Consider the following 72089-nt stretch of genomic DNA (forward strand, 5'->3'; position numbering starts at 1 on the left):
AAAGGATGACTTGCCTTGAGATAGTGGAAGACGTCAAGGAAGAGTAGTTTTTATGGGCGAAACATAAATATAAGCTCCAACACATAGAATGACATAAATGGTGCATATTTGATTTGTATTCTTTGTAATTATGTAAAAATAAAAAATAAAAAAATTTCACAACTTCTGTTATCTTCTTGCTGGTGTTTTCGTTTTTGGTTTCAGTAAAAGTCATTTAAAAGAAAAAGTAAACATTAAACTAGTTACAAGTTTAAAAATTTTGCAATCCCCATCTTTTTCTGTGTTCGTCCAAAACATACATGGTACACTTGAATAAAAGGTAAGAAAAACATTTTAAATGCTAAAAACAAAATTTTTATATTAATTGGAAATTTCATTCTTAAAAATTTTAAGCATTGTATTGATTAATTTACAAGTAAATGATTGTTGAGTAATGAGATACCAACAACCAATAAAGGGTAGCAAGTCAATATAATGAGAGTAATAATAAACCAATTTATACAGACAGTAATACATGTTAAATTGGATGTCGGACAAGTGGTTGGTACGTTTTAACACGGTAAATTAGGCAAACGGTTTGTAAATTGAGCCACATGTATTACCAATAACACTAGTTTATACAACCATACCGGCTATGGTAAATTTTATTGTTTAGACTTTAGACCATAGAGTTTAGCGACTCATATTTACCTCCGATTAAAAGTTTTAACCTAGCATCATTTCCTTATACCATCGAATCAATGAGTTTGAACCCACCGACCTTTCATATACCATAGAACCATGTACTTTTAGATTATTTTTTAGTTGAAGCTCCATTTTTATGAAAATATAAGTTTAAATACTTAACCCGGTTAAACATTCCCTACAGCCGGCCATACCATTTCCGAGTCCAACCCAATATGGTTCAAAACTGGTTTTTAAAACATTTAATGGAAAAGATAGTCATTGAACAATCACTGAGAAGATGCCAATTCCGTCTACAACGTATTAATCGAATTAGATTATATAAATTTATTGGGTTAATAATACTATTTTCTTTTCAATTTAAATTACGAGCATAGCACGTTCCATTTAAACTTGTAAAAACCAATTCTAGGATGATAATGTTCAATCTAAAATATATTAATTAAAGAATTACTAATGTCTTTAAAGTACTATTTCAAATGCATAGATGACTTAACTTAAAAATAAACAGAGTCAACTATAAAATTTAGAAGTAAAACAGATTTTTAAGCCCACTTTCACTATAATTATAGAAGAAAAAAGTTAGAGAAAACCACTAAAACACCTCAAATGTAATCTTATAAGAAAGAAAAATTTGATAAAAATAATATTTATCAATCTATATAAATTGTTGAGTGTATAGTACCAAGACAAAACAATAAAAAATATTTGTGAGTAAAATGGAGATGAGAATTAGATGTGAGAGGTTTTAAAATATAAATTAAATTTAAAGAAAATTTTGTTTTTTTAATTAAATTATATAGATGGATAAAAGAGACTCTAAGAACGCTTTTAAGAATTACCTAAAAGCTTAGCAAATATAGCAAATGCAGATGTTGTTTTCTGTAATTTTATTTCCTTTTATTTGTTTTAAAAATGTCAAATAATATGTCAATTTATTTAGTTGTTGAATTATAAATTGGAATTTTGTTAAGGGGTTGGCTTGGAAGGGTGTTGCCTTCCGGCGCATCCTCGTTCAAAGTATGTCAACGCTTCCTAAATTTCAACACATGCTGCTCAAATAAAAGTAAAAAACTAAAACTAAAAGAAAATTTACAAAATTTAAAAAGTAAAGAAAAATAAAACAGAGAGATGTTCTATAAAATACTGACTATATAGAGATATTTAACTAAAGAAAATTAAAAAATATAAATGACATAACAAGCTTGCACTTCCCATGCAATTCAAATGCTACATGTTGGAACCTATTCCGAGTAAACGGGGAAAGTTCCTAACAATCACAATAATGGAGATCAAAGAGTAGTGAAGAGTGAAAGTGCTTTGTATTGATTATGTATGTCTTACAATGTTTATCCTCTCTCTATTTATAAAAGAGAGTGTTTATACATATGGTCTAATGGTTTATATCTTCCGGCCGAGTCCTTTGGTCGGATCCTCTTTCCCTTAGGCTTTGTCCGTCCGAAAATCTTTATCTCCTGGTTATGGCCTCCTATCCCGGGTCATGCGTGCCTCGGGCCACCCACTAGATCGAACGTGCTATATGGAGTTTCCCTCGCAAATGGTTTCCCTCCAAACCGTCTTCTAGAATATCTTGTGCTATTAGGCTTGCTTTCATTGGGCCTTGCTCGGATTATTGGGCTAGGGCCTGCCCATAAGGCCACCTTATAGGTAGGCTCTTCAAGTCCCCCAGTCTATTGCCCTTGTTATTTATGATAAGGGTAATAGACTTAATAACTATTGTCGCTCGTGTCTTTCTTCACTTTCTTCTTTTTGGGCTTTTGGTACCTGGCCCATCGTGTATTCCTTTTCTCCCTTCAGCCTTGGGCCTTCTTTCTTACTTAATGGATTTTACTACCTCCGGAGCCCAATTCCGAGGTAGGCTCTTCAAGTCCCCCAGTCCATTGTGCTCGTTATTTATGACGAGTACAATGGACTCACAACAAGTCCCTATTCTTCCTCTATCGTGACCTCTTATGTGATCTTCCTTATTCTTCGATTGACCTTTATATGGCCGGGGGGTATCTTTGATACCAAAAGAATATCCATAGAACTATTATATGTTGGTTCTTGTCCTACGAGCTTTCCCTTGGGCCATTGTTCTCTTTAACTTAGGCCCCATCCATTCTAGCAACATGTGTTATTCTAATTCTTTGTTTTGGGTTAATATCACCACTTGTTTAGATTGATCGGACATGCCCTTAATCCTTCTGGAACCTTTGATTTCATTTGGTTACTTTGGGAGGTCTTTTGGTTACTCTCTTTTGGGCTTCCTTTTGTAAGGTAGCTTCATCAGGTCTCCCCTATCGGTGGTAAAGGTGATGAACCAACTCGGACTTTTCATTGACTTAAATTATCCAATCCCCCTTTTATCTTTCCAGCCCATGGTCAGGTCCATACCTAAACTGGTGACAATTCTGAAAAAGCTTCTCACGCTCCCCCAAAGATGTGATGACACCTTTCGACTCGCCAGCCTTTCTCATAACTGCTTGTTCCCTTTTCTTACTTTCAAAGTTGCATTTTCTATCTCCTTCTTATCTGGTTGGTAGGATGTTTGGTTAGAGTAACTAGAACTCCCTAAGTATTTTGGTTTCTTCTGGGCTTTCCTGACTTGGACCTCATCATAGGACGGAGACCTATTTTCACAGCAGGATTTGCAAGTCCCCCTAGTCCTTATTTTGATATGAATAAGAGACTAATGTAGTCCTAGCTCATCTATCACATACGGGATATGTTCATCCCTTTTAAATCCACTCCTTGGACCAGTTTCGGGCAAGATCCTCTTTTGATATTTTGATTGAGGTAGATGATACTTTGTTCACATGATCTTGATCCAATTCTCTTGATAATTTAAATCTACCTCAATAGAAACACGCGGTCCTTCTTCTATTTTGACTTTTCAAATTTGGTCCCAGTATAGTCGAGATGGAGAAGTCATGGATGAGACAAAGATTACACATCTCTAAAATCATCCCCATATAACGGGCCTGATCTTGGAGTTACCTCTTCAAGTTCCCCAGTCCCTTATGCTAATTATTTATGATTGGGATAAGGGACTTTTAAACCCATGTTTCTTTATCATAACCAAGACAATGCTAAGCTTTCTTTCTTGGGTTACTATGTTGCTTGCACTTAATCTCTTTCTTCTTGTTGAATAACCCTACCAAAGTTGTTAGTAACCGATTAACAGGCTCTAATAATGATCATGCTATTCTTGCTTTATTAGTATTGGACATAGAAACTAAGGCATAGACAATTTCCGATGTGATAATAAATGATAAAAATGTATCAAACCACTAGCATTAATCATGGTGATTTTAATTCTTTCTATATGTTTCTTCTATAAGTTCTTGTTAAGATGAATGAATCACGTTAAAGATGTGAGTGGATATTGCATTTCGACTCAATGGTGCATTTGAGCACATTTTGGGTTATACCTCCTGCTTGGGGGGGGGGGGGGTTGTAAGTTCCAAACCTTTTAGAAGGAGCTATTTTTCTCTGAGGAAATTATAATTACCGGGCCTCGTGCATAAGGCTATTTTCATCTAGGGAAATTACTAGTATTGAGCCTCATAGATGGGGCTATTTTGTATATGGATCCAAGCCTCCCAGCCGGGCCTTCCTTTCACACTCTTGAAGGAGAATTTATGTCATTTTCCAATTATGAGAAATTATATGTATTATGCCTCTTAAAGAGGGCTTTACTCCATTTTTAGGGAATTATAAGTATTGTGCCTCTTAAAGAGGGCTTTATCCCACATGGAGGAATTATAAGTATTATGCCTCTTAAAGAGGGCTTTATCCCACATGGGGGAATTATAAGTATTATGCCTCTTAAAGAGGGCTTTATCCCACATGGAGGAATTATAAGCAATGATCGACCAATTATATTTGTTATAAAAGCATATTTTTAATACATGTTAGGAGTCTTACACATGAAGGATGATGAAAGGGGCTGATGGAAGAGGCTAATAAGAGGTGACCACTCCCTTATGATAAAAGTCGATAAGGATATGGAGGTTTCTTCCCCTTGAAAATTCTTGGAATGTAAGGTGCTACTACAGGAGGCTTTTTTCCTTTCATAGAGACTTTGTCACTCTTTGGAATGAGACTTTTTTTCTTTAAAAGGATAACTCTTGAAACATGAGGTGTTGCTGCAGGAGGCTTTCATTCTTCTTGGAAGAGACTTTCCAATACCTCCTTCATTGGAAATGGACTATTTTTCTTAGAAGTCTCTTTAAGATGGCGATTTCTTTATGAGATACGTCTTTATGCATAAAAGCTGATGAATGGGCCCCTCCTTGCCGTAGTAAAAAGACTTTAATGAAGAAAACCCATGACACAATGGTGCAATGTTAAATTAGTCCCTCGGCTCCATGTTGGTGTAGGGAGGGGGTTTTTTCTGCATGGGATTGGCCTTTCACGTGTGTCATCCCTTAGACAGGGATTTCTCTTCTTTCTAGAAAACTATTGAGTATGAGATGTTGTGATGCAGCAAGGACATTTAACAGAAAGAAGTACCTTTGAACATTTCATCCCTTGGAGGGGGATTCTTCTCCTTCAGATAAAATTTTTGTAATGCAAAAAGTTGTTATAGAAGTCTCTCCTTCCTTACGGAAGGAACTTTTCAAATACTTCCTTCATTAGAAAGGGATTATTCTTCTTGAAAAAGAAAATCTGGAAAAGGTTATTTTCCTTTGCAGTTAACTCTTGCCCTAATGATATTTTTTCTTCCTGGAAAGAGGTTTTAAACACCTCATCCCTTGGAAAGGGAATCTCCTTCTTTGAAAAAGATTCTTGCAATATGGAAAGGGGTTTTAGTACGGATTGTCTGGGAGGAGTGTTTGTAATGAAAGGATTGTTTTGGAAGGGGTATCATTATGAATGGATTGTCTTGAAAGGAGGCTTCCTTCTTGGAAGGGGTTCCATTATGACTTGCTTTCCTTTGAAGGGGCTTTGTTATGAAGGAATGTTTAGTAAGGGACCTTGTTTTGAAGGAATTATTTTGTAAGAGGCTTTGCTATAAAGGTATTTTTTTTAGTAAGGGGCTTTGTTCTGAAGGATTTGTTTAGCAGGGGGGGCTTCATTCTGAAGGAATTGTTAAGTAGGGAGCTTCATTCTAAAGGATTTGTTTAGCAGGGGGCTTCATTCTGAAGGAATTGTTAAGTAGGGAGCTTCATTCTGAAGGACTTGTTTAGCAGGGGGCTTCATTCTAAAGGAATTGTTAAGTAGGGAGCTTCATTCTGAAGGATTTGTTTAGCAGGGGGCTTCATTCTGAAGGAATTGTTAAGTAGGGAGCTTTGTTCTGAAGGATTTGTTTAGCAAGGGCTTCATTCTGAAGGAATTGTTAAGTAGGGAACTTTTTTCAGAAGGGCCTTCATATTAAAGTAATGGCCCATGACACCCCCTAAGAAGGGGCTCGCCTTCAAACTTTAACAATGTTTAGAATACAAATAAAGTTCAATAATGTATGGGGCAGGTAAGGCTTGTCTAAAAAGATGTATGCTTGTGGTTAAGTCACATCAACTTTTAAAAGGCAAATTTCCCATCATCCTTGTTAAACGTGAAGTTTGTGTTTGAAGAGTTAAACATACATGCCTCCCCATGTGATCATGTCTCCTCTTTTGCAACATATTAATATTAAAGTAATACTTTACAAAAGTGACTTGACAACCTTTTATAATAACAAAGACTTTACAAAGTAGGTAATTGTATGATTTGACATCACTTTTCTTTCCTTCTTTATTATTTTACTTTTTATATTTAGACACATTTTTTTTTCATATAGAAATTCATGCTTTGGATCTGGTAGAACGTCAAGATTTAATGATAGTATAAAAAAAATTCTTATAACCTATATGGTGTGATAAAGTAACTTAAACAAGATGAAGAGGGCAAACCGATTACTTTCATTAGGAGTGGAGATACCGGTTAGGTGTCTCTGGCGTCACCGTAATAAAAACCATTCCGCAATATCGCAAGGCTTTTCTGTCCCTTTGGACAGAGTCCAACTAGAAGACTTGCTGTCCTAACTAAATAGGCTTGAACGTGCTCGGATGGGGGCTCCAAACTGAGTTGAAATAGCGCGAACAAGGGCAGAATGGGCTCTAATCAAGCTTATTCACTCCCCCATTTATACTAAACATGTGTAGATCTAAATATCATGTAGACACTTGAAGTTTTCTTCATAATCTTGCTCTTCGACGCTTGCTAAGCGTCTCGGTGAGTTCGTATGAACTCCGAGGTTATCTTGGGCCTTTCGGCCGTATTGTCTTCAACCTCCATATCATCTTCATTTTCGAACAAAACTGGTTCATCGGTGTTCTTTATATCTTCCCGGTATGGATGTGCACTTGTGGGCACTATGGACTTAGCGACGGTGCTAGTTACGATGGAACCGGGGGTGGCGATTGTGGTGGCCTGTCGCCGGAGTGGCTGGAATTAGTAAAAGAAAATGAGCACATGTCTTGTTGGTTGAAAGCAATCGTCATGTCTGACTTCTCAAAACTCGCCGGAGGATATTCCAGATCCTTGACTTCACGGAATATTTCGAAGAGTCGGGAAAAAGATTCCGGCGATGGATATAACGCCGGAGATCCTGAACAAGGTTGGTGCTTGTTTACCGAAATAGTGGACAGACGAACCAAAACCTTTTTGAGGTGAGACAATGGTGGTGGCGGTGGATTTGATCGATGATGCTAGACTGTCGCTATCTAGTAAAAAACAAGTAAATCAGTGTCCTAATCACCTAAGCAAGCTAGGGTAAGTAGGGTGTCGAACCACGAAGAGTATGTGGTCAGTGTGCAGTGAAAATGATTCCTAACATTATGAAGTGATTCAATTAACGAAGTGCTGATCACACTAGCAAACAGTTTAGTTTTACTATTGATTAAACAAGTAAACAACTTTCAAACAATTAACAAAGACAAGTCACAACCGGGGATTCAAGCAAGTAAGCAAACAACTATCTCATGCAACTTAACAGATTAACAATCAATGATCAACACAGACTGACTAACTAGATAAACCTTAGGCATCCACGCTCGGTAACACACGGCACTGGTTATCAAACGGTCCCTGCCAGTGTGACTCAACTAAGGGTAAACGTATGCTTCATCATATTCAACTAGTCAAAGCAATCCAATAAGCAATTATCATAGCAACTAGCACAATAATCGTTCTGATCGAAATAAACCTAAACTGACCGAGTGCACAATAATACTTGACATCAATACTCATAGATTAATCAAAGATGGCTACAAATAATTCGTTCTTAATACATGAGAAAAACTGAAAGATACAATACTCTACATCCCGGGCATGACTCAAAGGATCTAGTCGCATCTCGGCATCTCTCGGGCTTCGGTTATGATGTGGTAGAACATGTATGATGCCTTGAGATGATTGGAAGTGATGGTGGCCCTCCTTGCTGCTCTAAAAATCGCCTGGAAAGGGAATTTCCCTCTCTAGGGTTGTCAAAACGAAATAAAACATCAAACCCTAACTTTCCCGACTATGGGGACCATCGCGTAGCCCGATGGCCATATGACCATTCCATCGCTCTACGCGATGGAAGATAACCTCATATTTGGATTCCTCTCATCAAGAAACCCGAAATTCATATATTATGGGTCCCGTAACTCATTTTCAAGCCCAGGATATGCTCGTTTTACTTCCTGGTCGCTTTTTGTGAACCCATCTTATTCAGTTTTACATCGGCTTTAGGTTTCTCATCCAAACTCTTCATGAATCTTTCTAACACTTCCTAAGACTTCAAGTTATGCTCCGGTCATCCCGTGATATCATTCCATGCTCGTACAAGTCTCCAATTTAGCACCTTTAACGATCAATGACCTGAAATACAAAAGCACGTATGAAGTACCAAAGTTCTAACAATATACTAAACAAAACTACATAATTAACACACTAATATATATACAAAATACCCGAACATCAATCGACCATTCTTTTAGAGGTTTAATGAGACCCGTGATCAAGAGGTCCCACGGATGGCGCCAATGTTAGAACCTATTCCGAGTAAACGGGGAAAGTTCCTAACAATCACAATAATGGAGATCAAAGAGTAGTGAAGAGTGAAAGTGCTTTGTATTGATTATGTATGTCTTACAATGTTTATCCTCTCTCTATTTATAGAAGAGAGTGTTTATACATATGGTCTAATGGTTTATATCTTCCGGCCGAGTCCTTTGGTCCAATCCTCTTTCCCTTAGGCTTTGTCCGTCCGAAGATCTTTATCTCCTGGTTATTGCCTCCTATCCCGGGTCATGCGTGCCTCGGGCCACCCACTAGATCGGACGTGCTATATGGGAGTTTCCCTCGCAAATGGTTTTCCTCCAAGCCGTCTTCTAGAATATCTTGTGCTATTAGGCTTGCTTTCATTGGGCCTTGCTCGGATTATTGAGCTAGGGCCTGCCTATAAGGCCACCTTATGAGTAGGCTCTTCACTACAATTGAGCTTCTTATCAGCTTAACTCGTTCACACGCTCAAATGTTTGAGATATATGAGGTTTTTGTTATTTAGCGACTTAATATTTAAATTAAACATTCACACATTGTAGGAATATCATTTGTAGAGTTAAAATAAAATGATTTGTAAAGCAGGTTACAATACAGGAATAGAAAGAAAGCCGTAAATTAGAGTGTGCGCTACAACTGAACAATAAAAATGCAAGAACACGAAAAAGAATGAGATGAACGTGGTTGAGGTTTCGTGTTCAGCACGGGCTCCATAAACAAACTGTGAGTTTTCTAAGAGAACTCGCTTATTTCTTGGAGTATAGCAACCAAAGTAGCTAATGCGTACTACCGAGGAAGACACGAACACCTGAATTAAACCTTTTTAACCAAGTAACAAGAAGCTAGATCAAAAAGGTTTGTTGGAAAGACGGCGTGTTTGTGAGAATCATAGTGTCTTTCTCAACTAAGGAGCACCTTATTTTATAGTGAAAGAAAGTTGAAACTATCGGAAATCATGAACTGAAGAAAAAATAAATTTCATTAAACATATTCAATGGAATTTATATTCTGTTTAATATATGTGTTGTGTGGTTGAAGCAAATGATTTGTTCTCTTTAACTACACATTAGTTAGAAGTCATCAGTTGCAACCAAGCACTGGGAACTACTCAACAGTACTTGCAATTATGCCCGTTAGTGATAATTACCAGGTCACTAAAAGGGAGATGCGCATAGTTGAGCTCTCGTCCCACTTCCGTTGCCTCATGAATGGATGATCATGCGATGATTTGGAACTGTTAAACCTTTACAATGATAAGTCTGCAATAGTGACAAAAATCATCAATCACAATTGACTTTTAATGGAGGCTCGTGAGCGAAAGAAAATGATGCTGCACTTGAGTAGTGGTAACAAGATCATTGGCTACTCGACCTAAGTCCTGGCTGGCAATGGTAACTTTTTACTGCTTAGCTTAGTCAAAGAATAACCCTATGGTTTAAAAGAAAGGCATTAGCCTAAAACCTCCGATTTTGGGGCTCCTGAAAGGTCAAGCAATTCCTTATTTACCCATTCTACAACATTTGGTAGGAGACATGACCAAACTCAACACAAAAGTGTAAAGACACAAGAGAATTATAAACTCAGTAATTCTAGCTTCATAAAAAGACTACAAAGACAATGTTTCTGCAGTTCTATTTTACTAGTGTAATAACACACACACACAAATATATGTATAACTTATAAAAAAACTTCTTCAATTATAAACTTTGTGGATATCATTGTCGATCCCAAATCCAAATAAAGAAAGTGGTTTAAACGATGCATTTTGGACAATGTCTCCGAATTTTTATTTCTTTTAGGTCCTCAAAATGGTAAAGCCGCCCCAAGCTTAATAGCAACTCAAGCTGGCCTTCAAAAATATAAAGGCGACTCTCAAGCCGATTTCAAAAATTCAAGAGCGTCCTATATACGTGCCAAGTAAAAACCGCACCATTAAAATGCCCCATTTCTACACTCCACACATGCATATGTGCGAGTTAGGGTGCGTCGCACCATTGAGGTTTCACATGTACTTATTACTACAAAATAAAATCAAATGAAGACCTTACAAAAATATCTATATCACACATCAATCAATTTAAGGTTACTTATAAAAATTTACTATTTGGTCCTTACAAGTGTCATTTTAATATAAAACATTTAGATTATTGACTTGGAAAGAGAGAAGACAAAAGAGAAAAGAGTTGTAAACAAGTACGGTATAATACTATAATGTTACATCAACCTTGTATCACTTTTTTAAAACGAGATTCTCAGGTCAACCTCGCCACCTTTCCATTTAAATATAGCTGCCGCCGACTAATCAGAAAAAAAGGCGGTTATCATTTTTTTTATGAAGCTTCAACCTTAACCCCACCGACCTTTTTAAGCCAATTTTATTATCATCTTTTAAGTACATTTATTGCATTATGTTGAATCAAACATTATAATACTGGTTTAATAGACCATTACACTACATTAGTGCACTATGATACAACTTTTGATAAATTTTAATATATATGATATGTGAGTTAATTTGGCATTTTATATTTATAATTAGTGGCGGACTCAGAAAATTCTTTTACGGGGATCAAAAGAGGGTTGATGTTAAAGTTTCATAGAGGTCGGACGGAATTTTAACATATATATACGTACCTCTGAAAAAAAGTGTCCGACCCATGCACTTATAGTGTAGGTTCGCCAATGTTTACAGTTAACTACCGTCGAAGATTCGAAGGGATATGATATTTTTTTAATAATATACGAGTAAAAGATGTTACGCAAGTTGTGATCACGCATCAATTGTAGTTGTGTATGCACTAATAACAATGAAGCTTATGCACGAGCACAAATATGATAAGAGGCGTGATTTTCTCAAGCTATATAGCAAGTTGAAACAATAGTGTTACTTGCATGATTACGCCTACTATTGCGTCTACTATTACTTTTGTTGCTATTGTCATTGTTTCTACGGCTAAACAAACTTCTTCAACGATTATTATCAATTGCTGACGGGTGCGCTTTACAAGTCAACCTCGTAGTGTTTCGTCCATCCCTCAACCGCCACCCTCGCTATCACCTCCATACCCGCTTGTTGTCAACAAGCCTTCAACTTGCTGTGGCATTATACCCTCTTGCACCACTTTAAAAAGCCTTATCAATTATTTAAACATATAGAAATGATAATAAAATCAAGTGTAAGTGTATGGCCGTATGGGTAGTCCACCTTTCACGATTTGATCCATGTACTAATGCTTGATAGTGAGTTTACACGGCACATATGCATTATATTTATAACAAGTGGTGGTAGTGAATTTGGTATTACTAAAAGTGTAAAGTAAGAAACGTATACTAAGACAATCAAAATCCAAATTTGGAACCCTAATCTAACACTAAGTAGTATTAATAAACTTTGTAAATGTGATTAGCCCTAACTACAAAAAGTAACCTTTTTTTTCTTATAATGTCGACTTTCTTTTTGTATTTAGGTCATCGCACTCTCCAATTTAGAGAGTCTCGCTACCCACTCTGTCTAGACTAAGTTGTTTTAACTGGCCCCACGTTGGTTTCAAAGTTTGGCTTTGACGTTCTTCTAGGAAACCATACCGTTGGCTATCACTTGACAGTCGTTGTGCCGCTACAAGAGTAGAACTCTTTGGCGTATCACACGGTGGGACGAAAACCCGAGTGGATCAAATTCGTCATTGTTAATATCTACCCAAAGTGACATAAGTGGGAATCAAACTTGGGTCTTCATTGGTGATTAAAAATAACCAGCTTCAATATAACAACTAGTATATTAAATAATAAAACATAAATAAATAAAAATGACATCACTACAGAAAAAAAAAAGAAAGAAAGAAAACACACGGAAATACAAAACTAAAGATTACAAAAACTTGAAACATCTTGAAACATGAAATATAAAAATGTGAACATTCATGACATGTAAAATGTAACTTTTAAGAAACTTAACGGATATGATATTCATAAAAAACTATCTAACAAGAACATAAAACATTATTTTATAGTAGGGATGCGATCGATATCGTACCGGTATCGAAAATCCCGATCCTGAAAATCATAAATTCTTGGTACCGGTATTGAAATTTTTGGTTCGGTACCAGTATTTAAGGTAAAATTTGGAAAATACGGGTACCGTACCGTCTCGTATCGGTACCGGTACCGGTACCGCACCGATACCGAAACTAAAAAGTTTGATACCGACGGTATCAAATCGATACCAATTTCGGTACCGGTACCGAATTTGCACATCCATATTTTATAGTCATTATTATTTTGTTTTATTTTAATAATAGACCATGTTGATGATTTAAATTTTATAAATTCACCCCCCATTTGAATGGAATGGTAATATACAGCTAGAAATCGTGTGGCTATCACATGCCAGCAACTCATATTCATTCTCCTTCAACGTATCTCACCATTCACCACAGTCAACTCTGTTTTAACCCCACAAATCAAATGCATGAACCCAACCGTCCACACCCCTATATAACCCACAACACTCACTCATCATTCACATATTCATTCTCACAACCAAAACCCATCACAATGCCTTCTCAGCCCCTTATTCAAATCATCTCCAAGACCACAATCAAACCCGCAACCAAATCCGAACTACCCGACCTCAAACTCTCGGTATCCGACCTCCCGATGCTCTCCTGCCACTACATTCAAAAGGGCAACTTATTCGCCCGCCCCCCAATCCCCACCCCCGACCTCTTACAACAGCTCAAAGGCGGACTCTCTAATGTGCTAACCCATTTCCCCCCTCTCGCGGGTCGGTTAATAACCGACCCCAACGGGTACGTCTACATTGCCTCCAACGACTCTGGCGTCGAATTTGTCCACGCCAATGCGGTTCATTTAACCATCAATGACTTAATATTCCCAATTCACGTACCCGAAACCGTCAACGCGCTTTTCACGTTCGACAGAACGGTTAGCTACGACGGTCACTTCAACCCCATTTTGGGGGTTCAAGTGACCGAGCTGAACGACGGCGTGTTTATTGGGTTTTCAGTAAACCACGCCGTCGTTGACGGGACGTCGTTGTGGAATTTTGTGAATTCGTTCGCGGAAATTTGTAACGGAGCGAAATTTATGTCGAAACAGCCGTGTTTTGTTCGGAATTCGGTTTTGATATCCCCGGCGCGGCTCAAAGTCCCTGCAGGTGGACCGAAGGTTACTTTTGACGAGCACGCACCGTTGACTGAGCGTATATTCAGCTTCAGCAGAGAAGCTATTTTAAAATTAAAAGAAAGGGTGAATAGTAAAAAAAGAATTAATTATCACCGTGACGGTGAAATCACTGTCACGGAAATAATTGATGATTTACTACGTAACAATGTTGTTTCGAAAACTGGACCAGAACCCGAAATTTCATCCTTTCAATCATTATGCGCGTTACTCTGGCGCGCCGTGACACGTGCACGAAAATTTCCAACTACCAAACTGACAACGTTTCGGATGGCGGTTAACTGCCGACACCGCTTAAACCCGGAGCTCGAGACATTTTATTTTGGGAACGCTATACAAAGCATTCCCACATACGCGTCCACGGGTGACGTGTTGTCACGTGACATTAAATGGTGCGCAGAGCAACTAAATAAAAACGTGTTGTCACATGACAACACGATGGTGTGTCGTTTCATTAAAAATTGGGAAGCGGACCCACGATGTTTTCCTTTAGGGAATTTTGACGGCGCGATGTTAACGATGGGGAGCTCACCTCGGTTCCATATGTACGATAACGATTTCGGGTGGGGGAAGCCGGTCGCGGTACGAAGTGGTCGGGCGAATAAATTCGACGGGAAGATATCGGCTTTTCCGGGGCGGGAAGGCGGTGGGAGTGTGGATTTGGAGGTGGTGTTGTCACCGGAGACAATGGCCGGAGTTGAATCGGATCCGGAGTTTATGGAATATGTTTTGGGAGGGAGTTAATGATTGGTTTGGTTGGGTTGTTAAGTACTGTTACCGTACTCTTTTGTAATTTAGTATGTTGTAGTTGTGGAAAATGGAAATCTAAATTTCTAAAAGTTATTTTAGTGTTTTTTTTTAAATATATATTCAATCCAATAATCCAAAAGTCAACGAGTCAAAAGTATTAAAATGTGTCCTATAGTCAAAATGCTTGAAAGCTAGTTGGTGCAAATTATGAGGATAAGTATCCAAGTGGCATATGTATAATTTTTTGGTAAAATAATTAGTTCAAGTTCGAGTTTTACCTGTACAACGAAATTGTTAAATTTTTAAATTGAAGATTATAGTAATTGGTGTAAAGGGTTATATGTAGTTATGTAACATGGTAGTGAACTTGTAGATGAGTTAAGCCTATGGTACAACCCAACGAAGTGTCATGAAAATAAATAATGATTTGTATGGGACAACCTAAATTTGTTAATTAATATATGGAATAATTAGAAAAAGTTGTTAAAAGGTAAGTTTGAAATTAGTCATAGTTGTAAACTTTGATAGAATATCTGGAAAATAAGACTTGTAGCTAGTGCTGTAAAAATCCCAATTAAGTTCTTACTTTACTGATTAATTTTGAGTTGATCGGTCAATTAATCGATCAATAGTTAAATTCGGCCAAACAAGATTAATCAGCTTTTTCTGATGAGGCTCTAGCCAAAATCGGCGGTTTTTGTGATATTCCGGCCAAAATCAGCGGTTTTCGGCGAGATTCCAACCAAAATCTGGGGTTAACGAGATTTCAGCTAATTTCAGGCCAAAATGGGTTTCTGTATATATAAACTGAAAATTATACAATAAAGTCCGATTTGATTAATCCCGATTAATCGCTAGTCTCCACCCTACCACCTCACTATCGACTAACGATTTTACAAAGCTGGGATTGCTATGTTATATTAAGGTGTTCATAACGTTTTTTTTTAAGACAAATTTCTTGTACTACCTGTAATTCAAATACAAGATAATTGGGTGTTTAAAAGATCATGTCTCTGTTACTGGTCACCAACCCTAAGACAAATAAAATATTGAAAATTTTCGGGTAAGAAAACTTGTAACTCGTAACCAAAAGTTGAACCAAAGTCGATTTAGTCTAATGGTTCTTCACCACAGCTTTATGATGGCCATGGGTGTCACACTTTTGTTTTGTTTTTTTTGTTTTTTTTGAAAATTTAGGTCTTATGTAGTTATGTTATCATAGATTTACAACAAGTAGTGGTGCTAACTGACCCATGTTCACGAATTAATAGTTCAAATCAAATGTAAAGTTCATTAATAGTGTCAAACCAACAATAAAAATAAATACTTTTTGGTTTTGTCGTACTTACGTGTCATTACTTGTAGTCCATGCTAATAGGATTACTAAAGGGGAAATCTAGGGATACCATCTCATTTTGTTAAAAAAATTCACCAATACGTTCTGTATAGGGCCCCTTATAGTCCTATATGAAAGGCTTATAGAGGATGTCTGGGTGTTCATAGTAGGACCCTTGCTAAAAGAAGGGCTAGGGTTCAATTTTGGCATGCTAGATGTCACACATCTCTGTCTTATTAAAGGAAAACTTTCATACTCTTGCATTTGCCTTTTATAGTATAAAAATTGTCAAAGAATTTATTACAAGGTGCCCTTCAAACAAATGAACAAGTAAAATGTTCTAAAAGTATCTTAATAAATCACATTTGCTACTAAAAGTAACTAAGTTTACAACACTTTCAAGTTTTCATGTTAATAAAATTGTGTATAAAATAAAAAGAAATTGTTTTTTAAATAGTAGGGGGAAGTTTTGGATTTGGTTATCAATTCAATCTTCAAATATATTATAGGAGTAATTGTGGCTTAAGGTTTTTGTACTGACGAACACTTAGTTGGCGCCTTAACTACTTGATTTTAGTAAATAAAAACAATAGGTGGCACGTATTACCTTTGTAAGTCAGGCTCGACTTTATCTTCTAATAAATATTGAATATCACATGTCAAGTTTTGATGAAGTTCAGATTTGAAAATAATATAACTACACCATAAGTCTTATTCTTTAGCTTATTAATAAAGGAAAAATGGTTTTTATTGGTCCCAACTTTTTCATTTTTGCCGTCGCTGATCCCAACTTTTATTTTGGCTGGCAACGGTCCCAACTTTAACATCCGTTTCTTCCACTAGTCCGCGACTGACGGAGCACTAACTCCGTTATGTTTTTGCTTACGTGTCAATCTGAGTTGTCAAAAACATATTACGTGGCAGCCACCGTGGATTATTGGTTTATACATATAACTTATAACGTTCTTATATCCAAATCCTTAACTCTTCAACGGCTCAATTACAATCCCCAAATCAAATCCCCAATTAATGTCCAGAACCCTAATTACATGCCACTCCAATCGATTAACGACGAACAAAGCAACAAGCCCTAATCTTTAACAATGGATAATCAAATACGGATTTCCTTCCACACCAATGGGGCATTTGACGTTGCACCACCGATATTAAGGTATGTTGGTGGAAAAAAAACATTCCATTCATGTTAGATGTTGACAAGCTTTCATACTTCGAGCTACTGGATTATGCAAAGGAGTTTGGTTCATACGAATCAAAAGTTGGTCTTTGGTTGTATTGCAAGATTTCAGATGATGGTCGTTGAAAACTATTAGTTAGTGATAAAGAAGTCTTTGAGGTGTTGTCTTTGATTGGTTCCAGTTCCGGGTTTGCACAAGGTATGGTTTTATACGTTCAAACTGATAAGTTAAGGAAACCCACAAACAATACCAGTAGCCCTCAAGCCCAACCCATTATCTCTCCAGCCCAGCCCATTATCCCTGAAGCCCAGCCCATTATATCTCTAGCCCAGCCCATTATCCATGTTGCCCAGCCCAGTAGCCAACCAGAAGCTTGCTTGAGCCCTAGTTCAGGAGTTAGGAGCCCTGGTTTTAGGAGTTAGGAGGTACTCTAAGCTCACAGCTAGAAAACAAGTTCCACCAATTGACATAAATATATCACCAACTAAGGATACATGTACACCACTTAAATTACCAGCTAAGGTTATTAGTTTTTCACTTGGATCACCAGTTAAGGTTACAGACACAACACTTAAATCACCACCAATTAACACAAATAAAGATGAAATAGATAGTGGTGGGTCAGATTCAGATAGTTCAGAAGATGATGATTCTAATGATGAGTCTTATAAATGTGATTTGGATGATGATGATGGATCTGACAAAGATGATGAAGAGTGGAGGTGTTCAGTTGCTAAGTTACAACAGGTGAATGAGCAAGATGTTGAAACACAAAAGAAGTTACTTGAAGACTGTCTAAAACAATCTGCTGATGCAATTAAAGAAGCATCCGGTAGTTATGAAGATTCTGATGCTGATATTGACACACCTGGAGAGAGTGAAGATGATGACATAAGAGGTAAGAAACACAAACAAGATGTTCCAGTTGTAAGTGAAGAAACTGACTGGTCAAAGTTTAAATGGGTTGTTGGGATAAAGTTTGCCACTAGGGATGCTTTCAAAGAAGTAGTTAGAAAGTATGTTGTCTCAAATGGTAAAAATGTTTACATTGCTACAAGTAACAAGAGTAGAGGAGGACGTGTAGGTGTTAAATGTGTGAAAGGGTGTCTATTTAGTCTGTATTGTTCATTTCACAAGGGCAAGAGTTGCTATATGGTTAAGACTATTAATAGTAAGCACAATTGTCAGAGAAACATGGCAAAGAATAGACAACTGACTGCTAAGTTTATAGCTAAAGACTTCTTGCCATTATTCAAAGCTAAACCTTGATGGAGTGGTAAAGATATCCAGGATGCAGTTAAAGAGAAACATAAGGTGCTTATACGCAAATGGTTGGCTTATAATGCCAGGAAATGTGCATTTAAGATGCTTCATGGGTCAATGAGGGAGCACTACAGTAAACTTGGGTCTTACTTGGCAGCTTTGAAAGAAATAAATCCAACTTCAACCTTTGAGTTGGTAACTGCCCCACCAGGGTTCAATAACTAGGAACCAGGTTCAAACTTGGAGACATTCTTTAGATTGTTTGTGTGTTTTGATGGGGTGAAGAGGGGATTTTTGGCTGGTTGTAGGAAATTTTTGTGTTTGGATGGTTGTTTTTTGAAAACATTTTTAGGGGGTATGTTGTTGGCTGCAATTGGGAGAGATGCTAATGACCAAATGTACCTTGTGGCATGGGTTGTTGTTGATGGTGAGTCTAATGATAGTTGGGAATGGTTCATGGGAGAACTAAGAAAATGCCTAGATGTCCAAGATGGTGGAAAGGACTGGACACTTGTCTCTGACCAACAAAAGGTATGACTTTACTTTGTTAATATCTAAGTTGTAAGTTGTAAGTTCTAGATGTCTAAAGTTTATTTGATTTGGAATAATAATGACAGGGACTAGGGAATGCTGTATCTTTGATTTGGAAAAATGCAGAGCATAGAAACTGTGTAAGGCACATCTATGCAAACTGGAAAAAGAAGTTCAAGGGTAAAGAGTTAAAGACATATTATTGGCAGGAATGTAGGGCTTATAATGAGCCTGACTTCAATGATGCTATCAAGGAGATGAGAGTAATATCAGCTGATGCAGTGGAGGCTTTCATGAAACAGAATCCTAATTGCTTTGTAAGGTGCTTTCTTAAGGGTCATACATCTGGTGATGTCATAGTTAGTAACATGGCTGAGACTTTTAATGGAACCATAGTTGAGGCAAGATCTATGCATATTATTGACATGTTAGAGTCAATCAGGGTCTCAATAATGACAAGGATAATTACTAAGCATTCTCAAATGTTAGCTAAAAATGTTGTTGTGTGCCCAAGGATACAAACTAAACTTGATAGAGGAAAAAAATATGCTCATAAATGTACAGTGTTCCCATCAGCATATAATGTGTTCCAAGTTAAAGACTTTGCTGATGATCTTGCTGTGGACTTGAATAACAGAACATGTTCATGTAGGAAGTGGGACTTAGCAGGTAGATTAACCATTAATCATTCAATAATTAAGTTCTGTTGACAGGTCTTCAAATGTGTATAAAAAAAACTGTATTTTGACAGGTATACCATGTAAGCATGTGTGTGCAGTTGTTGGGTTTCTTGGAAGAAATGCTGAAGAGTTTGTTCATGATTGTTATCTTAAGGAGGCATATTTAAGGTCATATTCATACACAATTCCACCATTGCCTAGTGAGAGGTACTGGCCAAGAGTTGATTATCCTTTGGACCCTCCTCCCATCAAAAGTCAACCAGGAAGACAAAGACAAAAAGAAAGAAAGATCCCCATGAAGATCCTAAAAAGCCAGGTAAATTGACAAAACATGGAGGATAAATGACTTGTAGCAATTGCAAAGAAACTGGTCATAACATTAGAAAGTGTACAAAACCTAAGACTTCTAAGAATAGAGCCACATCAAAATCTGGTGCAAGGGGAAGGTCAACTCAGGCCACACATGAAAGTCAACCAACACAACAGTCAGTAGGTTCTAAGAGGCCAAGGGGGATGACCAAAGATATGCCAAGTCAACCAACACAACAATCAATAAGTTCTAAGAGGCCAAGGGGAAACACAAAGGCCAAAGGCAAGGGGAAAGCTACTTGATGGTTTATAGTTAATGTTTAAGTATGTTAATAATGTTTTTTGGAATGTTTAAGATTGTTAATGGTTAATTATGTTTATGTAATGATGCTGACTTGTGTGATTTATGTTCCCTATGTACTGATTAACTAATGTATTTTGCAACATTTTTAATGTATGGAAATCATGTATGATGCATGAGTTTGTAATGGTCATTTAGAAATTTTGTATGAATTTGTTAGTTGCAGGTTATGGGCAATTGGTTATCTTGTGTAGTCAATCTGATATGGGCAGTTTGTAATGGTCATTTATGTAGTCATATGATATGGGCAGCTTATGGTAATTTTGACAAGCCAGTCTGTTCATTTGGTTAATCTGATAGGATCTGATATGGGCATTATGGTGATCTGTTTTGGTCAATATTGAGACATATGCAGGTCAATATGTCTGTCTGGGCATTATGGTTATTTTGACTAATCAATTTGACTAATCTGATTTGGTCAATATGCATGATCTTTTGGACAATATGCTAGTCAATATGTCTATGTCTGGTCTTTTGTTTTGGTCATCAATCTGATAAATTATTTTCTGACAGATACAGCTGCCATGTATATGACTATAGAATTTGAGTTTAAATTCCATATATTCCATCTAAAAAACTAGGAAAAACCACTATTCTTTCACTGTAATCTGCTATAGTTAGGCAACCATCTAACCTCACTTTTTGCTTCTGAATTTGTGCTACTGATGGCTGTCCTGGTGGTGTTGCTAGTGTTATTGTTGACTGAACCAACAATTTCACAGTCAAATTATAACAATACTAATATTTCCATGTCCGAACATTTTAAAATTCAGAAGAATTAATCAATTTGACTAATCAATCTGATATGGGCATTATGGTCATTTTGACTAATCTGATTTGGTCCAAATATGCTGGTCAACATGACTAATTTGATTTGGTCAATATGTCTGATTTTTTGTCATATTCTTTGATTAATCTGATATGGGCAATATGGTCATTTTTGACTAATTTGTTCATTTGTGATGTTGTCATTTTGACTAATCTGTTCACTATGTCTGATCCTTTATGTTGTCAATATGTATGTGCAGATAGACTCGTTGATAAACATCCATTTTTGGCACACAAATAAAGTCCACCATATATTGAGAACAACATCCATTAACATTAACATATTACATGAAATTGATAACAACATTAACATTAACATATTACATGAAATTGAAAGCCAAGGTCCCAAGGAAGCAGATTACATTCCATACACCATGTTCTTTAACAAACACAACATTTTCACACAAATAAAGTCCACCATAGTGCTATGACAATAATTGCTAAACCTAAAACACTATTACTCTTTCAATTGGACTTTTTCAATGAGAGTTGAAGCTTCAAATTGTTGTTCTCTTCTTCCAACACCATGTTCTTTAATTTTAAATTTTCTATTTGCATCTCTTTTTTTGCTTGATCTTTTCTTGAACCACATTTCTTTAAGAAGTAATCAAAATCTTCTTTCCACATGAAGAATTTACAGTCTTGATTCTAGCCACAACAAGAAAGAATTTATTGATTTAGATACAAAAGTAAACTTGAAAACCAAAAAATGTACTTACAGGCCATAAAGAGCAGCCATAGAATTCGACCCCATTTCGAGAACTTCTGTGACCAGCAACCCTACGAATTGCAATCAAATCGTGGTTGCAATAGACATTGCCCTGTAAATCAAGCTTGAAATTTTTAGGGTTTTTCTTACGAGCAGATGTACAAGACGATGATGAACTCATTGCTAGCAGAGTGTGATTAGGGCTTGATATTGTAATTGATTCAATGATTCAATTAGGGTTCTGGACTTTAATTGGGGATTTGATTTGGGGATTGTAATTGAGCCGTTGAAGAGTTAAGGATCTGGATATAAGAACGTTATAAGTTATATGTATAAACCAATAATCCACAGTGGCTGCCACGTAATATGTATTTGACAACTCAGATTGACACGTAAGCAAAAACATAACGGAGTTAGTGCTCCGTCAGTCACGGACTAGTGGAAGAAACGACTGTTAAAGTTGGGACCGTTGCCAGCCAAAATGAAAGTTGGGACCAGCGCCGGCAAAAATGAAAAAGTTGTGACCAATAAAAACCATTTTTCCATTAATAAAACATCTTTGAGGAACATCAGTGGCGAAGCTAGGAGTTATGGTTCGGGCGAACCCGAACCCAATCTATGTTTGATTTTATATTAAGTATAGTATCATATTAATGAATGAACCCATGTTTTTTTGCAAGCGCATGCAAATGTTTGAACCCACTGATTATGAGAATTTTAATTATAATTTTTTTTTAATTAACTTTTTTTTATCAAAACTAAAAAAATGCTTTTAAGGCATACAATAACTCAAGTAAAGAGTAAGAGACACCCAAAATTCAATTATGTGGCCTGACCCGAGCCAAAAACTTCGACTAATAAATCTAAGCATCGAAAAATCACAATCTCATTGGAAAACATTTTTGACTCTGTTAGAGTAACATGATACTTTATTTAAAATAAATATATTATTAAATGCATTTATATAACATGTATCATACACATTTCTAACCTAGTTAACAAATATATATATATATATATATAGATTGTTGGTGCCTATTAAAAAAATCTTTACTGTATACTAAATAAAAGATTTTTCTTGTCACATGTCACTCTATGGTGCATTCTTATGCTTTCTTTCAGTCTCTCTCTCCTATTAATTGTACATTAAATATTCATATTTTTTAAATTCATGTTGATTTCTATATATGCTTTTACAAAACGTATTTTATTTTTTTAAAAAAAAGTTAGATTTGTTTATTAAACTTTTTATAAATTCGGCTTTTTTTTATGATTTAACTTCTCTAATATGAATTATATCGTTTATATATATAAACATTTACAGATATATGAATCATTTTTGTCCTTAAAACTTACTTGGGTTTATTGTCAAAAACAAATGGATTTTTAACTGAACCTGACCCGCCTTCTTTTTCTCTATCCATATATTGTTAATCAAAATCATATCGATTCTTTTTAACTGCACATTCTTCGACTAATCGAAAGATATCTTCCACTGATGATAGGTTCGTTTTATTCCGATTGTACCGATTATGTTCTCATAATACTATTCTACTTTAGTTGTTACCATATTTTTAGTTTATTATCTAATGCTGTATCGAAAAAAATATTTAGATATTTATGATTTATTTTTTAGTTTGTGAATTAGCAATTTAACTTTTTTACTTATTTAATGCAATATTCAACTTTGTTTATCATTCTTTTAAGTTGTTCAACCCGTATAGGACACTGGTACCTAACCTAGTTACATAATAGATGAAAGCAGAAATAGTGTGTCTACCTTCTAAAAAAGCAGATATTTTCAACCTTTTTCATTCATCAAGTCGCATTATCTCATATTAAAACTGATATAAAAGTAGAATTTAATGCACGTATTATTAGCCCGAGCCTAAGCCCCTTTATTGTTTATTTTTTAGTTAAAATATTAGAACTCACGAAATTCCCTTTGGCCACCACCAATGTCCACTTGGCTAATTTCATGAGAATGGTGGTGATGGGTGAGGCAATGCCCACTCCTGGTAGGTTAGCTCATGGTCATGGTGCAATGAACCTACTTAGAGCCACTTGTATACGTGATGTTCATTTCTAGCCCAATCAATCATCAACTCTATCCAATCTCCTCATCTTACATATTTTTTATCAACATGGGTTTCGATTTCGCAATCATTTGATTGGTTAATCAGTAGGTTCATTGAGTCTCGACACGAAACCAAAATGGTTGATAGCAAGATCGGATATGAAAAGACACGTGTATGGATTCACTTGTGTTATGATATGGTTGCGCTTGATGACAATCATTCACTTCGTAAAGGCTTCTTTCTATGATTCGATAAAAGATAACATAAAAAAACAAGGTTGAGAAAAGATTGATAACCTTTGTAAGGGTAAAACTTTGGTAATTGCCTTATAGGCTAAAATTAAATACATAACATATGTTTTGATTTTAGATTTTCATGGTTGAACGCTTTCAATCACAAACAATATAGGCATTGTAAAAGGCATTTTAGATTTTCGTTTGTAGATCCAATCATGTTTTGTCATAATAAAAATCTACATGTTAATCTTAGGAGGGTGCAAGTAACATATTATTTGTAAAAACTTAATAATAAAATATTTTCAACCTATAATAAATTACTTGAAAAAGATAAAGGTAATTTTAATGACGGTTAGGTTTTTACATTGTTTGAAAAATATAATAGAATCAAATAATATGTTTTTTACATTAGTTGAGTTTTAAATTCAACTTTTTTAGCGATCGCTTTCTTTCACCTTGATGATTTTAGTTAATAGTATAAGGATTAAATCCCGTCGATTTGTTCGTCTAAAAAGCTGCCTCACGATCACAGCATATGGTCTATTATTGTCCATATCGATGGACCACAACGTCCCTCTCTTATCACCGTGTTTGCAGCGTCCCTCTCACTTCCACATCTTCGGCCATGACCTTGAAACACCATTAATGTTAAATGTTATCTGTCACATCTTTAACTTGATTTCATTTTTCTATTTATTCATTTGTCTTTCCAATCCTATGAATTTGGAACAATACAAACTGTTTTTGCTGTTGAGAATTAACGCCGATGGTTGACATATGAATTAAAAAGGAGGTTTTTGAAACCACTTGGGTTTTGTGATAAATTGGTGGTGTTGAGAAGTGAAAGCTCCCCTTTCATCCTAGAAAGCATTGAATTGAGACTTGAGGATAACTGTTAACTTTTCAAATTAAATATGCATTTTTCTAAAGCCCAGCATGCATTGGCGAGCACTCTTTTTAGTAAAATTGTTCACGACATGGAGTCACACTTTAACATGACAAGCAGACAAAAAGCCATTTTTGAGTGTCTATAAGCACCACATGCTCAAGATTTTCTTCTTGCTATCCCTATAGATGGGTTAGGCCAGCATATGTCTCCAGTGGAGTATCGTAGTATCCTTAAGTATCGCCTTATGATTCCTCATTTCCGGTTGATGAGATATGTCCTGTTTGTCGTAAAGCGTGTTTAGACTCATATGGGGAGCACGCGGTGCACTGTAAAGAGCTCCCGGGGTTCAAGTAACGATACGATCTGGTTAGGGATGTGCTCTTTGATATATTCAGGCGAGCTGGAATTTCTGTTAAGAAAGAAGTACCTGTGAATTTCCTGACTGACCCGTCGGAGGGAAGATCATCTCTTCGACCGGCTGACATTTTGGTGTTTGGATAGATAGGAGAGAAACACGTGTGTGTGGATTTAACAGGGGTTTCTCCTTTGGTGGGCTTAGGGAGTAGTGGTTTCGCGGTCGGTCAAGCCGCATTAAAAGCTGCTTCAGGTAAGGTGACAAAACATGAAAATGCGTGTCTTGACAACCAACATGTATTTATTCCTTTTGCTTTTGACACTTTTGGTTTCCTCGCGCCTGAAGCTGTGGAGCTACTTACCCGTGTTCAGCGGGTCATGCATAGTAATGTTATGACTCCAAGATCAGCAAATATAGTTTTTAAAAGATTGAGTTTTGCGATTCAAAAAGGGGTAGCGACGCAACTTGTTGCCCGCTTGCCTTCTGTTTCGATGTAATCCAATAAACAATTAATACGGCAATTATTGTTTTTAGATCTTTATGAGAAGATTTTTTTTAATTTTTCTTTGTTTTAGTCTTAATGTAATTTCTTGTTAGTTTTATAGGCATTTTCTTAAAGTTAATAATAAATACTTGTTTTTTCTTTATTTGTCTATCTATAAACTATGGAATGCTTCAAATAAATTACAAACATATTCCATGAATAAAATGTCACTGGAACTAAATAGGTTTAAACCGCAATTACAAGCACATGATAAGGCAAAAATAAACATTGTTTTAGTAATATATATGCCTACAACATGTTCAAATATAGTGAATACAATTGTAGCCTTGTAGGACATATCGGGACGGCTTGATTGTATATAATAATAATAATAATAATAATAATAATAATAATAATAATAATAAAAATAACAACAACAATAATAATAATAAGTTGAATAATAAGTTGAAGGTTGGCGGTCCATGTTTAAAGGGTCATCAGATCGCGGAGCGATCCGCCCTTTTCCCGGACTCTGTGTAAATGCGGAAGCTAACTTTAAGTCAAGCACCCGGATACTAATGTACTACCTTATATGTGTTTTAATGTTTTATGCATATATAATTTTTTTTAAACGGCCAACGAATCCTCTAATGACTAAATTCATCAAATTGGAATACGCTCGTCTTTCGATCTGGGAAAACCCTCACCTAATGTCTAAACCTGTGAACACTCGTCCGAATGCATGATAGTATTAGTCGATAGATATATATGGCACATATTATAGCATATAAGTTGATTTATTCACAAGATCATATTGTATCATACTTATGTTTGTATTTCCTATTTAAAGGGTCAAGAGGTTAACGAGAAAGGGGGAATCAAATTTAACATTCCATCAGATAGTGCGCTGAGGTAAAACTCGCTCAGTTCAAGGATCCAACTAGTGAACGTCATCTACTCTTCTAGTCTTCCATTATCACCTGGTGTCGACAAAACTAGTTGATGGAGACAGGGTTGGAATCTGGATCATATGGAACACCAAAGCTCTCTCTTAGTCTACCCATTTTTAGAAAGTATAGCACGATGTTCTTTCACTTTTTTGGAGTACAAACTTTTATGTTTAGAAATTTTTCTAGATTTGGCCCTGCATCCATCTCGTACGACTTTTGTTAGACTTCTCATGGTCTATTCATGGTTGGATAACAGCATTGATCGTGTGTCGCGTGTGCCTATGTGATTTATACTTAAAATTTGATTTGAGTGGAACAAGAACGTATACCTTATGTATAACTACCACTTACAACACATTTTTCTCTTTTTTTAACTTTTATTATTTATACTTAAAAGGTCACCCGTATGCACTAGTATGTAGCTAGCACTCCTAGACAGATAGACTCAAACAGTGGCGAATCTAAATTTATCTTTACGGTGGGAGGATTCTAGAAATAGTAGCAAGGGTGAGTATGAGGAAGGGAGAGGGACAGCCACTATGTAGGTATGTGTTTTATAAAACCCTCAATTGATATAAGGCTTACTTAAAGAAAATTTAAAAATTGCTGTGTGGAATTGAACCCGTGACCTTCCGTTTACAAAACAAACAACTTACCAGCTAGTCCAGTGCTCGTAATACAAATAGAGTGGTCCATTTCTAATTTATAAGGTGGTTCCTCTAATACTTTTTATATATCCATACATTATTATTTCGAAACTTGGGTGGTTCCAGGGAACCACCTATTTGCACTCTAAATCCACCCCTGGACTCAAAACATGTTTTGTGCTAAATTATTTCAAAATGCAGACCATTCGTTCGAAATCTCTGGAAAATTAAGTTATATTATTTTCATTTCTTATATGTTTAGGAGGATCCATTATTCCATTTTGATCCTATTTTTAAGTATTTTTGAGTCAGTGTGATGGTAAATCATACACTGTTTCCTAAGATTCCACACAATGCCTTTAAAATAACAAATATGTTTTGTTAATATTTCTAGCGTATGAATGTTTCATGTTATATAACTCTATGTCTACGTTCATGTTGTGGGTTGTTGTCTACCTAGCCAATCATTTCAATGATATGTTTTGAGTGTTTGACCTTGTGTGTCTGACACCTACCAAACAATAACCTGAGAGTTTTAATAGTCAATAAATCATTAAGTTTAATTATTAAGTTATATGAAATGCGTCAAAGTGATTATTTATAAATTTATTTACATGCCCAGCCTATAAGAGCAAACCTGTATGAACCGTTACCCAACTTGCCTAACCCAGCTCTTTTGACGCGTCAAATTAGAGTAATAATAATCTCACCACAAACATCATCAACAAATTTGTAGACATCAAGTGCTAGAAAATGATCCGTGGCAGCTTCCATTCCTTCTATATTTACTTTAGGTCTTGATGGCTGCGCATGATGTACGATTGATATTTCATAAATCAATAACAAATACCGTTTTTTTAATTCAAATTTATCACCAAAGACTGATCTTGCTTAAGCATATATCTAACACTCTCATTTTTAACCATAGTAGTCAAAGCAAGTGTAAAATATAAAAAAAAAATATGTATAATAGAAATTAAAATTAATACCACTTTATGAATATAATAGAAACCCTTCTATAAGCCCGCATAAACCTTTAGAAGGGATCCGTGGCAAGTTTAAGTTACCGACCCAAATGGGTCAAGCACGAGTAAGACCATTAACCACAAAATCAGGCCCAATATAAGTTACCGTATTATACATCCTATGATCCTACTAAAGCATTTGCATTACTTTACTTTGGGCACATTTTGATACAATCATTTGTTGTGTTTGTGTAAATCATCAAAACTCCACATCAATACTGGAGTCAAAGACCAAAAACCATCAGTACAGTTACTAAGAGTCAAAGCATCAGTACAGTTACTAAGAGTCAAAGACCAAAAACCTATTATTTTGATGTCCCAAAAAAAATGGGCCAAACAACTAGTTAACATTTCAAACAATGTTTACCTCCAAATTCTTGTAACTTTTTATTTTTCATCTATACATGGTATATAAGTAATTAATCTACTGTCATGTGTCACAATTCTGTAAACTTAACCTACTTCTTTCCGCTTCGTTTATTTTACATTTCACTCATTCCTAATACGTAAACTTACAAGTTACAAAATTAAAAGAACATTTCTTTATTTAGTGTTTCCTATATTCAACTTATGTAACACATAGGTGTCTGACTTACTTTTATAATAGAAAATAACTCTCTAACATTTTCACTAAAACATATAATCTCATAATTACCACTTTATGCTTTTATTCTAACACAATAAATGAGCAATTTGGGCAACTTACATCTTCAAACAATAAAAAGAAATCCAAACACAACTTGTTTGATATGGCTTGATCCCGTTTACAACCTAAACCTGTTTAGACCTAATCCTAACAATTTTATTTACATACGAGGTTCATGTTGTATCAGGAACCGTCACCCTAGACAAAACAACTACCTTTGACGTTTTGAGTATCAATTAAAGCATATCAAGCATTTAACGTTTAGTTTCTAAAACGAGTCAGGTAATCTGTTTATGTTCAGGTCTTTTTCCTTGAAATTTATAAACAAATAAGCATATTATATCAAGAACTAAAATTACATCATTAAGCATTAATCTATTTTTTTTTCTATAAAATATGTAGATTTTAAGCATAAAAAAAGCATTACAGCAAAATGGCAAACACTTTTATTAAGGTAACATACTCATAACTCACTTTCTCTAAATAGACTCCTAAATTTTATTAATAAAGTTACAAGGGGCATTATTGACAAAACTGAAAGTTTAGGGGTCAACTTTCTTTGAACGGCATTGCTCTGATTATTATTTGGTGGTACACAGCCGCTAATGCTGCTCCGGCGAGTGGTCCGGCCCAAAATATCCACTGCTTAAACACAAATATTCATGTTAAAATCGAAGTGAATTCGAACATAAGCATTTTATTCAATCAGCTGACTTACATGTTCATTCCATGGTTGGTCCTTGTTGTAGATGACGGCGGCTCCTAGACTCCTTGCCGGATTAATCCCGGTTCCGGTTATCGGAATAGTTGCTAAATGCACCAGAAACACTGCAAATCCAATCGGCAACGGCGCCAATATCTGCCAAACCAAATTATTATTATTACTGTATAACAAATAAGAAGTTTGGTGAAGCAAGTGCCCTGTTGGACCCCTTGGCGGCATCAAACTGATCCGTAAATTTTGTTTTTGTTTTTTAGTTCAGTTATCGTAACGAATGTAACGAAAACTGACCGAACGCTAATTTTTTTTAGTTCCGGTATCATAACAAACATAGCGGAAACCGACCGAATTCCAGTAGGCTCACGGCCTCGACGCTCGGAATCGGCAACGGTCGGGTTTTACCAGCGCTCAAGTTTTACCGACCAACGCCACCACATTGGTCCACCTCAATTTTTATAATTTTTTTTTGTTTTAATTCTGCTACGCACGCCACCGAATTCGCGTCCGTTTACCTGCTCAACGCATGGGTTTTACCACCGTCTGAGTTTTACCGACATGTCCGCCGCAACGCGCTAGGTAAAAAGCTAGTTAATAGCATAAAACATATTATTATGACGTGGGTGGGTCGGGACGGGCGGCATGCAGGTCAGAACGGGTGTGGGTCAGCACTGGCCAGCGTAAGAAAATGTTATTTCGTTTCGGGTCAAATGGGTCGATCATAATCCATGTTGTAGCCCGTTTTGCGGCTAAATTTGAAAGTTTTTTTATTATAAAAATCTAAAAATTTTGTATTCAAAGTAGAAAAGGTTAATTGTTTTGTGATAAAAGTTTCCTTTAGCAAACTTGAGGCAACTAATGTTTCACTCATGCTAGAAAATTAAAAACATAAATCTAGTAGGTGTGAAACTTTGTTGTAAAATACTTAAACTTTAAAGAAGACCAAAATTGAGGAGCCAACACGTAAACGACAAAATTTCAAACAAGGCAAAAGTTTGTTTATCAAAACTATAAAACTTTGGTAGCCAAAATCAAAATATTATAACTTTACATGTTTCCTTTTAATGTTATACGTACGGGAACATGGGAATTGCGGGCGCTGAACTTGGCGTCGGTGGCGGAGAAGACGGTGTAAACAAGGACGAATGTGCCGATGATTTCCGCCCACAGTCCGTCGAGCTTGATGTAGCCATCGGAAACCACATTGGCAGCACCTCCGTGTACATTAAAGTCAGTGTTTCCTTGGAAACCCTTAACCACACCAGCACCACAAATGGCACCACCGCATTGCATCACCATGTAGAACAACAACCTGGTACATGATAATTTTCGACCCAAAGATAACCCGAAAGTCACCGCAGGATTAATATGACCACCTGCCACAGTTTCGTTAGTTAATCAATAGAGGTAACAATGAAGATAATATTGATAAAACATTAAATAATAAATAGACAAATTGTAAATAAATAATCTAAACTTTTGTGTATTGACCAATAATAATCTCAACTTTAAAAATCACTATCAACGGTCCCAACTTTTAACTATTTTTGTCTCAATGCACATCTGTTAAAAAACACTTAACGTCGTTACGTTTTTCCTGAGTTTCAAATCGACGTTTTAAGACTTTTGATCGAAAGAACGATACGAGTCAACCCATGTAAAACTTATCTCGAAACGGTGATCCAAGCGACAACAAAATGTTTAATTCGGGTGTTTGAATTTCCAATTAACAAAAAATCAAGTCATTTGACTCAATGTTTTGAGATAAGTTTTACATCGGTCGAACCGTACGTTCTTCCGATCAAAAGCCCTAAAACATCGGTTTGAAACTCGGGAAAAAACTTAACGACGTTAAGTGTTTTTTAACTGAGGTCCATCGAGACAAAAATATTTGAAAGGTGAGACTGCTGGTAGTGATTTTTAAAATTGAGATTATTTATTTCTGAATAGTCTAATAAATATGGTAGATTTTCTTTTTAACGAATAGCCCCTAAAATCCAACTAAAGCCTATGAATGCACGCAAATAATTAAACAAATGAAATATGTATTCATGTTCGTTCATTTAGTTAAATAACCATTTTTTTTTGTTGCTGTCATTTGTTTATTAAATAAGCGAACTTCTTATTGAACGGTTCACAAACAATTCACTAAATAAGTACGAGACCTGAAATCCCCGCGGTGCAATAGACAAGGGTAAAAATCATGCCACCAAAGGCCCACGCGATTCCTAGGACACCAACCGATGAGCATTTGGTCGGAGACTTTTTTACTTCGGTAACGGTCAACAAGGAGATATATTCAAACAAAAAAGTGGCGGTAAATTCGGCTATACAAGCTCGATAAAAGGACCAGCATTTGAGCTCTTTCGCCTCAAACAACGGTGCTGGCGGAGGTTCCTTGTAATCTTTGTCGTGGATTTGAGCCGCGGTGCCGAGTGAGAGTCTGTCCCTGAACCGGTGAGTTCCTATATGAACACCGTCCTCTCTTCGGTCCATTTTTGTTTCTCTCTAAAAAGTTTTGGTATTTGTAATGAAAGTGGGTGGTGGTGAAGATTATGGAGAATTTGTGGGTCGTTTATTTCGGGATGAATAAGAATGGTTTTGACTTCACCAATGTTTTGTGGATATAAACGTTTTTTTAGCTTCAAAATTATTATTATAATTAGGGTTGTGCACGGTTCGGTTCGGTTTTTAGATGAAACCGAAACCGAAACCGAAAATTCGGTTTTTCAAATACACAAACTGTTCGGTTTTCGGTTTTTTTTTATTTCGGTTCGGTTATAATCGGTTTTTTTTTGTGTGTGTAGACATTGCAAAAAAGTTCCAAATACAAACTTACAAGAGTACTAGAGTTTAAAATTCAATAAAATGCATAATCAAAAAACACTAAAAGTTTAATTCCAATATTCATTCTTCATCTTCAAAGTTTACTCCCAATCTTCACCATCTTCATAATCCTCATCACCATCAACGATAGATCCTTTTGGTGTTTTGTTTCCGGTCATAACATCTAAAAAAACACATATAATTGTATTAATATTTAAGTAAAAACACATATTGGTTCAGTTCGGTTTTTTAAAAATGGAAAACTGAACCGAAACCGAAAATTCGGGTTTTCAAAAAAACAAAAAATAAACCGTCGGTTAATGCTTCGGTTCATTTTTTTCGGTTTGGCTTTTTTGATTTTTTCGGTTTCGGTTCGGTTTTTTTGATTTCTTGCTCACCCCTAATTATAATGGCAAGCCAACACTCCTATACATCACATAAGTTATATTTTGAAACCTTATTTACCAACATGCTTTCAAAATCTCGTGCTAAAGGGCGAGGATGTTTGAGTCCATTTCAAGGCATAATATTGAGAATGCTTGTTCAATGAGCAATTCAATAAGAGAGCTCGGATAGCAATACCAATTCAATCTGGGCTCTCTTGGAATAAGTTTGACAGCGGATCACCAAATCTTGGTCATCTTCACTATCTAGTAAATAGGGAGTCTGCTTTAAAATTTCAAATTGTTTGCCCTGCACCTACCCCTCAACTCTCAAGTATATGCTTCAACAGGAATCCCACAAGGATAGACTAAATAGAAACTGATTACATTTCTATTTCTAACCAGAACCAACCCTACCCTAACAACACAGACCCGGGTTCCATCTCTACCTGTCCAAACCTAGCCAAAAACCAATAAAAAACAAACGAAACAAATGCTCAAACTTAACACGGAATCACTTCCATCTCTACCCAATTTTTTACTTTATATGCCAAAACTTGCACGAATTCCCTACCCATTTAGGGTTACTAAAAAAATTTAAAATTTTTAAAATTTGGAAAATTTAGATTTAAAGTACAAAATATTCAGGCTTGTAAGTGATAAAAGTGCATATAATCAAATCAGATTCTAGTCTTAAAAGATTCATATAATCAAAACATAGAAACATCCGAATCCAAACAAGTAAATAACGTTCCAAAACCACCAAAACTCCTAAACAGAAAACTAAACACATTGTCTGACAGGTAATTAAGAAAGATCTTAACGATGATCTAATCATCAAACAAACTGAAACCCAAGTCATCGTCTTCCTCCTCTTCTGGCTCTTCCTTTTTCGCCTCAGCCGGTGCAGCAGCAGCTGGAGCAGAACCAGCTTCAGCAGCAACCGGTGCAGCCACAGCAAACTTACTTGGATCCTGCAACCATTTATTTGTTAATATATATTTAATTATTTATACAAAATAGAAAATGAAAATAAAGTAACCATCATTAAACTTACAGCGAGGTACTCCTTCACTTTATCAGCCAATGGGAAAGAGTACTCGGTCTCAACAGCAACGGCCAAAAGATTCTTGTAACCATTGATCAACATGTGGGGTGCGGCTGCAACAGTCGGGTAGTGGATGGCCAAGGCCAAAGATGTAACCATGGACACACCCAAAAGCAAACTTCTCAACGAGGTCATCTTCGGTCAAGTCTAGCACCTCAGGGCTGAAGACAGAACCATTATCATACACGGTTTGAACCACTAAACCGTACGAAAACGGCCTGATGCCAAGCTTGGCAAGCAGTGCAGCCTCAGATGAACCCACTTTGTCACCCTTCTTGATGAGCTCAACAGGGGTGATGATTTCAACGGTACCCTTGTTAATCTTGGTGGGGATGTTAAGAACCTATATAATAATAATAAAAAGAATTAATAATAAATTTCAAGTTTAAAACTTATAGAAAATATGTGGAATGTGATTGTAGAATGTATGGACCTGGAAGAAAGAGGTCTGAGATGGGTCAAGACCAGTGTTGCCAGGAGGCACAACCACATCAACAGGAGCCACAAGACCGACACGAGCCGGGGCTCCAACCTTGTACTTCGCAACTTCTTCACGGACCTCCTTCAAGTCACCCTTGGTGAAGATCAAACCAACATTTCCCTGCATTTTAAAAGTTCAACACATAAATCCATAAACAATTAAAAGAAGTGTTAATTAAATTATTTCATTACGCAAACGCAGACGACTTAAAAAAACATATTGGCACAGAAACACATTTAACAATGTCAAGTATACAACTAGATTACCTCTATTTCCAAATGTAAAAATTTAAATCATCACAAATATAACAGTTTCATCATGTTTATACATCAGAAAATAACAAAACAAAAACATCTTAAGTATCACCTAGTAACACAAAACTTGGAACAGAATTTCATTAACCAACAATTCTAAATGGCATAATCATCAAATTTATCAAGTTCAACATTATTAGCAATATGTTGGTAATAAATTCAATAAAAAAACAACAATAAACTTAGAAACAAATAAGTTGCAAAACAACATATTTAACTTAGAAACGAATAAGTTGCAAAATAACATACTTAGCTTTTGCAGTGAACTATTCATCAATAATCAACAAATATATCAAATTCATGTTCATATATCAAAACAATAACAAATTAAAATCACAGAAAACTAACAGAATCATTATTTCCATACACAAGAACAGTAAGAACAAAGCAAAATAAAAAATAAATTAAATTCAAAACAACAACAATAATAATAACAACAACAAATAAAATTAAACTTAAATCAAATCACAAACTCATGCTTATTCATCTCAAATAAATAAAAACAACAACAACAATAATTAATTAATTAATTAATTAATTATAATAACTTAAAACTTACAACAAGTAGAGGAATCAGATTCAAGTAAGCCTTGTTGCCAGTCTTCTCAGAGTGCATCCTAATAGACCTCTTCATCATAGTATTCTTCCCCATCAGAATGACCGAATCGCCCCTGGCGAATGTTCTGGAGCTGGTTCGAGCCGACATTATCAGCAGCAGCAACCAGCACCTGAGTGTAGTCGTCGAGAAGCTGACAAAGCTTGGAGTCGTAGGCGATCTTCTTATCGGCTTTCGACACTTTGCCCATTGCTGCGTGTGTGTTTGAAACCCTAACAGGAGAGACGATGGTTGTTTGCGAAACCTTAAGGCAAAGAAAGTGTGAAATATATAATAAATAATATTATGCAAACCCTAATTGATCAACTGTAAGCCCATACAAACCGCTTAGAAGGGGGTCAACCTCGAGTAAGCCTTTAACCGCCAAATCAGGCCCAATAAAACATTTACCCTTCTTTATTTCGGGTAAAGCCGAAAATCGGGTATTTTGAGAAATTGAAATCGGGTAAGAACGGTTTTCGGGTATGCTCGGTATTTTACCGATTGTACCGGGTTTTTATCAGGTTTTGGTCGGGTTGGGTCCAGGTTCTCGGATACAATTTTTCAAAGGAATCGAAACCTGGTTCGTACTCGCAGATTGGGTACAACGGGATCAGGTTCTTGGCCGGGTACACTGGGTCGGTTTGAGTCGAGTCCGGAAACGGGTTTTTTGCCCACCTCTAACTTCAGGCAGATTTTGATACAAACCATGTGTTAGAGTAAATCACCAAAAGTCCACATCAATTTAAAAGTGACCCAAAAACCAAAAACCGTTACTAATGGTTAGGTTCACGGTTTGATATAAAAACCGCCAAAAACCGACCTTGAACACCCATAATATATGCAAACATCCCAGCTGACGGCTGAAACGTCGGGCTGGACGAGGTTGTTCAAAGGCTCTCGATTACTATTAAAGTTTCAATATATATTTAATGATTACGTGGTTCAAATCATAGTTCCAAATAGCAAAACAACAAAAAATAAGTGTTAACTAAAAATAGTATGTGAGCATACATAGGTTTAAATAATTAACGTGACTCATAATGTGTGATGCAATTCATATGTTAATGTATATCTAGAGCAAATATGTGAAAACCAAGCCTATGTGACTGTATAAGGCCGGATCACACGGGTTATTCTTTTGTATATCAATGTGTATTCGTGTTTGCGGGTCCAATCACCCGCGCTCCCTGAAAAGAAGGTCGACGAATCTAGGTGGGTTTGTCAGACCAATAGTGTTATCATTTTTACCATCGGCTTGTAGTGAGTTAATAATTGTGCTAACGTATGTATTGCACCAAGCAATTTTAAGACAAAGCATAAAATAAAGACTACACATTAGCATATAGTTGAATTGCATAATGTAAAATGTGTAATGTGTATATGTGTAACATGTTTAAAAGGGCTTTGTAAACTCAATGCTGATTATCACATCCCGACTAAAAGTGGCGGAACACGCCGGCGCGCGACGGGTTGCTTATGAACACAATGACGCTATTAAAGTGAAAATATTTAAACATATAGTTCATTTCATTCAGCATTAAATACAACGCATCTTGTTCATACTAATAAAACAAATTACAAGGAAATAAATAGTTCATTTAACTAATTAATAACCTAAACTGTCTAAAATAGCATGACACATTTAATTGTCACACCCCGACCAAAGGCGGAACATGCCGAGGTGTAACGATTGTCCATAAGCACATGACACTAATTAAAGTGACAGTATTTAATAAACTCATTTCATTTCACAACATTGAAAATGTCACATAACAATTATCCATAAAATAACCAGAAACAAGATATCACAAAATATGGCAAATTTGATATTGTTCATTTTTACTAATATCCTAAGGTCTTTGATGTCGTTTTCTTCATAATCATAAATCAACCAAGATGCAAACCTGCAACATTTCATAAAATAAAGTTTGTCAACACAAAAGTTGGTGAGCAATTCATAAGTTTAATCATATTAGTATATTATAAAGATAGCCACAAAACTTGCATACGAAACGATAAATAAAAGTGGTAATTTGGATAAATAGATATCGCTAAACACATTAGCGACACCTAGCTATAAGGGGATGCCAAATAGTCTAGGATTTTATAGTTATCGTTAATTGCATTACGTTAACGACACCTTGCTATAAGGGGATGCCAAATAGTCTAGGATTTTATAGTTCTACCAACCAAAAGCGATAAACACATAGGCATATATAAGCATAGAACACCAAATCGAGCAATTATTTAGGTAAAGTATACAACTACGTTTGTGGTTTAAGATTCAAATATAAAGCATTTTGTTGAATAAGTATGAAATGTCACCCCCAAAATAAAAGATGGAAAATGGGGTATGAAGTACTCACCTTCAAGTGGTAAACTTGAAAGATGATAATTTGGAGATTTGTCGGAACGACGAGTTTAACGCACAATGCCTAAAAAGAAAAGAAGTCTTGAATTTAGAAAGGTTGTCTTGAAGGTCTTTAAACAAAATAAATGTTAAGAAATGTAAACAATTAAAGTTCAAGGTTTAAAATGTAACTATTTAAGAATTTATAATAATAACCCTTTAAAAATGTTAGTTTGCTCGAAACCGGGTTAAAGTATCTAACATTAATATTTACTCAACCTATGTTAAGTAATAAGGTGGGTAAAATGCAAGAATGCAAATCCCTTTGGAATAAAGATACTAAAACGGTTTTTTTATCGAGTGTTCGGGTTGTCGGTTCAGGCTTGATAATTGGTCAAACCCAAAGTCAACTTTCCAAAATATTGAATGTTATGAGATAACTCAATAAAATTTAATAAGACTTAACCAAGTATGTAGTTCCATTGTTTTAGAACTAATAACGCACGTTAAGCGAGTGTTCGGTTTTGTCGGTCCAAACTTTGTTATGAGATCAAGTTGGATCCAACATTTCCAAGTACATAAGAAAATATTTAAAAATCAATTTGTAACTATTTTTAAAGAAATATACAAGTCTTGATGGCTAAAATAAAAAAACACACTTGTGTGTCTTAAATGAGTAAGAATCGATTTGGTTTCCGCATGTCCAAACACTAAAGAACTTGTATAATAATGTACAAATAAAAAAAATAAAGTTAACAATAAAGTCTTTAAACAAAAGTTCGGTTTTCGGTTCAGATCGTGTTTCGGGTTAAGACCGAGGTAAGATTCTACAGACCCATAACCATAGAATTTGTAAAAATGATTTTAGAAACTTAGATCTAACAATAAGTATGTTTAAACAATTATTTAACAAAACTAGTAACAAAGTTCGATTTACGGTTTAGGGCTATTTACGGTTAAACCGAAGCATAGACTCTTAAAAACCCATAACCATGGAACTTGTAAACATGACCAACAAACTAAAATAAGCAAGATTAATATGTATGAGCAAGTTATATAGATGTATATATATCAAGGACACGAAGTCCTCCATGAAGCCTTGTCTTATGAGGTCCGAAACCTCACCGATCGGAATCGGAGAAGTAACTACCAAAGGTAAACAAGGGGTGTATATTATATATATGTTGCACAACCATAAACAAGTATTAATAAGGCTACATAAACTAATTAAGATGAAAGACTAAAAACCTTCAAGAACACTTAAGAAGATAACCTTGAACCTTTGATGTTTGAGAGAGTTTTTTTTTTTTGAGTTGTAGCAAGGGAAATGAAGAGGAAAGGTGGTGTATATATAGGGTAATGTTGGTGGTCAAATATGGGTGTGAGACACAAGAGTTTTCATGCAAAATGGATCAAGACAAAAACACAAAACAAAAAAAAAATAATAATAAATAAATAATAAATAAATAAAAATAAAAATAAAGGTAGGATGTTTTCAATACCCAACAAGTGTGAAACAATATTGTAACATAAATCCATCATTTTGATTATAACATAAGCTTCGGTTTACAAATCGGGTCGGTTTACATAATAAATAAATACAAAAACGAATACAAACAAGACCCGAAATTGACGAATGTCACATTAATGCTTCAATCAACCAATTATCAAACCTGTAACATTGCATAAAATATATTTTGTTAACACGAATGTTGGTGAGCAATTTCATAATTTTTATATATATAATATGAGGTAAAATCTACAACTCATATGTGAAATCGTAAATAATAGCGACAATTGAGAGATATAAATCATAAATAAATGAGGATGAGGATGAGACCAACCAATAAAAGCAATTAACATTTAACAGTTAATCATATGAGGTATATAACACACAATCGGACAATTGTTCTAAGTGACACATAACCTAAAGTTTATGGTTTGAGTAAGTATGCAAACTACCCCCAAAATATAAAAGAGAAGGCGGGGATGAAATTACTCAAATGGAATAAGTGACTTTGATGAAGAAAAACTTAGAATAAATCCCCAAGGAAGCAAGCCCAACGGTTTAACGTGTGCGTTCTAGATTGAAAGACCTTAAGTTAATATTGAGTCTTAAAGATGGAATATAAATGGTAAAATAGTCCATAAAAACAAGGCTTATGTTTCGGAATTTTAAGTTATATTTTACAAAAGAAATGAGATTTACATGAAACAGGGTCTTTGATGTTCAGTTTTACTCAACCTTTGTTAAGTTTTACATAGTGGAATTGGTTTAGTATAAGTGTGCACGATCCCGCTAATGTAAGCATCAAGATCCGACTTTTCAAGGTTTGTTCGGTTTAGTCGGTTCGAGAATTGACAAGGTACCAAATCCAAATCCAACTTACCGTAACATTTAAATATATGAATTATTTTAATAAAATCAGTGGCTTAAACAAGCTTGAAAATTTTATTAATTAAAGTCGTAAGCTCGGGTTTAAGCGAGTGTACATCGACCCGATCTTGGTATAAAACCAAGCCTGTTTCCAACAAACCATAAACTTAGAAGTATGAATAATAATATAAAATGAAACATAAGTTAAAAAGCTTAGGAAAGATTTTTGGTGGTTTGAACGACGACTAGCTCGTTAAGACGGGGAGTTCGACTTTACTTGGTTTTTACCCGAAACTTGGTTTAAGCCAAGATTTGTTCCAACACTTTCAAAATCCTAATTAATATGGGTAATAAAAATTAAAACACAACTAAAAAGACTTGTTGAACTTTTGGTGGTTATTAACTCGTTAAGACAAGAGTTTGGGTCTACTCGATTTTTACCCCAAACTAGGGTTCAAGGTAAGATTTGCTCTAACACTTCTATCACAACCATATAAGAACTAAAAGATAAAGAAAAATATCATATTTAAGTGTTATATACACATGTTTGTTCAAAAGTAAAATAAAGTGCTTAAACGAGTGTTTGGTTTTGATTCGGTCCTGGACTCAATATATGACCAAGGACGGTTGCCACATGTCCAAAACCATATAACTAAAATAAAGAAAATTTTTTAGATCCAAACTCAAATAAAAAGATTAAACGAGTAAACTTCCCGAAACAACCAAATGGGCCTAAAATATGTAAATATGTGTTTGAATATCCAAAACCCTTAAATAAAGATGAAAGTTGTTTTCTTAAGATAAAAGAACTTGGAACAACTAAAAATATCAAAAACATATACCCGAAATGGATTGAAATGCAAGATTCGGTTCCGTTGAATTTTAAAGTCAAACTTAAGCAAAACTAGCTAGAACTACTTGCAAGTTCAAACAATTTGGGAGAATAAGAGAAAAATGAGCAGTAGAAATGGCTTTAATTGAGGAGGTATTTATGGGGGAGGATTAGGGTTTGAGGCAAGGATGCATGAACTTGTCCCGTAGATAAACCGATGCACCTTGATTCTTTTGTTTAAATGATTTTTGAATTAAACAAATTACAACCATAGATAAAAACATTTTTGGAGGGTTTTAGAATAAATGTGACTTGAGTCTTGGTCGGTTTGGATGATTAAAACACGAGTTAAGACCTTAAACAAGCTTAAACGATCACGGAAAACAAATATGCTGTTGCAGCTACCTGGTGGTGTCACTCGGCCAATAAAAGGGCACCTGATGGTGTGACGCGACGCGAGGTATTTTCCCGAAAGTTTATTTTTACGTTTTTGGCCTCTGGATTTGTTTAAAACTGATTTTTAGCGAAAATTAGCGAGTTAAGGACCGTGTGAAGCAAGATCATAACATAAAATCCATTATTTTATTGATATCAAAAGAACCGAAAATCAAAACGGATCGGGTTTACAATACAAAAGAAATACAAAGCGAGCCGAAAATGACAAATGTCACACTGATTAGCTAAGCGATCACAAGTTGTACTTGCACAAACCAATTTTCTTAATCTATCCCCTAAAATTATGTGAGGAGAGTTTGTAAATAAATACGATGGAGTTTGAAAATATAAGAGCATTCTTATCCCACCCTTTATTTTCAAACAAAAAATTACACTAAAACTCACTTAAGTTATCTCTCCATTTCAATTAAATAATACTTTTTATACCTTTTATCATTACCTTTTTTCTTTCTTTCATTCACAACCACTTTCAAAATATATTAAAAAATTATAGGGGATGAACATTAACTTTTCAAATATACAGAAAAATCACTACTTTTTCTAAAATATAAAAACTCTTCACTCACAACACCCTGAATCACTCTCTAAATTATAAAAACACCCCTCACATAATTTAAAAGGTTGGATAGAATGCTCTAACCTCATTTTTAAACTTTAGAATAATGATTAAAACATAAAATACATATCAACATTCGATCTCCCATCCTCCTCCTCATCCCCCACATTTTTATGGATAACCATTCAAATTTGAGCCCTCAAATTTGCTTCTATTCTTACACAACTCTTTTTAAATATTTTTTGTTAAACTATAAGGTTGAGCATGAGAGATGGAGCTAGAAACTTGGGTCTAAAATGAGACTATTACCAATACTTTAACATAACATAATCGAATCGAATAAATGAACACACAACCATCTAACTAGAGATGCAAAAAAAACCGGTTCCGAACCCGACCAGGGGTTCCTACCCGGAACCAGACCAGATCCTACCCTACCCGCGGTTATGGACCGGGCTTTGGGTTCCCCCCTGAAATTGTACCCGGAACCGGAACCGACCCGGTGGAACCGGTTCCGCCAATACCCTGTCAAAACCCGACCCTGCCCTACCCAAAACCCAAAAAAAACCCAATGGAAACAGTCAATACCCGATCAAATACCTGAGTAAATCCGGAACCGGCTCCTACCTGGACCCGGTTTTGACTTTTATTGACTATACCCGATTCCTGTTCTTAAGAATACCCGGTTTGTGAACCTCTACATCTAGCGGCCAATGGCAGAAACGCTAAAGCACACGTAGATTGAAATCATGCCACAAGGTAGCTAACGGTAATCTTTCACTCTTGCCGTTCAAATATTCGCTGTCCAGAGATTTAGAAAACTATAGGATGCCAGAAACAGGGAGAGATAATTAAACCTATACCCCGAAATTCGAATTGCTCCCAGCATAGGCAGAAAGGGACAAAAGGATTGCCCGTGATGAGACTTGGGAAATCTCTGAAGGAAGATCCAAAGGAACATCAGGATCCTAGGTTTAGTAATACATTAAACCAAAACAGTTCTACTTTCTACTAGTAAAAGATGCAAACAACAAAAGTTCCTAATAGTAAAAGATCCATATAACCAAAATAAATTGTATTCTTAAAAGATGCATGGTCTCAAAAGCAAAAAAAACATCCAATCCAAGCAAGCAAATAAAGTTCATAAGCAACCAAAGCTTAACAGAAAACTAAATTGTCTGATAGGTAAAGATCTCACTGATGATCTAATCATCAAACAAGCTGAAGCCCAAGTCATCATCTTCCTCCTCTTCCGGCTCTTCCTTCTTCGCCTCAGCCGGTGCGGCAGCAGCAGCAGCTGGAGCAGAACCAGCAGCAGCAGCAACCGGTGCAGCCACAGCAAACTTGCTCGGATCCTGCAATAATGCATTTATTAATACATTATTTTCTATTTCTACAAAATAATATATCAACATCAAGATAAAGTAACGGTAATTAAACTTACAGCAAGGTACTCCTTCACTTTGTCGGCCAATGGGAAAGAGTACTCGATCTCAACAGCAACAGCCAACAGATTCTTGTACCCGTTGATCAACATATGTGGTGCAGCTGCAACAGTTGGGTAGTGGATGGCCAGAGCCAAAGATGTGACCATGGACACACCAAGGGCAAACTTCTCAACAAGGTCATCTTCAGTCAAGTCGAGCACCTCAGGGCTAAACACAGAACCGTTATCATAAACGGTTTGAACAACCAAACCGTATGAAAATGGCCTAATGCCAAGCTTGGCCAAGAGAGCAGCTTCAGAGGATCCAACCTTGTCACCCTTCTTGATGAGCTCAACTGGGGTGATGATTTCAACAGTACCCTTATTAATCTTGGTTGGAATGTTGAGAACCTAAACAATAAAAAAAACATAAGTTAAAAACAGATCATGTGAATCGTTATTGAAATGATGTGAAATTGGAGTTAATATGGACCTGGAAGAAAGAGGTCTGAGATGGGTCGAGACCAGTGTTGCCAGGTGGCACAACCACATCAACTGGAGCCACCAGACCGACACGAGCCGGTGCTCCAACCTTGTACTTAGCAACTTCCTCACGAACCTCCTTCAAGTCACCCTTAGTGAAGATCAGACCAACATTTCCCTGCATTATAAAAGCTCAATACATCAATTCAATAAACCATAAAAGAGTTAATAACTCAAACACAGACAACTTTAACAATACTTAAAAAGACCTAAATAACAAATAAAAGGTTTTATCAATCACAAAAAAAAGGATTTATCATGTTCATACATTAGAAAATAACAAAACAAAAACTTAAGTATCAAACAATAACACACAAACAGAGTTAATTATATCTATTATACAAATCAACATAAAAAACTACCATAACAAATTAAAAACTGTCATCAACTTCATCATTACTAGCATTGTGTACATAACATAAAAACAATAACAAAAAACAATAAGCTTTCAAATACTCAATAAAAGTGAACCTAATAACAATATTAACTATCATAAACATCATATATATCAATTTCATCAGGCTAAAACATCAAAACAATAAAAAACCAAAAACAACTTAAACTTAACATACACACAAAAACAAATTTAATTATTTCAATTCTACAAAATGCGTGTAACTAATAACAAACCATAAAACCATCAAATCTATCAATTTCATAGTACTCAACAGTAACAAACCACATATTAAACTTATACTTAAGTTAAAGTTTGCCTGCACACATAAAATAAATAAAATAATTGTATATGCTAACAATTTTATTCATCATAACCAACAAATCTATTAGTAACAAAAACAACTCAATATCAACTTAAATCAAATGACAAATGCACAAAAACAGACTTAATTATGTCAATTAAATAAATGAATTGCATATATTAGAAATCAGATCTCATTTAACACAGTAACAATAATAATAATAATAACAATAAACAGCTTAAAACTTACAACAAGGAGTGGAATCAAGTTCAGATAAGCCTTATTCCCAGTCTTCTCCGAATGCATCCTAATGGATCTCTTCATCATCGTATTCTTCCCCATCAAAATTACCGAATCACCCCTAAGCCCCTGCCGAATATTCTGCAGCTGGTTCGATCCGACATTATCAGCAGCGGCAACCAGCACCTGAGTGTAGTCGTCAAGAAGCTGACAGAGCTTGGAGTCGTAGGCGATCTTCTTATCGGCTTTGGATACCTTGCCCATTACTAACTGTTTGAAAAGAATTAATAAAAACCCTAAGTATGAACGGAAGAGATGGTGGTGGTTTGCAAAACCGAGGACCAAGATAAGCGTGCTTATACAAGGCGGACAGCGGCGGCCGTCGCTTTAACCTCTTCTGTTCGATTGGGAGGCGGTTGGAGGTGTGAAACCCTAGCTACGGATGAGAGTGCGTGAAGAGATTGGGGGTTGGTGTAGGTTGTATTAATATGAGTGGAACCCTAAGAGGCTAATTGGTGGTGGGCTTGGGCTGTTTGATTTGTTGCGTGGTGGGTACGTATGGCGTGTTGGGTTCCGGAACAGGGTAGAAACTGATTTGAGGTTTCGTCAACAAAAGTCAAAAACTGGGGTGGGTAGAAATTGGTTCTGGGTTTGATTGAGTATTTGACAGGGTTTTTCGGGTTTTTATCGAGTTCTGGTCGGGTTGGGTACGTGTTTTGACTGGGTAGAGGTGGAACCGGTTTCAGCGGGTCCGGTTATGAACCTATACCTGGTTGGTACCTGCGGGTTGGATAGGACCAGGTATGGTTCCGGGTTTGGTACATTAAGTTGGCCCGGAACGGGGTTTTTGGGCATCTCTAATCTTTATGTGAAAATCAACTAGAAACGTTTAGCTTATTATGTTGCAAAAAATATTAATCAAAGAAATAGGTTTATAATTTTCATAAACTATAAAAGTTGATGAATTAAAACCATGTAATTGAAGGTAATAAGGCTTGAATGCTTAAAACCACAAGGAATTTAACATGACATTAGTAGTTTTTTTTTTTTTTCCTTTTAATTAAGAGAAATTGTTGTTGAAAAACTCATTAGACCCGTTAGGCTGTTAATGCTCTGCTAAACAACAAGGTTATGTGAATCGCCAGTTGCTTATAAATTCTACTTATAATAGATGCCCATGCATATCATTACAATTCACAACTAACTAACAAAGTAACTCACTACCACTTGCTAAAATGCACCACAATACTTTTGCAAACCCCTCTTATAAGTTATACCATTAAACCCACACACCCCCATTCACCAAAACACCATGTCACTCACACGCTCTCTAACTCTGCTCGTAATAATATCCGTCGTCACCACCGCCACCACACTCGGCGTCACCTACATCCCGTCCCCAACCCAACCACCACCCGAACAAGTCGTCACCACCCTCACCTCCCTAAAAATCACCGCCGTCCGCCTCCCATCACCCTCACCAACCGTCCTCCGCGCCTTCTTCTACACCAACATCTCACTCCACCTCACCATCCCTAACCACCTCCTTCTCGCCATCTCCACCAACCGCTCCGCCGCCACGTCATGGCTCTACACCTACGTCGTCCCGTACTATCCACGCGCCTTAATCACCGCCATCTCCGTCGGAAACAACGCCCTTGCCGGATTCACCGGAGGCAATAACACTTCATCCGGCGACCATGACGTCATCCTTAACGCGGTACGTAACGTGCATCTATCGCTTGTAGATTTAGGTATACGTAAAATAACCGTCTCAACTACTTTCTCGTTTGTTAACGTCATGATGACGTCATTCCCGCCTTCTTCAGCTGAATTTGAAGAACCGGTTAATAGTATGATACTTAAACCGTTGCTTCAGTACTTAACGGAGATTAACTCTTCGTTTTTCGTTAATTTGTATCCTTACTTTGTGTACAAATTACGCCCAGAGATTCCGATCGGATTCGCGCTGTTTCAGCAGCATTCGTACAATTTCCGAGACGACGTGATCACCGGCCTTCGGTATCGTAACCTCTTCGATTTAATGGTGGACGCGGTGATCGCGGCATTGACGATATCCGGACATGGAAATATTCCAGTGGTGGTGACTGAGACGGGGTGGCCGAGCGGTGGTGGATTGTCGAATGAGGTTGAGGCGCATCCGGTTTATGCGGAAATGTACTTAAATGGTTTGGTTTCGCATCTTCAGTCTGGTGTTGGTACGCCTTTGAGGAAGGAAGGTGTGGCCGAGGCGTTTATTTACGAGGTGTTTGATACGAATGCGACGTCGGTTATGAACCAGGCGGTGGCGAGGTTGGGGGCAAGGCAGCGTTGGGGGTTTTTAAACGCGAACATGTCGATGAAATTCAAAATTGACTTCTCGGGCGGGTTGTGTGTTGTCACCGGCTTAGCGGTGAAGGTGGCTCTGGTGGTTCTGTTACTGGTGATTGGTATGCTGATATGATTTAATTTCATAATATTACTATTAGAAGAGTGTAGACATGGTTAGGGTTACACAGTTAAGAATCTCAGCTGGTAAATGAGAGTGATAATTAGTGATGTGTTTGGGTAATTAGGTGCAGCAAAATGATAATCAAGTTCAATTACTATTAACAATTAAGTTTTTGATCTCTACTTGATGACAAGGTTGTAATTGGGATAAAACCTGCAATTAGTCGCCAACTAATCGCTACCATGCCGATCAAATTTTGGTTAATTGGCGACAATAATCGCTAATCGGCCCTTATCCCTAATTCTGGAGATTCAACTTCAAAATTTTATATATAAAACTCCAATCAGTTTAATTCCAATTAGTCGCTAGTCGGTGACTAGCAACTAGCGAGTTCTATAACACTGATCATAGAGCAATTATATAAAGTTTTCATTATCATTGACTACCACTTACATAGATTAAAGACTGCAAACAACTAGGGCCAACATGAATCCATTTCATCATAATTGAACATTCAATAATAAGAATGATCTCAAAATTCTCAATTAGGTATTTGTGAGTTTCCAGCTGTGATTTGAGTTGAAATCGAGCAAGAATCAGCTGCCGCTAAGTTGGTCAATGAGGGAGTGAGTCTTGATAAATTTGGATCATGTTTGTGCTTTAACCAGACTGCTTCAAATTGTTGACCTTTGCATCTGAAAATTGATTGACAACATGCAAGTTAGGTAATGTAAGGAGTGTTAGTTACAGTATTGAGAAAACACAATTAGAGTTTGAATGTTACTGTTGAAGCAAGATGAGTATTTGAAGTATGCGTGCTCGGATATTTTCTCTTTCAACTTTGAGTGATGCTTCCTTGTATAGAATCACCAACTCATCTACCAATCTGAGAGGATATTAAAACGCGTTATTCAAGGGATAAATTTAGTCTGTTTTTTCTTGTAATTTAAATAAGGTTAAGCAGAGAAACAAAACATTACTTGTCGTAATACGGTGAATATCTTATCCACGTGAACTTTATAACTGTTTTGATACTGTCGAGGACCTGCAAATCAGACATTTTAACTTGAGATCAATAAACTTAAATCAGAACATAGCAATGAAGGTTTAACAAATTTAACAACATAAACTGAAATCGTCAAAGATATTAAATGCCTGTAAATTTAAATATATCTTCCTTTCTAATCTGTAATCTTTAGATCACTCCTAAACACTACTCAGTTTCAAAGCAAATCTGAAATTAGAGAGTTTTTATAAAAATTTGGTGTCATCCTACATGTGTTAAATGCTTTGTAAACGGGTCATAAACAGTTGGAGCTTGTAACTTGTAACATACAGCTTAATGGATTGTAAACGAGTTGGTGGCTTTTAAAGTTTAATTAGACGGGTTAACACATGTTAGAAATGACAACTCAAAACCTGATTATTTTCAGGTTGTGTTAGGAATTGACACCCTTATATCTGGCACATAACATTCACAATTTAACATTTTAACACACTTCATCTTAGCAGTAAAAAAAAAGATAAAAGAAAAGATCATTAAAACAGACAAGAAAAAACACATGAGGTGATTAATGTTCTCTTGGAGATAATTCTGAAATTAACTCTTACCAGTAGAACAGTTGCATCATCATCCGCATGAATCCACTTGAAAAACAGGGGTAAAAGCCGCCTGAAATGACCTAACAACACAATACCCATGCCACTGAAAAGTGGTTCAATATGTTTAAGCCAAGCAATGCGCCGCTCCTTAGATCTCGGTTGTCGCCATAAGTGGCTTAACATCTCGTTTAGGACCTTCTCAAACCTACACAAACGCCATCCAAATACACATTGTTTTCCTCTTTGTGTTCAATTCAAAACTCAATAAAATTATTTAAGTTGTAGATGAAGAAGGCATACCACACACTACGTGGATTGTTCTTTTGTGTACGACTCACAAGGAGCACCGACATCTCGACCACATGCTCCCATATTTCATCACTTAAAGCAATATTTTGACAGCAAGCATCCAAGATCACATCTTCATACACGCTAAACTCACTACAACTCACATGTTTTGCAAGATGTATAAACACAATCATTCCCTGCCCCTGACATAATAAACAGACTCACCCATCAATTACAACCTTGGTTGAAAAAGGCGTGAACCTTGTGTACGCATAAGTCAAAGTTGGTCAAAATTAGGCTTGTAGCAGACTAATAAACAGATTAGACAGACACAACTTATTGTCGTAAATAAGGCTTATTTAGTTGTGAAATCGTGATTACAACATAGTGTCAATGAAATCGAAGAACCAAAATTTGGGTACATACTTTGACTTCAGGAGACCAATGATCAAGGGCTGTAAGTGCACAAGGAATAATCAACGAGCACATATTTCCCACCAGTTGAACATCGATCTGTCATATACATAGATAAAGATTTTATTACAGCAAACATAAATCCCAAACCCTAGCCTTTTATCCCAATTTTACAAATTAAGGCAAGAAACAAAACCTGCGTAACAAACCATCTAAACTGATAAGCAGCAACAATAGCATACGCAACCGGAACCCGAGCCGAGGCAGCAGAAACCTCATCACCATCAGCATCCTCTTTATCAATCGAACTCTCCTTAATACTCAATTTTAGCAAAGGCAAAACACGGGGCATCAAGTCCACCACCAAATCCTTATTGTAGTAATCATAATAAGCTTTTTGTAAGTCTCGGAAAGCAGAATCTGCTAATGTCGAAAGAGAGACTGGAATCCATAAGAGTTGATCAGATGTTGAAGTTTGTGAGGCGGTCAAAGCGGCGCATAGTAAGATGAAGTTTGTTAATGCGAGTTGAAAGTCGGTTTCATTGGTTGGGGGTAGAAGAGATTGAAGGTAGGTTTTGATTGACTCGTTCAATGGTTCAGTGGAGGCTCGTGATAGCGATTGCTGGATTGGTTCTGCTAATCTGCATTGCGACACAGCATAAGAGTTGATAGATATATAGATAGATGGATACAAAATCGGGTCGTGAGAGAAGAGAGGGCTTACAGAATGAGTGTTTTATGAAGACCTGAAGTTGAATTCGCCATTTTGGATGTCTGGTCTAAGAAGCCGAGTTTTATACAACCATGAAATGCATATGAAGAGAATTCAACAAAACCTTAGCAGTCAGCCAGTTGAACCAGCCGAACAGAAACCTATTAAAATGAACAGAATTACAAATTCACATTTCATTCCGGTTTTCAGTTTTACAAACTCCATATACGGTTTAAATTAAAAATCAACCAAATAAATCCGAATGACAAATAATGGTTATTTAGGTTTTGTCATTTGCTTCATTCAAATTACAGTTTTAGCCCAATATTATTAATTCCAAAACAACTATAACACATTTACATAAAATGAACATTAATCGGGCAAATTCTTTTGCCGGGAAAGAATTTAACAGAACTTAACAGAAAATTGAATTAACCAAAAAATGGTTAATTGTTATTTTTTGTACCCTCGGTTAACCGAAATTAACCGAAAACCGACAAACTAAGCGAATAAACCTAACCGATGAACCAAAAATCGATTGGTTAATAAAATAGGTTAGCTGATGACTTCGGTTACGCTTTCAGTTTAAGCTAATAAGTAATAACACACCCCTAACAGTCACAGCCCTTTGTACTTTCGATACGAAACCCAACTAAAATTTCAACTTTGAAATAACAATTCAATTAAATTGCAGGAATATTGATGGATACATAATAATAGTTGGCTCAATTTCATACATAATAAAGTTTAAAACTTTGAAACTTGAGCATTTATTATTTATAGCTGGTGCTTGTTTCTTAGCCTATGAAAACTGTGAATAGTTGTGTGTACAAATACAAAGAAAATTTAATCAGAGAATGGTTCGATTGGTACCCGAACAGCAAGCTTTGATAGCACAACAAATGTATAGGAATTGTTAGGGTTTTGGAATAATAATTCTACAGGTAATCGTTCGCCTGATGATCTGATACTGTGCGTGCTTTTGCTATGGAGAACTGAGAAGAAGAAATTGCGGGATGAACCGGGTCGAACCAATTGGGCCTTCACAATTCATTTTGGTTTTTAACAATAAAAAAAACAAACAAAACAAAACAATTCAATAATACCGGAAAATCTTATAGAATAGCATGGTTGTAAAAGTCGCTAGACGGACCCTATACGAGAGTACTCAGAATTGGTAAATATAAAGAAAATTAACAACAGAATAGGTGTACTTCGGCGAGTACTTGGATCCGCGTACTCGGAATTGGTAAATATAAACAAAATTAATTTTTGAATATTATATATATGTCATATATCATAAATATATTAATATTTATAATAAAATAAGTGAATATTAATATAAATAAGAGAAATACATTTTTAAATACTAAATTATTCTAAAATTTATAAATCATTAACTAAGAAAAGTGATATATTTTTTTAATATTATAGAAATATGAATTATATTTTATTCTTAAAGTCAAAATTGGCCCAGTTGATCGACTAGATGTGATTCTGCCTGAGGTTTACCACATTTGATCAATTCTTAGTAACTAGGCAGAGTTGGAAAAACTCTCCTCGGCGCCATACCTTGTGGCGAGTACTCGGATAGTACTCGACCTTGGAAACCTACTTTTACAACATTGTAGAATAGTAACCAACTTTGAAAAGTGTTCTAATTTGGTTCCTGATGCATATTTTCTCCAAATCAAGTCACTAAATCTTCAAATCAAGTCTCACCAATTTTTTTCGCGTCAAGACCGAAATGGAGGATAAGATGTAGGGGTCGGAATTTGCAATATATGTAGTTAAATTTAAAAAAAATAAAAAAAATGTTAGTTATATTAAAATTTAAAAATAAAAAATAAAATTCATATCGCCACTAGTCAGCTTCACCATAATAAAAAGATTAAAGTTAAGTGAAAGAAAAAAGAAAAAAGCTAAAAGAACATGTTAAAATCTTTAATTTAATCAAACATTAAAGTTAAGTGACTTAATTCAAACACTTTTTAAAGTTGAGTGACTAATTAAAACATTTTTTAAAGTTGGTTAATATTCTATGAAGTCGCCCCAATACGTAAAGACAGCTACTCGAGGTAACCCAATAATATAGACAGTGTTGGATTGCTTAAGCCCACTATATTTTGTTCTGGAAAAAACCCGTTGTTCGAAGGCTATATAGGGTAGAACCCAATAGGGATCATATTTGCGGTCTCCATCTCAAATTTTCACTTCTCATTCGGTCCGAGTTGAGCCAAAGCTCATTGACACTATTTGGTTTGCAACTTAGCAAGGTCTATCTAAATTTTGTTTGGTTAGAAAAAAAAAGGTTTTGTTATTTAATTTTAAGTAATCTTTTTTAATCAAACGTCAGTTAATGATTTGAACCTTATTGAATTCGGTTGGTTTAGTTTCGGTTATGATTGAAAAATATTTCAAATCGAATAACCAACAAAAAAAACTGAAATGAATATTAAAAGAATAAGAAAACATGAAGAAGACAACGACCGCGAACCATATCAAACCAATGATTTCTTTGATCTTTATAAATATTTTCAAAATCACACAAACATAACTTCTAAATCATGCATTTTTTTACTAGTATACACATTTGAAACTAAATTAAAGACGCCAATTAGGATGTCTTTTACTATGTTAACTCGTTCAACCGCAACTCTTATCAGCATGATAATAACATATAAAATGAAAATGCTATACAAATGTAATTAAAGACCAACCACCCCAGCAAAGGATTTGAAACCAACCAAACTCAATCAAATGTGTTTAGGCATGTCTTTATGCCTTCCTAGCATGTTAATCAATCAACCTGCTGAAACCCAGAGAGATTGAATCTGAAACCCACAGACCGACCCAATAAATGGTTGGTCTGTCTCAAGTTATACAAATTGCCCGGGTCAGATAGAACTAAAGAATTGGTCGATGATTTTTTGTTGGGCAGTAACTGAGTCAAGCTATTGATTCAGAGGTCGCATGCCATTTTGAAGCGAAATGTGAAGCTACAAATATTTACATATATGATAATCATAATGTAACCCAATTGGAAACCAGTTTTCGATTATACAAATATATGGATTTAGCCCAACAAATTAAACAGAACTGGACATTGATGAAAGTTATTTGATGACTGTTATAACGGTTTGCTTTGTCGACCTTCAAAAATTTGTGACACACGAGATAATACAAAGCATGTATGAGATCGTGTTTAAAGGTGGATCTCATTGATATCTTGCATCGGCATACCCAATAAACGGAGACATTTTATCCTTTTTGGTAAACGAGATCAAAATCTCTCGTATCCCATATAAGTATACTATAACATTTGCTAGTAACAGTTATGTGATAGTTCACTTATAAATCTAAAGTGACAAAATTGACAACCTTGGATGCAGGTATCTATCATCATCATCATCATCATCATCATCATCGTACTCAGTATATCCCATTAATAGCAATGCTATGGTAGGAACTGAGGAGGGTAAGATGTAGACAGCCTTACCTCTATCCCTATAGAGAGGCTGCTTCCGGTGAGACCCCCGGCTTGATAGTAGTTTTGAATCAAGCCTTGGACATAAGACACATAACACTCAATCATCGGGACACCGGCTGATTGGTGCATGTGCCCTTGTCTTTCGACTATCAACGCCACCACATGATACCTGATTAACCTTCCGCCACTTTTAACGTTATTTTCACGTGATTAGTAAAATAACGTCAAAATTAGTGCAATTTTACTTTTGCCCACCCAAGGGTTCACACATATATACATTATATGTGCGCACCGCAAGCAGGCGTGGATGCAGGTATCTAATATGTCAAATTAAGCATATCTGATTTGTCAAATTGCCAAAGGCTCAAAACACTATCAAAGCCAAACAGTACGTAAAGAAAGCACACATTTTGCATAACAGAACACATAAATTTAACAATCAAAACAAAGAAAATAATATAACTTTCTCAAATGTGAAGATAACTAAACTCAAAAAGGAAAATTGTACCAGAACTCAAAGACAATGATCGATGCTACCAATGATAACATGCAAGAATTTCTAAAACTCATAACCGAATTGTTGAGAAAAACCATCCGAATACCAGCAGCAGCAACCTTTTTTCTTCTTGTTCTACTGCAACATTAGTAGAATACATTAACCATTCAAACCTAAAATTAATAATAGTATACACAATAAAAAAAATAAAATAATAGTAAAAGGTGTAAACAAGCCGAATTCGTTAAGGCTCAAGCTTGATTTGTTTTATCTTACAAGGGCTCAAGCTAGGTTCGTTCGTATTGACTATTGAGCTCTATCTCTAAAGCTCAAGCTCATCGTTAGTTTATCAAGCGGGATCTAGGTTAGTTTATTATTAATTAAGTATTTAATTAGTATATAGTGCTAAATTACTTTTATCAATAATTTTATAGACAATAATAGTTATTATATAAACATATTAAATAACAATTTATAACAAAAAAAAGGTGATGTAAGAGAAAGTAATAGAAAGTTTCTGCAGTAAATATGCCAAATCCACAGTCCAAATACTGCAACAGAAAAATGACCGTAAAACATTTCAAGAAAATTAAGATTAAGCTTCTGATGCTATTAGGGCTGTAAACGAGCCAAGCCTGAGCCAAACCAAAGCTCAAGTTCAGCTTGTTTTCAGCTCTACTTGTAAAGCTCGATCTCGGTTTGTGAGTAGCTTTCCAAGCTCGAGCCTGGCTAATTTTTTATTTACTATTTAATTTATATGCATTTTAGTTATTTTTGTTTTGAAGATTTTATATCTAACATAATATATTATTATTTAAATATTTTTATTATAAATAATTAAATAGTAACAATAATATATGCTAATATATATTATTAAGTTATTTTTTCATAACTTTAGTTATTTTTATAAAATAATTGGCTCGTATAGGCTCACGAGCCAGCTTGAGCTCAATAAGTGAAGCATGGGCTCGTTTATTAAACAAGCTTATTTCTAGACACGGGCTCGTTTAAGCTCGGCTCGATTCAAGCTTTTAGCAAGCTGATCTGAATAGCTCACGGGTGACTTGGCTCATTTACAACCCTACATACTATAAACTACATCCCCTTTGAAGGTCATTTGCCCAGCACAAACCGCGTTTTACCTAATCCTATTGGTTAGCACTGTAGTTTGCGTGTCCGTGAGTTCTGTTACAGTTCTCACGGACACCAAAAAGAACTTAAAACTACATTAAGAGCTTCAAACATTTTAAAAAGAAAAAGGATACCTGTTTGTACTGCAAAAAGCCTCCAAATCTTGAATATCATAATGGTTAACGTTAAGCGTTTTTAAAACCATCAAAACACAAAAGAGGCCACAATCCCACGTTCGTGTTTGTTTTATATGTGGGACCTATATCATATCCACAACTTAATCACTAAAACTTTATTTAAAAACAAGATTACCGAAGTGGAAACAAATGGACCTACATTGATGAAGTGCGACTGCACCGACGCTTCTTTCTTGCTTTGATCATTTCTCAATGATGATTTGTAGTTGTATTCCGGTTCATCATCCCCTCCATTAAGTAATTTGTTTAAGAGGAAATTTAAAGACCACATTTATGAATAATTTAGTTCCTAAATCACCAAAAATAGTCACAAAAGAATGCTTAACTTGACCTGCATCACATTAATTTCAGCCAAACTCATTTTAGTAATATAATCCAACCAAACTACAAAAACGATACATAACCGTCTTATGTATCACAGTAAAACCAATACAAAACCAATTTAAAGTTTTTAACTACAGAAATGCAAGAACCACACAAACACTTATACACGGTGCAATATAGTCGTTTACGTACTTCACTTCCAGATTTTGATCTTAGCGGGTTCTCTAATAAGGACACCGCCCCCCCTAAAGCCCAACATGTTGTGGCGAGTGCCTTATTTAGTGGAATCGTCAAGAGTTTAGAAGTGAAGTTTGATCTATCCCCTCGCCAAAAGGCGGTGTTTGAATGCCTTCGGGCTCCTCGGGCTCAGGATTTTCTAACGGCCATCCCCATTGAAGGATTAGGCCAACGTATGTCGGGTTTGGAGTATCGGGCTATCCTTAAGTACCGGTTAATGATCCCTATGTTCCCGACGGATGAACCTTGCCCAATTTGTCGCAAGGTCTGTTTGGATTCTTTTGGTGACCATGTGGTGCATTGCAAAGAATTGCCTGGCTTTAAATACAGACATGATCTGGTTAGGGATGTTCTGTGTGATGTTCTTAAACGGGCAGGGATTTCTGCTAAAAAGGAGGCCCTGTTAACTTTCTCACGGATCCTATTGAAGGGAGGTCTACTTTACGACCAGCTGATATTCTTGTGTTCGGGTGGGCAGGGGGGAAACACGCCTGTGTGGATCTTACAGGAGTGTCTCCTCTTGTTGGGCTCAGGGACCGTGGGTTTGTTGTGGGTCAGGCTGCGTTGAAGGCTGAATCGGGCAAAGTTGTTAAACACGAGAAAGCTTGTTTAGATAATCAACATGTCTTTCTACCATTTGCCTTTGATACATTTGGTTTTCTGGCTCCAGAGGCTGTGAAATTTTTTAGTAGGGTTCAGCGCGTCGTACACGGAACCTCTTCAGCTTCTAGGTCCCAAAGCTTCGTTTTTAGCAGGATTGGCTTTGCTGTTCAAAAGGGGGTTGCGGCGCAGCTTGTTGCCCGTTTGCCTGCCACTTTATTGTAATCGTTTTATAGTAAATTATATAAAAATAATTGATAAATAGTAAAAAAAAAAAAATGTTAAAGCAAAATCAGATGCACACATATTTATGTTGTTCTCGCGGTTTTCTAATTAAAACTCATTCGATATTGAACGAATTTTCATTTCACAACTTCTACAGAATGTAAAAACGTACATTAAAATTAAAAATAATATTATAGGATTCCAAAAATGATATGATATCATATCCAAAGCAAATAACTTTTATGTGCCCAAACAAGCATCCATTTAAGCAAGATCCAAAGCCCAATTTATATTAAAATTCAATCGTTAATGCAAATTAAAGACTAAAAAGTTCATAAATTGCAGAAACAGAGACTTGTACGGACTTACAGAGTGCATACGGAGATCACTGAAGATGGGTTTGGATTGGAATCGAGTGATGATCATCTGAAAAAGGTTTTCATCGGTTGACCTTTTTGTTTGCTAATTTTATTTCTTCGGCTTGCCGTAAGCCCTCTTGGTGTTATTATTATTTGCAAAAAGAAAAAAGAAAATAAAGATTTCCGGTTGTAAGAAACAAAAAGAGGGTCGTTGATGAACTTTATATTGCATTATTATATTGTGACGTCTGATGTTCTGGATGGTTCGATTCCTTATAGGTTGTAACTTAGGGGGTGTTTGTACAGAGAATGGAATTGTAGAGAAATGGAATAGAGAAATGGAATTGCAGAGAAAGGGAATTGGTCTGGAGAATGAGAATTGACTGTTCTGTTTGGTAGTACAGAGATTTCAGTAGAGAAATATAGCTGAGAATCATTTCTCTTGTTTGGTACATAGAAAATAAACAGAGAATTATATCAACTTTATCATTAGCACAAGTATTTTTTTCATAACAAATATTTATTAAAAAATAAAAAACATATAAAAAGATGCATAAATTCCAATCAAAATATGCATTGATCAAACCAATTCACATACAAAACATAGTTTTTAAGCAAAAAACATCAACCATAGTTAAAACCAATTCACATACAAAACATACTTCAACCGTACACAACTATCCCATTGAACCATCGGTATACAACTCGACCATCTCAATTTTCTCTTCTATTGTCAACGCAAGAAAAGAACGTCCTAGATCCACATCTTTACCAATCAAATGAGCTGCTTTGAACCGTTTTTTCGTAGTGATACCTGGTAAAGCTTTCAACTCATCACTAACCTTTTCATAGATTTCACGAGCCTCCATACCTTCTTTGCTAAGTTGTTCACCCACCATCTCCCCAAGTCGAAGCAAAACTTCCTTGATATCTTTGCAAGACTCTCGATATATCTCATCTGCATCCGTGCTTCTACCTCTTTTGCGCTTGCTTGTTACACTTCCTGTTTGTCCTTCAGATCTATCAACATTTGGAACGGCTTCATCAACAAAATCAAAGTCTTCAATATCAACAGGTGAGCCTTTTTGCGTCTCTTGAACAACATCTTCTTCTCCAAGGCAACTGCTTTACTACCAGTAGCTCTATCCTTACCGAATATGGTACACAATTTGTCATAGAAAGGAAATGACTTGTCACGAAAATTCACAGCACCTTTGTGAGACTACAAGACAATTACAAATAAATTAGACTAAAATTTTAAAATCTAAAAAATATATTTTTAACAGATACGATTAATAACATAATTATGATATTACTAAATATGTTAACATTTCAGAAGGTTAAAAAGAACAACAATTTTCACATAACTTAAAGATTTAGCAATAATTATCCAGATGGGAAAGGATTAAATGATGTGGCATTTACATATTAAAATAAAATTTACAAGCTTCTCTAAGAATTGAAAACCATATGCGAAGCACATTGAAATATAGTTCTAAGAGTGGATGTGATATAGAAAAAAAAACAAATAAACTAGAATAGTTTCTTTTTTAAGCATAATTTTTGCTACAAGAGAAAACTCATCAACATGAGAATGCAAGAACATACTGCACAAAAAAATCTTGTCAAACAAGATAATAGACCATAGACCAAAAGTACACTGTAGGATGAAAAAAGATAAGATGGATAAAACGAACCAAAACCGCCATAGGCACGTGATAGCTTGTTTTCCGAAACTCCCCGATCACTTGACTAATCTGTGAATGTGTCCTCCTGAATAACCAATACAAAAACAATACACAAATAATATTCTATAAAGAAAGATAAATATGAACGTAAGAAAGTGCTTTAAGTGCGTTAATCCCTTATTACAAGCAAACAATGTACCTTCTTATGTTTAACAGGAAATCATGATTCTTGCTTTTATTACCATGAATTATCAGAATTAATGTTTACACTTTCATGGCTACTACTTATTAGCCTTGTCTATTTGTCTACAGATCATGTAAGCCAACTAAACCAAATAAGCAGCGTTCATGTGCAAATATATCAGCATGCCCAGGAAAAAAAAACTAAACTCGAGAATCATCTCCGTGTAATAGAGAACATAAACTACAATCTCATATGCTGGTTGAACATAACTTACGTGGCATAGTAGATGACAACGCCTCTTTTTTTCTGTGATTTGCAGTGTTTGTTTCAGAAAGAGTAGGCATCAGGTTAGCTGTAATTTATAAAGAGAAAGAAACATTAACTGGTAATGATAAAAGCAACTGTGCAATATCTTTTAACCAAAAAAAAACATATAAAAAGAGAAATACAAGTAAACTAAGTTGAGCATGATCAATGTGCAGGACAGTATATAAACACAAGAAAATAAAATAGAGGGCAGTATATACAAAGGGGAAAGTGAATACGGTGTTGTTAGGCATCTAAGCCACCAAAACGACGTAATTTTGATTAAAAACACTCTAATTCAATTTCAATCTCCTCCTTACCTAATGAGATTGAATAGTCTACTAGCATACAACATAAAGCAATAATTCTGAATACCTGGCGATGGATCAATTTCTTCAGGAAGAAAACCCCCACCGTGACCGAGCGGATCCTCGGGATGAGGTTTGGAGTGAGTAACATTGCCATAGAGAGAATTGGAGTTGGAGCGGTGATGGTTCTGCCAAGCGAGAACCGAACAAAGCAGAGACAATGACTTGCCGGTACCAGTAGGCGATTCAAGCAGGGCGTGCTGCGCCCGATCAAGCGTTGCGATTAATCGGCTCATGTAAGCCAGCTGAGAGCCGTAGGGCGGGTACGGGAACTCCACTGGTATGCCGTCGATCAGATATTTTTGACTACTCTGCTTTCCCTTCATTTCCACTCCAATTCGGTGATGGTTCTGCCAAGGGGGTGAGAAATCCATTTCTCCGCTTTTTTTAGAGAAACAAAATCAGAGAAAACCTCTTTCTTTCATAAACAAACAAGAGAATTCTTTCCAATTCCATTTCTCACCCCTCAATTCCCTCTATCAAACACCCCCTTATTGGTTATAAGTAATAAGGTGTTTGAGAAAATTAAATTTCGTGAGTGCATAGGGTATAAAGAAATAAGTAAAATAAAATGATATAAAATAAAAATAGCATTACACAAATAATAAACTAAAAACAATATGATATTAGTAAGTTTCAAACAATATTTTATTATAGATAGACTAAAACAAAACCAAACTAAAATTAAGCAAATAATAATAATAAATAGAAAATGATAATAGTAATAATAATAACAATAATAATAATAATAATAATAATAATTATAATAATTGAATAGCTATTAATATATATTATAAATCAATGTTAACTTAAAATCGTCTCTTATACATAACTCATGTTTCTCTTGATGAAAATCTAACCCGATATGATATATAATTCTCATTCGATTTTCCATCTCCATCTCTATTATTACACTAAAAACACTATTTTTTCTCTCTCATTTTCAGTTAAATAATACTTTTTATACTTTTATTATTACCTTTTCTCTCTTATTCACTCACAACCACTTTAAAAAATATTAAAAAATTATATAGATGAACAATGCGCTTCTCCAAATTTAACCACGAACAGTAACATTTTCTCTCTCAAACTCTCACAACCATTTTTAATCATATCTAAAAAATAAAGAACCTACTCACATAATTTGAAGAATTCACTGGGATGCTCCAACCCAAATTTAGCTAACAAAAAAATCTAATAACCCTCACTGGGACATTAAGTGAATAAACTATCGGGTTGGGCCCTTTCTTGGGCCAAACAACGAGCCTACAGGAAAGACAATGCAATAAACTAAACATGGAATTATGCATAATCTTGGAATCTACTGGGCTTCATGGAATATCAAAAACTATTCACATAAATACATAATCATGTAGCTAGAAGTAAATAAACTCAGGTTTCTTTTAATCCACTCAGATCATGTACTAAAAATCATCATCATCATCATCATCATCATCGTACTCAGTATATCCCACCAATAGCAAAGCTATGGTAGGGTCTGAGGAGGGTAAGATGTAGGCAGCCTTACCTCTACCCCATAGGGACAGAGAGGCTGCTTCCGGTGAGACCCCCGGCTCGATAGTAGTTTTGCATCAAGCCTTGGACATAAGGCACATAGCACTCAATCATCGGGACACCGGCTGATCGGTGCATGTACCCTTATCTTTCAGCTATCAACGCCACTACATGATGCCTGATTAACCGTCCATCACTTTTAACGTTATTTTCACGAGATTAGTAAAATAACGTCAAAATTAGTGCAATTTCACTTTTGCCCACCCGAGGGTTCACACATATATACATCATATGTGCGCACCGCAAGCAGGCTACTCACAAAAATCATCATCATAACCTCCTAATTTCATTAAATTTTCAACCACAGCCACAGGTGATGGTCCTTCCGTGTTTAGTTTTGTTCACACATTAAATCCATAATCTTTAAAATCTACAAAGATTATATTAAGTGAAAAGGGGAAGGAGTGGATCATCTCTAAATAGAAGAGCAGACATCTGATTGTAATCGAACACGAAAATCTACAATCTGATTCCATCGGTTACTCAAATAACAAACTGATTTACAACCTTTAGTCGAATAAGAAACATAACATACCTGAAATCTGATTGTAATCGACTACGAAGGAGAACAAAAGTTGATATTGTTCCAGAAATTTTTACGTGTATTTAATCCAAAATTTTGATTTTTTTTAAATGTAAATGGAACCAAAGTTTGAATGATTAAGGGGTTCAAACCTGCCATTCTATGGGTTATTTGGTAGTTCTTAATGGTCATTAAAAGACTACCTTTTAATGATTGATAGCCTCTTAAGCTTTAATGGTTAAGAGGTAGCCTTAAGTCTGAATGATTAAAAGGCTATGAACCATCAAGAGACTACCAAGCAACCTCTAAGTCCATGAGAAGTGCTGCCAACACAACTGGATCAAGACCACCAAAACAAGGCTCTTATTTGGTGTCTGTCCCAGTTCAAAATGCATGTATACAAAAATGTCAACGAGCCTCCACTTTTTATAGGTAATATAATGCATATGTTTCCAATGGGTTTTACATTTTCTTGAAAATTTTAGTATGGCTTTTATTCATCATTGACAAAAATAATTTTATGTGATTATTATAAATATAATTATTAAATAATGAGTTTGTGATCTTTTTGGAAAGAGCTTACAACTCGCTAAGAATTGTCAAAGATTATACACAAACGAAGATATCTCCATATTCAAATGATATATTTCATATGGAAGTGCTTAAAGTAATTGTGAGGAACTTGTGTGACATACCTGGAATGTCTAGGATTAATAAGCTTTGAAGTAGTTGGTACTTGGTACGTAAACGTTTTTAGTTGTGTAAAATTCGGTGACCTATAAGGTTATAATCTTAGAACTTAGTGCAAGTTCATGATATCGAGCTTCTGCAACTAGGTTTAATACAATTTACAAATGCTCAATAATTTTTTTTAATTACAAGTTTCAGGTGCGATTTCAGGATCTCGGGCTATCTTCAACAATTAATATTGTTCCGGTTGTTATACCTTGAGAGACTTACATATTCTCTTATCAGAGACGAGAAATTTGTTTTAAAGAATTCATGTTAAACATGTATCCTTAGCCACATTATTTTCATCATTCTTTCATTTATTTCAATTGTAACGTGCATTTAAACTAGTTTAACTTCAAAGTTATATCATGTATATTTCAGTTTTTCGACGAACCATTGACTTTAACGACAACCCTCAAGTATATGTAGATATTTTTGAACATATGACTTGTAAAATCGAATATTTGTTTTGTAAGTTTTTAGTACTTGGTCATGCACTCATGCTACCCCGAGCAATAAGATAGGCTACCAAATAACCCCTAATTTTTTTTAATTATTTTTAGGAGATACATATATATACATTCAAAATTTGTAAGAAATGCTTCTCTAATACAGTGTTGCAATATTAAAAAACTTAAAATATGGTTTATGAAAGTACTTTGATTAATAAAGAATTTACGAGACATCCTCAATTTTTTAGTTAACAAGTGAAAATTACACACTTAAACTTTTGACCTTAAAGAAACAAACAAAGGTTTTGGAGTGTGAAAAAGGTTTCCTTTTTTCACTTTGAGAAAAAGTGACATAGGACCGCATCGCATGTAAAGTCAAGTTTTTTACTTTTTTCTCAACGGTTACTTGTGTTTCGAATTTTAACGTCTCTTTGTCACGAATTTCAGTTAGTTGTGTTTTTTCATTTCAGTGAAAAACAAAAGGCGAAATTAGAATATTAGTTGGCGTATAGAAATCAGCTTATCAACATAAAATTTAATATATGATTATGCTTTTTAAAAAAATAAGAATATTTCTCTCACTTTTTATTTAATTACACAAAACCCTGATAAATTATCGTTTTCTTTCAATTTTTTCTTCTCATCACTCTCTTTACAAGTTTTAATATGATACTACAAGGTTTAAGCTTTGTGTTAGAATAAGGTGATTTATGACGTTCCACAAAAAGATTTTTGACATGAATCAAACTCTAAACAATGCTTTTCTTCTCTGTCCCAATGTCTCAATATCAAAGGCTTCCAATGATATTACTTTTCATATCGTTTCCATGATATCATGTTAGGCTAAAATGCGTGATATCATTTTCGGATGAAAACGAGTAAATTTACAATACTAACTTACTGAGAAAATAAATGGTACTTGACAATTTAGCTTAAAGAGATTGGATTCGTGCTCATGCAATTATCGGATTCATGTTCATGTGATTGTTTCTCTTTGAAGCATATTAAAGTTTTATCTTTTGCCATTGATTTTGGTATTGTTTTTTAGTCTTCATTGTTAAACCGATTCATTTGTAAAAGTCAATGCGGAAGTCTTGAATTGAGATTTAGTTAAAGATCAAATATTTTTGTAAAAGCTCGTTTTGACCTTAAATAATTACTTTTATTAAACTACATGTTCTAACCCAAACCCATTATATGTGTTACCTCTTCCAATCGACCCACCTGTTTTTAGGCATAAAAACAACCAAATCAGCCGGTTTAGTTTAAGATACTCTGTAATAATTATATCCGGTTAAACCAAGTTTTTCAAACTAAAACAGATCGAACCAAACCTGACCGTTAATAACAACTTAAAAAGTTAAAAAGTGTTTTGGAAACAATATGCAATAGCTCCTTTTTAATAGATAATGATTTAGGGTCTATTATTGATAATTCTGCCGGAAGAATAAAAAAAGCATTGGGTGACGAGGTCAAGGGCTGGCTACATACGGCTGTGAACTCTATTTTCTTTTCGATTTTCCCAACCAAATTCCACAATCAATCCCTAAGCTTTTTTTTTTCTTTTTCTTTTTTTTACCCATTGCAAAATAGTTATTTCTCTTTCTTGTTTTTTTTAAAACATTCTTTTTGAGATATTTTGTATTCATCAGCAATGTATTTAAGTTTTTAATGTTTACCTATTGATGTGAGGAATTTGGATTCAAAATATCTACTAATGGTATGATAAAACAATAATTTTATAACGATTTATATACATTTAGTTAAGTAGAATGGTATTAACAATATATTATGAGAAAATATATAGTTCAACGAAATCTATCAACAAGGTATACACATAAAAAGAGAGAGAGAAGAAAGTAAAGATCTATCGTTCAGAATAGGTAGTTTTCTCTCTTTATAACAAGCAAAAAATTATTTTTTCAATAAAGTTTGAAAGTTAAATTTTCAAAATCTACAAAAAATTTAAATCGATTTTCAGATAAAAGGTCCGGATTCCAAAAGTTATATAGCTTAGACCACGTGATATGGTTCGTGGCCGTTAGCTCAGACTCACGGTCACGAGAACACCGTGCCGGTGTTCATGAATGTGGCAGCGGGCTTGCCCCGTTGAAATTTCCACGAGAGTGGAGTTGTATATACTAACCGTGGGGGTTGGGGTGTGCACGCTTAGAATACACTTATCATAATCCGATATTTCATATTCAAGCATCAATTGTATTACATTTAGAAACACAAGACTCCAATATTACATGTGTAACATTACGGTTTGATGACAATACAGTATTTCTTGTTCAATCATCACAATGATACAAACAATGGCAGAAATCATGGTGTGGTGTTTCATATCCAAACATGCATAAGTCACAAGAATACATAACTAATTATTACAATCCCAAATCATGCAACCATAAATTCATAATAGTTAGATAATTAATGACACATATGCACAACAATTCTTGATTATTAAATATATCTAAACGTTTCCTTAAAACAAGTTAATTTCTTTCCAAAATAAAACCAAATAACGTCCTGAAACGGCGGGCAATAACATAATAAATCATGTACGTTTCTGCCTTGTCTTATATGTACGAGAATTAATCCCTAAAATCTGTCAGCTTAACTATAGGGACTCTTTCCATCAAACAAAATAATCTCAAGGATCAAACTATAAAATGTTTTTTTTCTCTACATTGACATTTCTGCCCCCTCTACGGCTTAAGAGTTATGTACCCCCAACAAATTCTTTATTATCTTACCAGGTTATTGACCCGTGTATGACACGGGCGGAAATATAGAAATCGTCAAGTACACACATGTCATTTAAAACGACAAGATGTTTTTGAATACGTTTTTTAGACGATAATATGATTTATAATTGCAATTCATATTCATACGGAAATAAAGTATTGAAAATCATAAACTTACAAAAAATGAAGTTACATAGTAGAATGTAGGGGTGAGCAGAAAACCGAATTAACCGAACTGAAACCAAATTAACCGAAAAACGAACAGAAAAAACCGAACCGAAGCATTAACCAACGGCTAAATTTTTGTTTTCTTTTTTGAAACCCGAATTTTCAGTTACAACAGAAACTTTTTGTTGTTTATATACAACATATATATTATAATGGAGCTCTAGAACAAGGGGGGCGTTGCAAGTATGATGAATTCAATATGAAGATCTTACAATATTACACAATTACAATAGAATATTTAATGATATAATACAAGATTATTGTTCGTCTGTATCACTTATCTTCTCAAATATTCACGTGGCATTTTAACTAACTATTTCCAATGCATACATGAATTAAAAGGAGCCCATTTATAATCTTAAAAATATCACATTTGTCCCTAATAACTTTTCAACCCATAAATTATAAGCCAATATAGTTTCTAGGTTTTTTAAAAAAATTTCAACTGTGATTGATAATGCTTGCCTAGACCAAGATCAAATCTAAAGTCTCTTGGTAGGTCGCAAGTAATCGAATATTAGAAAATTCAGATAATTATATTGATAAAATCCTGTTTAATCATGTTTGGTTAACTAAAAAGCATTTTAATTGAATACTATATCAAAATAGCACACATCAGGAAGTTTATGACAAACATAAAACGCTACATTAGAAAAAGATCAAAGAGTGTGGAACTTGTTTCATTATTTTCCATGTGGGGCTAAGAATATAAAATCAACCTGTCATTAAATAAATTAAACAAATGTATATTCCTAAGCAAAATTATATTAACCAAATGAAGTTAAAAAGAGTAACCTCAAACTGCTCAACACCATTAGCATCCTTCCAGACCCTATAAGGTATTTGTTGGCGAGCTGCTCGGTTTCTACTTTCTTAACCCTATCCAGTATTAGGTGAGTTAATCCTGACCCTAACCTGATGCCCATGAATAATGCTATATTTATTAATTTCTTGATTTTAAAAAAAAAAGAGCTAGAAAATGAAGAAACCCTAATCTAGTGCCCATGAATAATGTTATGTTTGTTAAAAACCATGTACCTGATTGAACTAAAAAGAATGAAAATCAGTAAAATAAAAAATACAAGTAATAAAATATGAAACTTATGCAGCAACAATGTAAGCGACATAAATCATTGGCTAATTGATCGATGACCAAAAGATTGAATTTAGGGTTTGGAAAAGTAAAAAAATAGAGACAATAAGAACCATTACCTGTTTGTTAATTGAACGACTTAGAAGAGACTATGAAAGTAGGAATTGATGGTGGGCATCACGATTTAAGGAAAAAGATGTTGTGAATGGAAGTTATGGGGAAGAAGAAGAAGAATGAGCGTGAGAAAAGGAGTGGGAGCGTAGAGAGAAACCGCACTGTAACTGTTATGTTATAATGCTAAGATTTAATTTCAAAGAATTTATAGGGTTAGAATTTAGGAGAAATAAAAACAGTTACAAATGTATTTTGAATTATTTAAATGGTAATAAAGTTTAAGGTTGTAAGATATATATGAAAATTAGTGAATTGAACCAATAAGAATTGGGCAAAATGAATTTTTTTAATAGATATATAGATAAATTTGTTGATAGCCAACTTACTATTTATTATTCGAGTCTTACAAAACGTAAATTATTTCTTAGATTTACCAGCGAATTTATTCGATTTAACCGACAGTTCTATACGTGTTTAAGAACTTTATTAATAATGTAATTACTCACTAAGTTACTTGATGAACATCAAGATCATTTAACCCTTTCTTATTCACTTAGCATCTCGCTTGTTTGTAATATACATCATTGCATCACTAGATACCCAACAGGCCAACATATTAGAAAATTTTCACAAGGCTACGAGCCTACGAAGGCGATTGCAAATCTATAAATTCTCCCAAAGACACACCGACCTTGAGCATTAAGTTTGGGAGGGGGGGTGATGCTGATATTCAACTTAATAACTGTTATTCACGTCTTACGTAACATAAAGTTTTATTAGATTCACTAGCATTTGTCATTGTTAATCAGTTTATAACCGAGGTCACCGTCAATAGAAAGTAGGCGCTATATCGCCGTTTAACGGTTAGATTTAACCACCGGTTGTACATGTAACATGTATTTAAAACTTTATTGTTCCTGTAGTTATTCACGAAGTTATTCGATAGTCGATACCCGCAACTAAAGAGACTATTTCCAATTTTCCATCAAACCAAACAATCTAAAGGACCAAAATTGTAAATTTTACTCTATTAATATTAACACTTCCACCCCCTCTACGGCTATATCTGCCCCAACAAATTCTTTATCATCATTTCATTTCAATTCAAATCACACACACACACAGAGCCGTTATTGTCGTTTACTTTTTAACCTTCTTTTAAATCCTAACCAATTTAGCCTTTCAACCCACTTCAAACTTCTGGGTTTTGATCAAATGGAAGCTATTAACGACAAGGGTATGATCGATTCATCCGAAACCAGCACTTGCAGCTCCAATTCCACTAATTACGACTCTACCCCTCTCGGATGGCCGATTCGAAACGCAGGCAAATGCGAAGAAGACGAAGAGAAAATTAAACACCAGATCGATGTGGGTTCCGAAGAGAAAATTAAACACCAAATGCGATGTGGGTTCCGATATTAAGCGAATGGGTTCCACTGATTCAGGTTTTTAAGACCCAATTTTGAATTTTTTTAGGGTTTGTGGTTATTAATATTAATAAATAATAATATTGTTTGTGTTGTTAGAAATTGAGATGATGAAAGAAAGATTTGCTAAGTTGTTGCTTGGTGAAGATATGTCTGGTTGTGGTAAAGGTGTTTGTACAGCTTTAGCAATTTCAAATGCCATTACAAATCTATGTGGTAATTATTATCATTATTATTATTATTATTATTATTATTATTATTATTATTATTATGTTCATGTTCATGTTCATTAGGGGTGTGTATAGTTCGGTTTGGGTCGGTTTTTTTAATTTTCGTTTTGGTTTCGTTTTTTTTTTCATTTGAGCTTGAAAATTTTAGGCCGAAAAAAAAAGTTAGCCGAAAATAATGAATATAGGTATAAATAATTTTGTTAATTATACATTTGGCCAAAATGAGTTACATATTTATTTAATTCTTATAAATTACTTAAAATAAAAAAAATTAAAAATATATAAATTCGGTTCAGTTTGGTTTTTTCGGTTTTTATTACATGTAAACCCAAAACCGAACTGTAAGTTTTGTTTTTACAAAAACATAAAACCAAAATGTCGGTTTTTATTTCAGTTTGATTTTTTCTGTTTGGATTTTTTTGATTTTTCAGGTTCGGATTGATTTTTTTTTGGTTTTTTGCACGCCCCTAATGTTCATCACTTTAGTGTTTCATAATTCTGATATTATTCTATTTATACAGCTACTGCATATGGTCAGTTATGGAGGCTAGAACCGTTACAGTCCGAAAAGAAACAAATGTGGCATAGAGAGATGGACTGTCTGCTATGTGTGAGCGATCACATTGTCGAATTAATACCGTCTTGGCAAACATTTCCGGACGGAAGCAAGCTCGAGGTAGTTCTTGTTCTTTAAACCGAAAAATTAAGCAATTTGTTCATAGTTAAACCATGGCTAACTAAATTGTTAAAATTTGAAAACCAGGTCATGACTTGCAGACCGAGATCCGACATTTTTATTAACCTCCCGGCTCTAAGGAAACTAGATAACATGCTTCTGGTTAGTGTTAACTGTTAATTAATAGTCTTGTGTTATTGATTATAATAGTTATAATGTTAAGTTCATTTAACTTTTTTTTTAATTTTTTTTTGTTGTAGGAAATACTTGATGGTTTTAAGAGCACTGAGTTCTGGTATGTGGATCAGGGGATAGTGGCTACTGAGTCAGATGGGTCGGGTTCAGGGTCGGGCTCGTTTAGGAAGCCACCACAACGCCACCAGGAGAAGTGGTGGCTGCCGGTCCCGCGGGTCCCGTCTGGCGGGCTCCATGAAGAGACCCGTAAGCAGTTGACCCATAAACGTGAATGTGCGAATCAGATACTGAAAGCAGCCATGGCTATTAATAGTGTTGCATTAGCGGAAATGGAAGTTCCCGAATCGTACTATGAGTCGCTCCCGAAGGTATCATGGGTTGGTTTTGGGCTTAAAACGAACCAAAAACCGAATTTTCAATTTTACGGTTTTTTCTTAATTAATGATTAATTTATTATACATACTTGGATCTATATATTTTGAGGTCAGAATTTATTAATTTCTTATAAATTATTTAAAGTCGAGTTTTACGGGTTTTGTGGTTCGGTTTGGTCATTTCGGTTTTTGGTTCATAGTAAAACCAAAACCAAATCAAAATATTGGATTTTGGAAAAACATAAAACCAAACCGTAGGCCTTTATTGGATTCACTTATGTCGGTTATTTCTGTTACGATTCGGTTATTTCGGTTTCATTTTTGTGTCTAATACTTGGTGTTTTTTTTTTCATATGCAGAACGGGAGGGCATGTTTAGGAGACGTTATATACCGTTACATAACTTCCGAGCAATTTACAGCTGAATGTTTGTTAGACTGTCTCGATCTTTCATCCGAACACGTGGCTCTCGAGATCGCTAACCGTGTGGAGGCCTCAATCTACGTCTGGCGTAAACGGGTCCACTCGAGACCTAACTTACCACACCCAAACCGGTCTGCAGCTAAAGCCTCATGGGACATGGTCAAGGACCTCATGGCTGATGGCTACAAACGTGACTCGTTAGCTGATCGAGCCGAAAGCCTCTTACTCTGCCTTAAACATCGGTTTCCTGGTTTAACTCAAACCGCATTAGACATTAGCAAAATCCAACACAACAAGGTACATTTGACACTGTTTAACACATATTCATTTATTATTAATTCGTTACATTAAACGTGGTTTATCGCTATTAATGTAAAATGCGTATTCGTTTATTATTAATTCGTTACATTAAATGTTGTTTAACGTGTAGGACGTTGGAAAATTGATACTCGAGAGCTACTCACGAGTTTTGGAGAGTTTATCGTTCAACATCGTGGCGAGAATCGATGATTTACTTTACGTGGACGATTTGACTCGCCAATCCGATAACATGGGGTCAGTGACAGATGTGATCACGCAAAAGCGTGCTCCTATCGCGTGCATGCCGTCATCAGGGACGCCATACAAATCCGCATTCGCGACTCCAAAGTTTTCACCGGGGCCCGTTGTGGCCCCGGGGGTCAGTGGATAGGACTCCATCATTGAGTGGGAACAGTAACAAGCCTCCAAGGCGCGGTTTTGGGGTCAAACGCGCGTTGACTAGTTATCTTGCGGGCGAGGTGAAGGGGAAGGGGAATAATAACATTCCGCTACTTGAAGGCCCGGCCGGTTGTCTTATGACTAGAAATGGTGATATGCCGCCTGCTCGCGGTAGCATTGATGGGCGGTTGAGTCAGAAAGAGAAAGAGAACCGGATGCCCTCGATTGAACGTTGATTATATGCTAAGTTTGTTGTTTTGAGGTTAATTTGTTGTGATTAAGGTAGGATATATGTTACAAAGTGAGGATAGTTAGCCCTCAAAGTTAAGTATGATTTAAGGTGGTGGTGTTTAGGGTCTATAATATTCTTTTATGGGTTTTAGTAGGTTAAGGGTTGATTCAAAATACTGTAGTAGTGTGTTGT

General features: G+C 35.4%; 5 protein-coding genes and 2 pseudogenes across 7 annotated transcripts; 3 read left to right on the forward strand and 4 right to left on the reverse strand.

Annotated features, from left to right (window-relative positions):
* Positions 1-13249: 13249 nt before the first annotated feature.
* Positions 13250-14665, forward strand: LOC143588303 (BAHD acyltransferase DCR-like). The gene has a single exon (XM_077069347.1). The coding sequence runs from the start codon at positions 13273-13275 to the stop codon at positions 14662-14664; it is 1392 nt and encodes a 463-aa protein (XP_076925462.1). The 5' UTR covers positions 13250-13272; the 3' UTR covers position 14665.
* Positions 14666-29742: 15077 nt separating this feature from the next.
* LOC143588304 (aquaporin PIP1-2-like) lies at positions 29743-32412 on the reverse strand. Its single transcript, XM_077069348.1, has 4 exons — positions 32077-32412; positions 30989-31287; positions 29912-30052; positions 29743-29835 (listed from the first exon to the last, which is right to left on the reverse strand). The coding sequence occupies exons 1-4, from the start codon at positions 32405-32407 to the stop codon at positions 29743-29745; spliced, it is 864 nt and encodes a 287-aa protein (XP_076925463.1). The 5' UTR covers positions 32408-32412.
* Positions 32413-33852: 1440 nt separating this feature from the next.
* Positions 33853-35855, reverse strand: LOC143588302 (large ribosomal subunit protein uL10-like; annotated as a pseudogene). The gene is made up of 4 exons (XR_013145083.1): positions 35583-35855; positions 34662-34829; positions 34178-34571; positions 33853-34094 (listed from the first exon to the last, which is right to left on the reverse strand). The product of XR_013145083.1 is annotated as a large ribosomal subunit protein uL10-like (transcript).
* Positions 35856-43252: 7397 nt separating this feature from the next.
* LOC143588301 (large ribosomal subunit protein uL10-like) lies at positions 43253-45557 on the reverse strand. The gene is made up of 4 exons (XM_077069346.1): positions 45109-45557; positions 44112-44279; positions 43637-44029; positions 43253-43547 (listed from the first exon to the last, which is right to left on the reverse strand). The coding sequence occupies exons 1-4, from the start codon at positions 45361-45363 to the stop codon at positions 43398-43400; spliced, it is 966 nt and encodes a 321-aa protein (XP_076925461.1). The 5' UTR covers positions 45364-45557; the 3' UTR covers positions 43253-43397.
* An 854-nt stretch (positions 45558-46411) lies between these two features.
* LOC143588305 (glucan endo-1,3-beta-glucosidase-like) lies at positions 46412-47563 on the forward strand. Its single transcript, XM_077069350.1, has one exon. It carries the CDS (start codon positions 46412-46414, stop codon positions 47561-47563), a length of 1152 nt encoding a protein of 383 aa, XP_076925465.1.
* Positions 47564-47997: 434 nt separating this feature from the next.
* On the reverse strand, positions 47998-50620 carry LOC143588297 (uncharacterized protein At2g39910-like). The gene is made up of 8 exons (XM_077069342.1): positions 50580-50620; positions 50052-50496; positions 49868-49954; positions 49454-49644; positions 49163-49358; positions 48532-48596; positions 48336-48437; positions 47998-48246 (listed from the first exon to the last, which is right to left on the reverse strand). The coding sequence occupies exons 1-8, from the start codon at positions 50618-50620 to the stop codon at positions 48093-48095; spliced, it is 1281 nt and encodes a 426-aa protein (XP_076925457.1). The 3' UTR covers positions 47998-48092.
* Positions 50621-69049: 18429 nt separating this feature from the next.
* Positions 69050-71909, forward strand: LOC143588306 (rop guanine nucleotide exchange factor 5-like; annotated as a pseudogene). Its single transcript, XR_013145084.1, has 7 exons — positions 69050-69087; positions 69169-69285; positions 69821-69975; positions 70063-70137; positions 70236-70538; positions 70904-71263; positions 71397-71909. The product of XR_013145084.1 is annotated as a rop guanine nucleotide exchange factor 5-like (transcript).
* The last annotated feature ends 180 nt before the right edge of the window (positions 71910-72089 follow it).

This window comes from Bidens hawaiensis, unplaced genomic scaffold (assembly GCF_021521415.1).
Source record: "Bidens hawaiensis isolate Kalapana, Puna unplaced genomic scaffold, B.hawaiensis_p1.1 tig00036306_1, whole genome shotgun sequence".
Lineage (NCBI taxonomy): Eukaryota > Viridiplantae > Streptophyta > Magnoliopsida > Asterales > Asteraceae > Bidens > Bidens hawaiensis.

Excerpts from the sequence above, each read along its gene's own strand:
- LOC143588297 (XM_077069342.1), bottom strand. The coding sequence starts at position 50,620 with ATGGCGAATTCAACTTCAGGTCTTCATAAAACACTCATTCT. Across the intron at positions 49,359-49,453 it reads AACAATCCACGTAGTGTGTG|GTTTGAGAAGGTCCTAAACG; the intron begins GTATGCCTTCTT and ends GCGTTTGTGTAG. Across the intron at positions 48,247-48,335 it reads ATACTCATCTTGCTTCAACA|ATGCAAAGGTCAACAATTTG; the intron begins GTAACATTCAAA and ends ATCAATTTTCAG.
- LOC143588304 (XM_077069348.1), bottom strand. The coding sequence starts at position 32,407 with ATGGACCGAAGAGAGGACGGTGTTCATATAGGAACTCACCGGTTCAGG. Across the intron at positions 31,288-32,076 it reads TTGCACCGCGGGGATTTCAG|GTGGTCATATTAATCCTGCG; the intron begins GTCTCGTACTTA and ends AAACTGTGGCAG. Across the intron at positions 30,053-30,988 it reads CCCGCAATTCCCATGTTCCC|ATATTGGCGCCGTTGCCGAT; the intron begins GTACGTATAACA and ends TTGGTTTGGCAG.
- LOC143588301 (XM_077069346.1), bottom strand. The coding sequence starts at position 45,363 with ATGGGCAAGGTATCCAAAGCCGATAAGAAGATCGCCTACGACTCCAAG. Across the intron at positions 44,280-45,108 it reads ACTTGATTCCACTCCTTGTT|GGAAATGTTGGTCTGATCTT; the intron begins GTAAGTTTTAAG and ends TTTATAATGCAG. Across the intron at positions 43,548-43,636 it reads AAGTGAAGGAGTACCTTGCT|GATCCGAGCAAGTTTGCTGT; the intron begins GTAAGTTTAATT and ends GCATTATTGCAG.
- LOC143588305 (XM_077069350.1), top strand. The coding sequence starts at position 46,412 with ATGTCACTCACACGCTCTCTAACTCTGCTCGTAATAATATCCGTCGTC.
- LOC143588303 (XM_077069347.1), top strand. The coding sequence starts at position 13,273 with ATGCCTTCTCAGCCCCTTATTCAAATCATCTCCAAGACCACAATCAAA.